Source organism: Symphalangus syndactylus, chromosome 13 (assembly GCF_028878055.3).
Source record: "Symphalangus syndactylus isolate Jambi chromosome 13, NHGRI_mSymSyn1-v2.1_pri, whole genome shotgun sequence".
Classification (NCBI taxonomy): Eukaryota; Metazoa; Chordata; class Mammalia; order Primates; family Hylobatidae; genus Symphalangus; species Symphalangus syndactylus.
The window spans coordinates 84,918,601-84,990,689 of NC_072435.2; the positions used below are offsets into that span (position 1 = coordinate 84,918,601).

The 72,089-nt window shown below is 38.1% G+C and overlaps 1 long non-coding RNA gene and 2 pseudogenes across 3 annotated transcripts; all 3 read left to right on the top strand.

Moving 5' to 3' along the window:
* The first annotated feature begins 18,832 nt into the window (after positions 1-18,832).
* On the top strand, positions 18,833-55,593 carry LOC129459953 (uncharacterized). Of its 3 annotated transcripts, none has more exons than XR_008650104.2 (3): positions 18,833-21,731; positions 26,685-26,838; positions 52,981-55,593. It is a non-coding gene; the product is annotated as an uncharacterized lncRNA (long non-coding RNA). The 3 variants fall into 3 exon arrangements; XR_008650103.2 differs by lacking the exon at positions 52,981-55,593 and adding an exon at positions 41,282-44,307; XR_008650105.2 differs by lacking the exon at positions 52,981-55,593 and adding an exon at positions 29,605-30,288.
* An 8,525-nt stretch (positions 55,594-64,118) lies between these two features.
* On the top strand, positions 64,119-65,039 carry LOC129460497 (large ribosomal subunit protein uL2m-like; annotated as a pseudogene).
* A 225-nt stretch (positions 65,040-65,264) lies between these two features.
* LOC129461309 (uncharacterized) lies at positions 65,265-65,358 on the top strand (annotated as a pseudogene).
* The last annotated feature ends 6,731 nt before the right edge of the window (positions 65,359-72,089 follow it).

Here is a 72,089-nt window from a genome sequence, read left to right on the forward strand (position 1 = left end):
TCTTGTGAGTTGAATTAAACAGTTTTGCTTTAAAAAAAAAAAAAAAACTAATAAACACGTATTTTACCATTTATTACTTACCACTTACTAATTTTGACATGAATGCTTTCTAAGATCTTGATTATTGTGTTTTTCTACTACAGACTTTAACTATTTTCCCCTGCTATCACTGGTAATACCACATTTAATCAACAATTACTATTTTCTCCTAAAACTTCTGGTAGTATAAATTCTCCCTTTAAAATCAGGATAATATCATATCTTCACTGCTTGTCACTTTAAGTGTGTGGCACAATATTCCCACAACCTAAGGAGAACTGGATTTAAATCTAGCTTTTTTGCAGTCAATATTTAGAATCAATAAGAATAAACCAAATCCCAAGTCTCTTGTACATTTTCCATCAATCTTTGGGTAAATTAGGCAAGCACTTTAAGAATCATCCAAGAACATTTTAATTCCAAAAGGAAAAACAGTCTAGCTCTTGACATTATTTCAAACTTCTAGTAACATGTGAGAGGCTCAACTGTGTACAGCAGAAAGAGCAGTGGACTAGGGTTAGACAGCTGGGCCCACATGCCTTTCTGCCATTCAGCATTTGGGCATGTAAACTGACTCATTTCTCTGTCTATAGGGGAAAAAATCATCATCCTATTTAGAGGGCTATTAATACGGATTAAATGATACCAACTGTTACATGCAACATGCTTCTGATACAATCAGTCCTTTTCTAAATAAAAAAGAAAATCAGATTCTTTATCCTTATGACCTCAAATAGTAAAGCCTATAAGCCAACTTCATTTTCTTTAAGGAAAGCAATGGTCTGAAGTCTGTGACTGTTATTAGTATAATACTCAAACTCTTCTCCATGTCAAAAACACTTATTTATTCACCAGAATTGGGTTATAAGATATTTGCCATAAGCTAAAACTTATCATTAGAAAGACAAACCTTTATTAAATATTTTACATAAAAATCTTCTGTCAATGTACCACATAATTTATCCTAGACAATTTGTAAAAGTCAAACATAATTAACCAGAAAGTGATCACTCAGGATTATTACTCAGTTAAGACTTATAATACATGTCACATACTATGCTAGGTCCCAACAAAGAACTCAGTCTATCTAGAGAGACAGATTTGCGAACAGATAAACTTAAGAGCCATATTTCCGACTCAAATAATCATTCTTTCCGCTTCCCAGCATTCTTAGCCCACAAAACAGGAAATTCCACCCCTTTTTCCATGTTGAGTCTATGGGAATTTGAATCCCTAATTTTTGTTTAAAATATCTTTTAGAAGCCTATAATTAAGAAGTAACACTGAAACCAAAAGCTAGCTTATACACAGATTGCCTGTCCCAAGTCAGGCAAAGCAATTAAAGAATTTGCCAACTCAGAAAATCACAGAATTTTCAAACTAAGAAAGGACGGTGTTTCCTTTTCATGCATTAGTACTCAGGGTCACTATTACATTAAGGACAAAAATAAAAATTAAAAACACAAAGACAATTAAAAAGCTGGGATTAACCAGTAGGAAATTCTAATGAAACCTATACACTTTAAGTTTCAAAGTTATAGGTCAATGACAAAGCTGCTCAAGAGGTTAAGATCACAGAACATAGGTTAAAAAAAAAAAAAGAAACATGCTACCATGATGTTATTCTTAATCAATGGCCAAAATGATTTAGTTGACTTAAAACTCAGGCTAAGACTCAAATTTTTCTATATTGAAGAAAGTAAACTATGCCTAGACGACAGCAGATCCTTGAATAATATTTCATTTAACATGGTTTCATTATGACATTGATGAGAAAAAACAGAATCGATTCCAGGCTGGGACGACCGTGTGGAATCTTCGCTTTCTCCCTGCATCTGCATGGGTTTTCTCCAGGTATTCTGGTTTTCTCCCACATACTAAAGATGTGCTTCAGGGAGAGGTTCTGGTCACTCATGACCCTGAACTGGAATCAGCAGTTCAGAGAAACGAATTAATAATTACAAATCATTATCAAATAAAAATTACTAAAGTATACAATAATCATACAAATGCTCTACAATAAATGATGTGGTATGAGAGCAATCTGCAAGCTTGCTGTGTTTATAATTGTTTTTGAACTTCGTGTGGTAGGAGGTGCTCCTTACAATTTTCACTTAGCAAACATTTATTCTTTGATTTAAACCACTACCTACCATGACCACTGTCACTCACTGATTCACCAAAAATTGGGTTACCTTGTTTTATTAATCTTTCTTAAATGTATATATGGAATTACACTTATTTCAATGTTTAATATCAGATATTTGCTAATGTTTTTATGACCAGAAATATACCGTAAGAACTTAACTCTTGTTTATATCGACTAGTCTATGGTAAAATTGGTTTTGTTACACATCATTTCACTTAATGTCGCAGTGTCCAAGAACCTACCGACCACACTGAGGATGTACTGTATGCTTCTGTCAGTAAAGTATTTCTGAATGTATACTTAATTTTTCATTTTACTCCCTACAACTAGTATTAAGCCAATAATTTATTTTCTAACTGTTATTTCAGAATTAAGTAAATACTGACTTAATATGAAATGATGGCAACACAGACAAGGAAATGACCGTGCCTAGGGAAGCTGCAGCAATGCCTTATCAAAGAACTGACTTTTAAAGTGAGTCTTGAATGAAGAGTCCTATTTTGTAATATTTAGGCAAGGGGAGTATGATTTACAAAGGCATAAACAATGAAAAGGTTGGGCATGTCTTTAATACAGGAAGAACTCCTGCTATGATACGAAGTAAACATTGTGACAGCAGGAATGGAGCAGTATAGAGGGCTGAGTTTAACTGGACACATTCATTTATTAAGTACTAACTTAATGAATAATCTAAATGATAAGCACCTAACTTTCTGGAGAGGACAGAAGAACTTTATGAAGGAGCTTCATAATGAGTCCTAAAAAAATGACTAGTTTGGATGAGGATATTCCAGATAGGAAGAGCAGCACACAGCCATTGCTTTTTAACCAAATTGTCCATGCCTATTAAGTTTTGTGAATTATTTTTTACTTTAAAAACCTTCTTTTCCACCACTAAAATGTAAATTTTCAATTAGTTCCTATGATACTTGTGCTTGATCCTAAATAGTCTTTCTAGTTTCTGAAATTTGCTCTCTTTCATCTGCAGTGTGCTGGCAAATCAGTTATCAAAATGTATTTAAAATATGAATAAATACAGCAGGTAAACACTTAAAGTGGAGTAAGGTGCTAAGAGTCTTGATTCATGAACTTCTGGCGGCTTAGAGGGCTTTTCTGCCAATTTCCTGGTTCTCTACTTTGTTTTACATGGTTCAGGAAACTGGATAAATAATAGCCTTAGGCTGGGAGAAAAATTATCCTACACCTCTCTCCATTCTTCTTCTATTTCTGCTTTCTCTTTGATTCCTCCCCATTCCAGTAGCATTCCAGACAGCGATTAGTCCACTAAGTTACATTCCAGGACAAGAAGACTGGTTTCCACTGACCTCAAAATTAGAGGAATGTCATGGTACAATTAATTTGATACATTTCGCCCTTTTATACCCATAACTATTCTAAGTAATTAAGAATTACTTGAGTAGCCAAAAGAAACACTTGCACTGAATGTTCAAATACATATATATATAGAGAGAGAGAGAGATGTATATCTACTAACTAGATATAAAAAAGTTATATTCAACTACATAATCTGTCCTATTCTCTCTTCCTCTCATATCCCACTTACAGCTGTCACCTTAATTTTAAAAAATCCCCAATGCCACTATAATCTATGACTTTTAATGACAACCTCAAACTCCTTCTGTGCATGTGCAGATCTAGATTAAACTATAATCTCTCAACATCCCCCAAACCACTCAAAGTTTCCTCCTTTCAACTCCCTAGGGTATCTGCTTACGGGGCGGGGGCGGTTACCTGGTATCAAATACATTGGGGGGCACGGCCAAAGAATCTGCTCAAAAGAGCTTTCCCTCCAGTCGGGAATAAGGCCTTCAACCAATACAGTTCCCACTTGTGGAAACATTTAATTTAAATCTAGGGCCACAGGTATACTTCAGGACGGGAGACAGGAGGAGCAAGTCCGACATTATGAAAAACTGATAGCCTGGCTTGCTACCTAGGCTGTGTGCAGAAGTGCATAAGTACAAACAGAGCTCAGCACAACTTAGAAAACCCTCCAAATGTAATTGTGACAGAAGGCCAGAGATCACCATCAAGAATTCTAAGAACTGGCCAGGCGCAGTGGCTCACGCCTGTAATCCCAGCACTTTGGGAGGCCGAGGAAGGGGGATTGCTTGAGCCCAAGAGTTTGAGACCAGCCTGGGCAACATGGCGAAACCCTATCTCTACAAAAAGTACAAAAATTAGCCGAGCATGGTGGCACATGCCTGTAGTCCCAGCTACCTGGGAGGCCAAGGTGGGAGGATCACCTAAGCCCAGAGAGATTGAGGCTGCAGTGAGCCATGATCATGCCATTGCACTCCAGCCTGGGCGACAAGAGCGAGATGCTGTTTCAAAAAAAAAAAAAAGAAAAGAATTATAAGAATAGGATACAATGGTAGCAAAACTACTGAAGTTTGAAGGTTTGACAGCAGATTCTAGAATGTTTTTCTTCTTTACTTGTATAAGAATAGCTGGAAACAATATACCCCTATTCATTATAGAAGAGATCACAGACCAGGAATGGGACATGTGCACACACTTACACTGGTTCTGGAAGCATACGGCACCTGATGAATCACTGCACAGAAAAGGAAACCAAGAAGGAACACCAGACACACTGAGCAAGGCTGACTTAAAGCTCTGCATAACAGTCTCTCCTCTCGGCAGGTCACAGTTATTACTGTCTACCATAGCAATCATATAAATATTTTTTAAAATAAAATATTTACCTCAAATCTGAAATTTTCTACTTGAAATGAGAATTTAAAAAACGAAAAAAAAAAGTCATATATGATGTCACAGAAAGAGCCTGCCAAGATGCCTTTAAATTTCCCTAAAGTTCTACCTCGTTTACAATACTGAAACTTAACTTATTTGGACTAACTCTTTAGCTGTAGTTGTATTTAAGTTTAGATGTCAAACTTTTGAAGTTTTCTCCTCTATTAAAAAAAAAAACAAGATAGATACATTAATCTGTTAAGCAACATTTTACAAAAACATCTACTCACTGGCATTTTTAAATAATAATACCCATTTACATCGGCTGCTTCTTAGTATTCTATTATATTTAGTAAAGTCTATCCTGCTCTTTAGAAGCAGGAATAGTAAAATCCTTGTTTCACAAAAAAATTAAATTTATATAACATAGTTGTAAGAAAATATTTCCAATCTTTGTGTCATTTACCTGACATATCATTCAGCTCAAAGTTAAAAGAAACAGCATCTGTGATAAATTCTCACCCCAAGCACACTAGTTTCTATAAGATGCAGAAGTCCAGTGTCAGTGGATTCAAGCTCAAGACCAGACACAAGAGGCTCATTCAAGAATCATTAACAACCTCACAGGTATAAACAGGGCACTGTGCCAAGGGTGAGTGATAAAAAGATGAACAGTCCCTGCTCCCAAACTGAACATCTCACAGAAGTGTCAAACATGTAAACAACAAAATATGAATTCTTAAAAGTGCTATGGAAATTTGGAAAAGTAAAGCAGAGACCTAGAAATGAGTGGGACATACTATAGACACAGCAAGAAAAGACAGACTCCCCAAAATCTGACCAGCCTCAGAGAAAGGACACTGGAAGAAAATTTTAGTCATAAGATCACAAACTACCAAAATCCTTTAAATACAGTAATTACAGAGAAACAATCGTAAATGAAGACAAACATCTGCAAATAAAGATGCTCACTGAAGATTATTTAACAGAAAAGAATTAAAATCAAAACATCCAATAACGGGACTAGCCACAGGATAGAACACTATTAAAATGATGTTAATGAAAAAATTTAATGACATGAGAAAATAATACAAAGTTTCTAAAAAGCACACAATTATACCTACATTATCTGAAGGATGTTAATAGGTAAGTTTTTCAAAAGATAAAAACTATTAAAGTGTTAAAACTAGCTATTTCTCAGATGGAGGATTATGAGTGATTTGTTTCACTTTTACATTGTCCTATTTTCCAAACATTATATAGTGTTAGATTTCTAATTGGTAAAAAGGTTATGTAAGTCACTGTATTTTAGGGTATCCCTTTAAAACTATTCATAGCCCTTTTCATCTCTTTCTATAGAGAATATCTTATCCATATATTACACAGAACCCACTCATTTAAGTGGGTTAATACGTGTAAACTGCTTTGAACAGTACCAGCAGGTAGAAGGCAGCTACACAGGTGTTCATTTTATTCAATAATCTTACATTCCCTTTAGTCAAAGTAACTAGTGTGTTTTGGAGCTAGTCTATTTTTCATGGCATGTTAACAAAAGAACATTAGTTTTGTTTTTTTTTTCACCCTCTAAATTCTAACATCTCTTAAGAAATGACTGCTGTTTTCCCGAGATTCTACTTCCTTCCAAAAAAAAGCAAGAAGTAATTCAAATATCAAGTTCCTTAATAGGAACACAGAAATTTAATGAGTGGAATGGAATTTGGCCTTATCCAGATGAAGAAACAGAAATCACACACTGGACTCTTATCAGGGAGTGGGCTATATGTAATTATTTGGAAAAAATGTCTTTATATGTCTTTATGAGCTTGGGGTATGGCGGGTCAGAATCCCAGGGGAAGACTCAAGAAACCAAACAAGGCAACCAATTGTTCTATATAATAAAGGAATGAGGAATCTGGATTTGCAAAGTAGAGGATGACTGGAGGGAGAAATTAAGGAAGGGGACTCTTGAGTTATCCATAGACTGTCTTCACTAAAGAAATGTTCCTTCATGTCCACATTGCTCACTTCTGCTTTTGTAAAAATGGATTATTTTACCCAAAGTAAAATTGAGTTGTGTATCTAAATTGCACAAGACTGTACAAAGACTGTACATCTCCTGTACAGGAGATGAATGACAGATGACATATCTGGGTTATCCACACATTTAAACTTATTTCATACATGTATTCATTTTCAGTTTTGACAAACTCATACATGCATAAAGTCTGTTTAGGAAAACAGATCCAAAAGGCTTTTTTTTTTTTTTTTTAAATATTAGCAGTCCTCTTAGTTCCCCCCCACCCCCACCCTTTTTTAAAATATCAGCAGTCCTCTTAGTCCCCCATCCCATTTTCTACTCTGAAGCGACTAGGAACAGTACCCTCAAATCCTTCATCTCTACAAATAATGCTTACAAAGCTAATGCTTGCTTTTTCAGTTTCAGGCTTCATATATATCTTTCCCCCACCCCCCGAGATGGAGTCTCGCTCTGTTGCCCAGGCTGGAGTGCAGAGGCACAATCTCGGCTCACTACCTCCGCCTCCTGGGCTCAAGCAATTCTCCTGCCTCAGCCTCTAGTAGCGGTGATTACAGGCCCATGCCACTACGCCCGGCTAATTTTTGCATTTTTAGTAAAGACGGGGTTTCACCATTTTGGCCAGGCTGGTCTCGAACTCCTGACCTCAAGTGATCCACTCATATCTTTTATCACCATTCTTCTTCCCATCCCCAGTACAAACACAAATGCTTCCTAAAGTACTTTTATCAAGAACATATTAACAAATTACAACTCGATAATAGGAAGAGACTACACGTTACTGGAACCAAAATGTCCATCAACAAGTGAACGGACAAACTGTGGTGTATCTATACAGTGAATCCTCATCAGCAATAACAAGAACTATTAATATACACAACACGGATGAACCTCAATTATGGTGAGTGAATGTCAGACCAAAAAAGAACACATACTGTATGATTCCATGTACATAAAATGCCAGAACAGTCAAATTATTCTACAGCAACAGAAAGCAGATCAGGGGCTGCCTGAGGAAAGGAGGAGCTGGGGGAGGAGAAGGGAAGGAAGATAACGAGGCACAAAAAATTTAGGGGAATGATTACCTGACTGTGGAGGCCACTGTGGAAATATATACATGCCTCAGAACTCAAGTTTTTCACTTTAAGTGTAAAGTTTATTCTATGCCAATTATATCTTAGTAAGACTATAACAAATTTAATTATGAGAAAAAAAGGACACAAATAAGCTAAATAGAAGTTCTGGATTCAATATGGGTTTCACAGTAGGGTGAGCTGACCGGGACATTTTCTTTGGAGACGCAGACACAGCCAATGTCCGATTCTTGAGGTCTTTTACCTTGAGCTGGTCAGGTTAGATAAGACAAGACACTTCTATTCTGGCCAGAATTCTGAAAGCTGGGTGAGGGAAGAAGACTGGTGATCTTAACATAAACAGGTAAACACTCGGTTTTGAGTGTGGTACCCTGGTTTTCAACTGTGTTCCCAGTGTGCATTGCCTTCTCCAGAAAGTAAGCTTCCAGCCTTCTGCAAGGATGAAGGAAAAAGAGATCACAGACTACAGACAGAGGGAAAGATATCTGGGTATCAAATTCCTAAAATTTCAACCAGTTCTCCCGTTTTGCCCCCGTCCCCTCTTCATCAGGGGTACCATGTTTTCCCAGCTCTGAGCTCTCAGGGAATTCTATAAACTGACTTGTTTCTGGGCTTTTCTATTACTTAGAGTTCAGCTTTTTAAGTCTCCTAAATCGACTCCTTCTAAAATTTTGGTGTGGGTTTCTCTTCTCCCTTGCGGATTTATGGCTTTTTTAAAAAAGAATTCCCTTATTCTCATTTTAGTATATGTTTGGCAAGGAGCAGAGTTAAATGCTAGTAATATGCCACTTGTTTAACTGAAATCTTAGATAATTTAGCTTTTCAATAAATGTATTTATCTTCATAAATCAAACACAGCGTATCACAGATGAAACGTCAAAATGATGACAAAGTAGTTAAAAGACAAAATTGGAAGGCAAACCTAACAGAATAAAGAAATAAATGGTTGAAAGTTTGGGGGGAGGGGGTAACCTGTTTTTGCTATACAAATTTTGTTAAAAGCCAAATTTCCAAGAGAGAAAAAATCAAAACCCCCTGACTTTGTACTTTTTGAGGAGTTAAAGAAACCACGTGATTTATCCAAGACAAGTGGGCTTTTTAGTGGTGAAGATAAATTTCACATTTAAATCTGGTGAGTCCTTAACATATCACAGAGTAAAAAACCAAAACCAAAGGAGACACAGGCTCTGAGAAAGGTGGGTATTTCTAGCAAAAGAAATGCTGTCAGCAGGAGGACCGGAGGTGATCAAGTTCCAGCATTAAATTATGTACATAAAAACAGTAGTGCTTAAGCTCAAAGGCAGGGTCATCTATTTTTTGAGACAGAGACGGTCTCCCTCTGTCGCCCAGGCTGTAGTGCTGCAGCACAATCTCAGTTCACTGCAACCTCTACCTCCCGGAATCAAGCAATCCTCCTACCTCAGCCTCCCAAGTAGCTAGGACTACAGGCACACGACACCATGCCTTTTTTTTTTTTTTTTAAAGTAGAGATGAGGTTTTGTCATGTTGCCCAGGCTGGTCTCAGACTCCTGTGGTCAAGCAGTCCTCCTGCCTCAGCCTTCCAAAGGGCTGGGATTACAGGCAGGAGCCACTGCGTTCCGCCAAAGACAAGGTAACAAATTTTACCCTAAATCCACTGTGCATGCAGAAAGGGGTTGACTGACGAATCCTTGTTTTTCTGAGACTCAACATGCAGACAGTTTGATGCTTCAGGAGCTCCCTTTCCTAGGCTTTGTCATATTTCTTTCCCATTCACTGACTGACCTTCCTTGTTTTCAGCCCTCTATTTGCACTGGTACCCTTTAACTCAGCAGTTCTCCGCTATGGTATTAGTTGTCAGGAGTGTCCATACTTAAGTACCTTAAGTTCATGAGTCACTTTTTAAGCAAACAAAAAAAAGTAGTTATAGCACTTACTTGCTTTTAAGCATGAATAGAGAAGAAAAAGACAGAAGTATAGCAAAGAAATTAAAAATCTCTTAGTATTAGAGGTATTAAAAAATCTAGATATTAGCAAGGGAGCATGGAGTATATGCCAGTATCATCCATCAGTGTCCCAGTAGAAAAACAACTTACTAATCTAACCGATTTCACTTTTGCTGATTCCATTCATCTCTACCTTCAGATTTCTTTTTATTTTCTTCACTACCAAAACCACTCCTGTGCTACTCTTTGACCAACAATTTTATTATGATTATTATTGCAATGTCAATTAAAGCAGGAGCAAGTCTTAGAACTCCCTCCACAATACCTTACCAACAATTAGACCTATAAAATTTAAAAGGTTGGGAGAATACTCAATAGCAGTGCACCTGTAAGGTCTCAGCTGTGCTAATCATAGGAAAATGAATAATTTTTGGAGAACAACTCTTATTTTTTCAAACATTTTAAGATATAACAGCTTACATACTAAAGATATATATATAGTTACTTAAATGTCTAAAATTACTACTCTATATATCACTCAGGCATTCAATAGAAATGATAAAGTCAAATACAGGCTTTCCTTCCTGACTTCTGGAAGGCAGCTGGAAGAATAATCCATTGCTATACTCTAACACAGACCATATACCTACTCTTCTTCCTGATGCCTGGTGATTCTGTAGCAGGTCATGAGCTAACAGTTTGCTCTCAGTTCATGGAACCACAGCAATGATATGACGCTCAGTCTTTGGTCTGTCTAAATGTGCCCATTCTTCAAAACTCAGCATTACTCCACCCTTTCCCATTATCTCCCTTTGATTTTCTTGTCTGAAGTCCTCTGGGTTGTACACTTCCCATTTATTATCCTTTTGTCTTAGTAATCCATTTGGAGATAACATAAAAGAACTGAGATAAGATACAGGGTTCTATATGACAATATACAGAACTTTATCCAGCAAATGTTCAGGTACTATTTTTTTGGCATATTGGTTTAGGATTTAGACATTGTGTAGCTTCTGTTAAGGTAAAGCAGAGAAGGTTAAGGAAATTTTTCTGGGAGATTTTTAAAACCTTTTTACCTTTGGAATTTTAACCTTACTCAGATGGGTTCATAAGACAATGTTTTATTTCTGGAAGATAGCTACATACATTTCACAGAATGTTACCAGGACAGTAGAATTTAGCTTCTCTACGGGCAGGACTTTTCCACCTCTGAATTTCAATGTGGCAGTTAATTTGTTTTTTTTTTGCTTGGTAAACAGGTTCTTTGCTGTGTCACCCAGGCAACCTCGAACTCCTGGCCTCAAGCAAACCTCCTGCCTCAGCCTCCCGAAGTGCTAGGACTTATAGGCATCAAACACAGCATCTGGCCCCTAAAGGTCCTACCAGGTGAGAGGAAAAACACATAGACATTCACAAAAAAAGGATGAGGGACCACCAGACTCTAAAACCATCACACAGTGGACAGTCAGCAATACTACAGTATGCAACACAGCTCTCAACTCCAGGAAACAAAATTCATTTTGTGTTGTATGTGAACAGCACCCCCTGGAGTTGTGCAAAGCAGTGATCCTGGTACACAAAGTTAACAAGGTGAGATGTTCCACTAAAGGGAGTTTTGTGAAAAGAGAGGACAAAACACTAAACACATTTAGATTCAGCCCTTATTAGCACACTGAAGTACCAGAGAAGTTCCAAACTGCATAAACCAGCACTTCCTGGAGTTTGGTTGTGCCTCTTTCCCCCAGGAAATCCCTATTAATATTTTTTGGAACCAGCATTCTAAAACACAATTTAGAAAACACTGAGCTACTTTATAAAAGGCTTTCAGAGTCAAGTTGTGTTTCGATAAAGAGAAAAATTTAAAAAAATGAAAGTTTTAGTGAAGAAACTGTGGTTTAAAATAGGTTATTGAAAAACAAAATTCTGGCACAAATATGAAAGGTAGATTAAAGCAGCAGATCTGAGAGTTTTGAGAGTACAAGATTATTATTTAAAATCCTCCTGAGAGAGAACTCACTCACAGGGTTAATATAATGAATAACAGATCCACATTGCTAATAAAAAAGTATTTAAAAAGCATCTTTTAAGTTAAACAGTCAAATCTTCTTTAAGACCTATTTTTTCAGAAAACATAAATTTGACTCCTAAATTTATCAGGTCTGTACAGCAGTCATGCCAGTTTACAGTTAGGCAGTGTAATCTCAGATTTCACAGTGTAAGCAAGCATTGGTCCATTCAAAACTACCTTTATTTGTTCCCTCAGAGGCCCAGGTGACAGTAGTATTAATACAAAAGCAGGTATCCCATATTTTAAGAAACCATATTGTTGGAAGTTACTATACTTAGAAATACCAAATATTCTTATAACTAAAAACTCCACAACTATTTGGAATAGCTGACACTGTCCTAGGAAAAATTTAATAGAAAATAGCTTTTAAAAATATGGCAAAAAAAAAAAATGTGCCCATAGTTTATTTGGACTTCTCTGCCAAAAATATTTCTTAATTTAGATTACCATAAGCTTTAGTAAATTACAAGCTATGATTCCTAAATATACTTTAAGGTGTAGCCAACAAGACTAAGTTTTGGAACAAACAAAAACAGGTTCCCAACAGTCTTGAGATGAACCTGCTTTGAAATTAATTTTATTATAAAATATATTTTAAATGCAGATACAGGCTATTTGCTATATTGTTATAAATGAAGCAAAAAACAACTGCATTTCAAAACTGGTCTTAAAGAGGAAAATTATTAAAGGCAGGTAATTCACGTGGTATATGGTATTAGATAAAATAGTGCCAAAAGTCAGAGTAGATTGGTGAACTACACAAACTGTTATTTAACATTTAAGTGAGACAGCAGTAACTTCTGTTTTAATGCATAAAATAGTAAATTATCAATTAGTATGCTATCACTAATATTCTTGGAAGATCTACTTGCTGTTTTTGAAAGAGCAACTGCTTGTTAACTAAAATTAAAGAGAGCTATCTATCCACTAACTTATGTCCTTTTAGTCTGAAGGAATATCCAATCTTTTCTTCTAACAAAGAGCTAGACTAAAGGATAAACACACACTACTGTAAAGATACAGCATGCATTATTTTTATGAATATAAACCCTGGTGTCCAAGTCATTTGAAAATGGCAGACATTAAGACATGAAAATAAAAGAACATTCTCTAAGAGTTTACAGTGCTTAATAAGTAACTTAAGTAACCACAGATGGATCTTCTGAAAGACTGGGCATACACAGATAACAGAAATATTTTCAATTTATCAGTTCTAGGATTGTCACAAAAACCACTGACATCAACAAATCAAACTTAGCTACTGATTTAGATATCTCTACCACGTAACTTTAACTTAGTTATAAATGCAATGTCAATGTTTCTCAAAATGCAGACTACTCTAGCATTTGGCCCCACCTCAAATCTGCTGAATCAAAATTCCAGGGGCAATGCCAAGGAATCTGCACGTTCAGTAACTCCCCCAGGTGATTCTTCATGCACATTAATGCTGGAGAACCACACCTTTCTTGTGAGATTTATAATCAGGTTTTGGATTTCAGGAACTAAAACCTCCTCATTTGGAACCTTTTAAACTAAATTTCATTACAGAACAAATCAGTATTTCAAAGAGATTTAGGTAATAAACATGTTATAGTATAAAAACCAGTGCATAAAAAGCTACAGCAGAAATTAAAAGAAGAAACTTTTAGTATAGCACATTTTATTTTTATTCAAGATTTAAGACACCCCTAGGCCAACAGTTCTTTGAAATCAAAATTCCTAACTTAAAAAAAATCCACAATATTAAAAATACAGTATTTCAGATACGTTCACATTCACTCAGCTGTTAAGTAAATCAAAACACAAACTGTTGGTATTACACCAAATATAAATAATGATTAAATTTATAAAGCTCAACCCAAACAAATCCATTCATATTTCTCTATTAAATTTACTCTGATCAAAACTGATTTTTCATACATAACTTTCATAAACTTACATAAACGTGTATAATGAGAAGAGCAATGAGCAAAATCTAGAAGCCACCTAAAGTCCAGTTTGGGCTAAAAAAGCTGCTAGCTATATAACCTTAGGGCCTAGACAAATCACTTTACCTACCAGAAAAACAACAACAACAAAAAAAGTACAACTGTCTACCTTACCACACAGGATTATTGTGAGAATCAAATGAGGTCATATGTAAATACATTCTGAAAACTGTAAAGTAGTTAATAACAATGCCTATGATTTCTGAAGACGGCAAAATTTGAGAGACACTATCTTTGGGTACCTGCTGTAAAATACACAAACTATCACCAGAAAAATTAAAATGTATATGCCACTAAAGAATGAATGAAGAACATAAAAATTGACCATTCAGATTTAATTAGATATTGGAAACTGTTGAGTATACAGCATTCTGAAAATTACAAATACAAAAATTCGATTCGATTACCTGTCCTATGTCCCCATTTATAACAGAACCATTTCTTGTGTTAAGATATAAATGAAATTTGATGAACCATGAGAGTTGGTAATTGTCAAAACTGGCCAGTACCTATATCATTCTCTCTACTTTCTCATGTTTGATAATTTCTATAATAAAAAATTTTAACAAGACAACAATTTATGTGGTATGTATAGATAACATTTCTAAAAGCTAAAAAGTGAATTTTTTGAAGTTATTTATCTTTATGAAAATTATTTCCATAACCATTGTATGTTATTTTCCTTGCAATGTCACCTCAGATTCTACCTAGTCCCAAATAAGCCACTATTAGTACCTTTATTACATATCACGACAGCTACTTGAAAATAATTATTCCCTTCCAATTGGTCAATACTCTTGCCCGAGATGCAAAAACTTAAATCTTTGTTTCTGTTTTCTGATCCTCAGTCCTTTTATTGATTTTTGCTCATTCATTACAAAATTCCAGAATAAAAAAGTGAAAACATCAATTTTACTGTATTCGTGTGTAAAATGTAAGGGAAAAAAACCAAATATTATGTTGTTCAGTATTACAAAAGACCAATAGTTATAAGTGGCCGTTCCTTTTAAAACTCATTTCCCATGGTAAGAGACTGTTTCATCTGAAATGAAGTTAACATGTCTGTCAGACAAAGGAAATTAGTAAATCTCACTCTAAAATCAAGGATTCTATCAAAGTATATATAACAACATATAATTACTCTGCATGCATCAATCTAATAGCTCAAATAATGTCCTTTATCCTGGGGCCATATTCCACAGTTTGACAGAGAACACATAGCAGTAAGGGCATAAAACACCTTCCATCTCAGAGTTTTTGGCTAATTTTAGTTTAATAAAGACTTATCTACAGCTCAGTAGCCAATGCTTTACATTGTCTATAGAGAAATTGCAAGTGTTGAATGAAAACTTAAATGCAGATAGAGGGGCAGTAATATTTTGTGGTTTGTAAGACTATATGTAATAATATCCACATCTTAATTCATTACTTGGGAGCGAAATCCCTTTTCTCATGTTACATCAAAAAAGGAGCCTGTGCCTAAAGAGACAGTGTTCCTTACACTTATGATTTGGGAAGGAAGGGAAGGGAAAGAAATCTCAGCTGTCACTATAGTATCTAAGTATTAAAATCTCCATTTATTTTTATATGAGATGCACCTGAGAGGAGCCATGTATACAAACCACTTTTTCTAACATGGTCTTTATTAAACTTTGAATATAAGTATACCTGGTCGAAGTGTTCATCTGTATTATTTAAGAACAAGCAACTGTAAAACAGTAAAATCACAAAAGGTAAGTTGTTGGAAGACAACAAAAAAGAATTACTATATCTGATCCTGCGTGTTTCAGAATCTGTTAATACGTCTACAGCTAAAAAATAAAATAAAATAAAATAAAATTGTAAAGCCACTGTCATACTGGTAGGTACCTTTATTTGGTGGCAATGGCTAGTTTAAACCACCTATTAAAAGCAGCTATTACTTTCCTTCTTTTACGAAGAAGATCCAGACCATCAATATTGTTATAAACACAAATCAAAACTAGTTTGTCATCTCAGAATGCTAAAATCCCAAGCTTCAATTAAAAAAAAAAGATTTCCCATATAATTGCAGAAATTTCTCTCAAAAGAGAAATGAGAGAATACAGAAAAATGAAGACAATTCCCCCTTACACGTCAAAATGCGGATGCCAATAATGACAGCTGCGATAAAAATCAAGAAGGCGTACCCCGAATTTTCACTTTAATAAAAGAAAATTACGAAATTTTAAATTAAAGGTGGCGCCCTGTCCTCAACTCACCCGAATGTGACTCACTTTTGCAGACTATATGGTAGGAAATAACAGTTATTTTTCAAAGATCTTTGCAGTTACACCCAAGCCAAAATCAGGACAGAGATCAACCCTTAATTACAGCAATTTAACTGTCTTATCTAAAGCAAGGTAAAAACTAAAACGTCCTCCTGAAATCATAGCTAAATAAGCCCATTTCATATACTAGCTTTCAAAGGTTCCCAACTAAAAAAAAGTTTCTATTTACTTCAAATTTGAACTTACCAGGAGGATAAAGAAAAAGAGAGGGGGAGGAGGAGGACCCAAATGAAACGCACAAGTACAAAAAGCAGATTCTCCTCCAATCCCTCTTAATTCCCCCAATCCACCACTGCCACACACAAGGACAAGGAATCTCGGGAAGGCTGGCATCGGGGCAAGTGGTGAAGGCCCTCCATTCACTCACGTGGGCCACCATCCAAAGGGTTACACACCCTCTGCCAGATGAGAGCCTCATACAAACCAGGCCCTTACAAGTACTTCTTATTATAAAATACACCCACGCTGAACAAGAGCCTTATTTTAAAATAAGACTGTCCTCAGGTGGGGGAAGTTAAACACAACAAAGGCTTCCATGTTGACAGGCAGACAAGTTCAGATATATGCATATACCTACACACGTATGAAAAAAATCTATGTAGCTAATTTATCACGAACAGCAATCGATACCAACAGAAGCCATTAGATTATTAATAAACCAAGAAAAGTAGCGGGCACAGAAGCGAAAGGTGGCTGTCTGCAGCGCTCTAACCCAAGGAAAGGGTAAATATCAGCCTGTCGAGGAGGGTCGAGCCCTCCAAGTATCTGCAGACCCCCTTAGCCCACCCGGACGCCCTGCCCTCCCCTCCGCGCCAAGCAGCGCACAGGATGCGAGCACTCCCAGCGCTGCGAGTCCCGCAGAAAACTGGTGAATGAAATGCGCACAGAGACCGACCTGGCTGGTGACCGCGGCGCAGAACCAGGGGTCGCTAACCAGCTTAGCCACAGGATTCTTCCGCAGGATGGGATAAAGAGAGCACAGCCCCCACCCCACACCCCTGCCACTGAAACGCACTCCTCCTACAGACTCCTTCCCCAAAAAGGGAGGTGGGGGCGCAGGCTTTTTTCTCTTAAACTAAGTGAATAAACACGAATCGGAAGCAAATGTGAACATCCTCGGGGGCCAGACGGAAGGCGTGAGGAGAAAGATCAGGCGGCTCTCCAACTCCCGAGGAATCACCGTCCTGACACGCCAACAATCAACCACCTGGGCCAGGGGCCGACTAGGGGCCCCCGCTCCCCTCCCGCAGTGCGTCTGGGGGGCCGAAGCCAAGGATTAGAGGGGTGACCCTCCCGGGGCGCGGGGAGAGGGAGTGCCGGGCACGGTGCCCTCAAGGTCACCACGCGCCGTGGCGGGGGCGACCGGTGGCGGGATGGGCTGTGGCGCGGCCGAGGCAGCTCCGTGAAGCCGAAGACCTGCGGGTGTAGACCAGAAGCCCCAACGAGCCCCATCCCTCGGGCCTGGAGCAGCGACTCCCAGACTGACCAGGCGCTGAGATGCACGGCGAGAAGCACGCTCACCTTTACAATCTCCCGGCAAGAAGCAACCTGCGAGGGGCCCCGACCGTCCCCGTCAGCTTCTCCCGAAACCCGCGCAACCCGCCGGGCACCCAGCTGTCAGGACCCCCGCCGCGACGCCCGACCTCCTTGCTCCGCCCGGCCTCCCCCGCAGGTGACCTGCCCCGCCGCCCCCGCCGCGGGCGGGCGGCGGCCGCCACTCACCTCGCCCGGCAGTGGGAACCATTTTCCGAGGGGGAAGAAAAAGCAGGCTGCAGGAGGGTCGCGGGGCGGTGAGGGACAGCGGGAAACGCAGAGGATGGGGGCTCCGTCCTCAGCGCGTCCGCAGCCGGCTCGCAGAACTCGGGGCGCCACGCGGAGGTGCAGCTGCACCTCGGGGATGGGGCGGCCAAGGAGCCGAGAGGTTCGGCGTCCACCAGCCGGGGCTCCCTACTCACGCTGCACTGCGAGGAGGCGGCGGCGGCGGCAGCGAAGGAGGAGGCGGCGCCCGGCCGTCCCCGCCCAGAGCCCGGCAGCCACCGAGTGGCCGCCCGCGTCCCCGCAGGACCCGCCTCCTCGGCTCCGCAGAGCCGCACACAGGGCGCGCCGCGCTCGCTCGGCACGGGCAGCTCAGCCGGCCTCACGCCGCCGTCCGCAACAGCAGCCGCGGGCGGGGTGCAGCCACCTCCGTGAGCGCCGCAGCCCGCCCCACTCGGGGCGGGGCCCGCGGGCACCAGAGAGCGGACTGCCGAGCACGAGGGGGCTGCGCGCAGCTCCGGGCAGGGACCCCGTCTGCACCGGGTGGCCCACAAGATTGCCGGGGTAGGCAGGGGGAGGAGAACGCTCACCCGTTCCGGTCTGGCGCTCCTTTCTCTCCACACCCACACGCCTCCCGCTCCACGCTGGCGGCGCAGCTGCTCCCGCTTCCACAGCCGCCACCGCCGCCGAAGCTTGCGCCGCCGCCGCTGCCGCCTTGGCTGAGCGCGGTCACGTGACGCGGTCCGCGGGGAGCCTGGGGGCGGGCGGGTGCGCGCGCGCGCGGAGGAACCGCGGCTCGGACCGGGACTGGGAGCTAAGCCGCACTGGGAGGGCGTTTAAGGGGAGGACCCGGCGAGCGCGCCCCCGGCAGGCGAGCGCGCGCCCGGCGATTAGAACTTGCCGCGCGGTGGGGAAAGGGTGGCCGGAGTGAGGGGCGGGGGTGACGGCTTGCGCCTCCGCACGCCCCTCCCTCTCTTCCTTCCCCTGAGCGCCTCGGCTGGCCGCTGCCCCCGCCCCCTCCAGCGCGCCCCTTCCCTCCTGCCGCAGCCTGCGATTGGCTGAGAGGCTCTGACGTCCGTGTTTCCATGACGTGTTGGTGCAGGAGGGAGCGGCGGGGGAGGAGGGGGTGGCTCAGGCGCGCGGGGAGGTGACTCCGTCAGTCACAGCTGCTGTTTCGGCGCGGGGCCGGGCCGCTGCCGCGACGTGTGGAGGCAGGAGAGTGATGATTGCCGCAGGAGAAGTGCGGGCGCCCTTCACCTGGGGCCCCTCCCGAACCGCCCCCGGGCCCATGCCCCTCCAGGGCCCAGGAGCGAGCCAGCGGGAGGGCGAGGGCGAGCGCTCCTGGCGAGGACAGATTAAGGCGAACCCCCAGTCAGCGGACATTTGAGCGGTTCCTCGCCGCGTCTCTGCCCCCACTCCAAACCGGACTCGACGCCTGTCCCGGGCCGTGACGCACGCACCCGACGACAAAAGTGCTTCTCGGCTCGCTCCCTCTTTGGGGAAGAGAGCTCACTCCCCATGCGGGCGCGGGGCACCCCATCTCTGTTCCTGCCGGTGGGGTCCGCAAACACCGGGGATCCCGGCTGCAGCGCCCAAAGGGTTAACGCAGGCGTTCGGCCAGTGCAAACCGGCCTCACAGGATCCGCGCTTAAAATCCGGGTGTTTTCATTTTGGGTTTGTTTCTTCTACTATGCCAAGCTGGTGGTTCTCTTTTAATTCTCTTGTAACATCTCAACCCTGCACCCATCTTTCCTGAGGGGAAAAGGAAACGGGATAACTTGCGGTATTTCGATGCTCAAAGGTAACCGGCGGCTCTGCTCAAACCTTCAAGAGATTTTGCAAGTTGAAAAAAAAAAACAAAAACCATCCTTCGTAACATCTACTTAAAAAAAAAGCAAGTTTTCCTTCTTGTACACACATATACACAGTAAAGATGTGTATCTTACCTAAGATACCGCGCTTCATCTTCATCTAATCTTTATTTGAACTCACCGTCGCCACTGGCCCAGAGACCTTGTCAGTGTTATTTTCAGTATCAGTTAATCAGAACAAAAATATAAGTTCTGCAATCTTCTTTCTCTTAATTCCAGAACTGGAAAATTAATATTTGTATAGCCTCCTCAAAAGCATACAGGCAATAGGAAGTATGGTATTATATTCACGATCTGTTGATAGCATTTGTTTTAAAATATTTTAAAAGATTAGACACAAAATGTGTAAAAGACATTTAAAAGTGAATAAATATAAATCAATGCTGTTGCAAATAATTTTTTTATCAGTTTATGTATCTCACTAGGCTAGACATTACCAGCCTTCTGAGCTGTGCCCTTGATGTGTAAGATGAACAAACATTGGACAGAATGATAGCATTTTTCCTCTCTTCAGTCACTGATGGAGAATTGATTAATGTGGTACAATAAATAGCCCTTCCTGAAACTATTTCAAATCTTTTTAACAGAAGGATAACCTAAATTTCACCTAATAAATTTCAGTATTATTTCCCTCTAAAATATCTTTCAAAACGATTCAGAGACATTTAAGAATCACTGGCTTTTTTCCAACGTTTCCTCCAAGGAAGTCACAATACAATGTTGAATTATGTATTCTACTTTAATCAAGAATTTGACATTAAAGTAATATGTGAATCATTGCTATAGTACACTAGCAAAATGGGTAATAGATTAAACTAGAATCTGTTCACTTTGTGGGTTTGTTCCAGTTCCAGATTATAAAATGAATGCTCTTAAAGTGTTGTGGTCATGAAACAATTATTGAGCATCTTTAAGAACACGATTCAATTAAATTTTCATTTATATCGATAAATCTATAAATGAAGCACACGGAATATATATTCATGTATATCTATAAGTGAAAACTTGTGTGTGTGTGTGTGTATCCCAGAACATATTTGTATGCATTTTAATGAAATGTGAGTCATATGCAATGACAAACTTTTACTGTCATAGTCAAGAAAATTGTACTGTAGTTTGGTTTTTATATTTTTATTCTTCAAATAGGAAATAAAGGGTGAAAGCAATATAGAAATAACTGTTCACATTACATTAAGCAATTCAATTTTTTTCTCCCACAGGCTTAGTACTAAAGCCCCCTTCATACATGTTTTTCAATGTAAAAATCAAGAAAATATTGCATTGCTTACTGTTTCCTTGAAAAAAAATTGAACTATCTGAAATCAAAGATGCCACTGTATGTAACAGTATTCTCTTAATCTTAGACCTAACTTATCCCATGCGTTTAACTGATGTAGAGATGTATCTATGCATAAGGAACAATATAATAATACAATTTACTGAGGAAATAATATTTTAAAGTTCTTTTAATATGCATTTTAGCTACAATGCAAAACTTATAAAAGTATTTAAATCCAGTCAGGTGCGGTGGCTCACGCCTGTAATCCCAGCACTTTGGGAGACGGAGGCAGGCAGATCACGAGGTCCGGAGACTGAGACCATCCTGGCCAACATGGTGAAACCCCGTCTCTACTAAAAATACAAAAATTAGCTGGGCGTGGTGGCGCTTGCCTGTAATTCCAGCTACTCAGGAGGCTGAGGCAGGAGAATCGCTTGAACCAGGGAGTCCAAGGTTGCACCGAGCCGAGATCGCACCACTGCACTCCAGCCTGGCGACAGAGTGAGTCTCAGTCTCAAAAACAAAACAAAACAAAAAAGTATTTAAACCCTATGACAAGTTACTATTTGGGATGTTAACATTGCATTGAAGAGTGGCTGCAGATTCAAAATAATACATTTGGTATTTTTAAGGTATGCTCTTTTTCGTAGAGCAAATCTAAACAACTGAGATATTTGCTGAAAAGTTGATCGATTCAAGATATATAACACATGAAGACAGTTTTCTAAAATCCTCAATGTAATTAAGAGTAAAGACAAAGAACTTTATTCTGTCACATGCATCTAGCAATAGGACGAAATAAAGACATATCAACTGCAGTGTATTTTAAAAAACATATTCTTTCCCCATAAACACATTTTACATATGTGAATGCGTCAGTCCTGATCATTACAGAATCCTAAAGAGGACTGATGAGTACAGGGAGGCAGAGAAGGAGGATATTAAATTCTTCATTTAAAATAGTTGTATATGTTCTCGAATTTCTATTAACCTGAATCACCAGAGAGAGGTGTCAAGAGAAAGATTACTTAGCTGAAACCCACAGAGAACTGTTATCTATTAGTAACAAATTAATTACATTTGCTGAATTAAATGGAGTATAATTATATGTAAGCCTAAAATAAGAATTTTCAAGTCACATAATGGAAAATTTTTATAGGTGAAAAATGCAAAATCGTTAGATGTCATTTGACAGGAATTATTAGTGCCTACATACAATGTACACTTCTAGGTGTAACACATTTTTTTTAACCGTAAATGTTCTAACCCACGTAGTATGGTCCTAAATCTAAATTCCAGAGAAGCGAAAAAGACAGCTCATACCTAAATGTTGAGGAAGTTTTTCTAAGGAAGATTTGGACTTGATTGGTGATGAAAGAGATATAGGATTTAAATTAATGCAAAAGATCCACAGTAGTAATGCCAGGAAATGTACCTGGGAACGAATAAGTTTACCACATTTATTTTTCTATCCTTTAATATTCAAGAATCGTGTTTACTACCTTTGATATCCCTCACCTCCCGAAGTGGAACTCGTTAATTTTCTCACTAATAGTGTTGAGTTATGATGTTTCATAATCATCCATAATGGTGAGTTATGATACAGGGTTATGAGGTTTGGGTGAGATATTTATATAAAGTTCTTAACATAGTGCTTGATGTATAGTATATGCTCAATAAATGTCATAATTATCATTCATAAACATCTACTCTTTATTACTTAGAAGATATACCAACAGCAGCAAATGTTACTCATTTTTACTTGTTTGATGTATTAGGCCATTCTTGTGTTGCTATAAGGAAGTTTCTGAGGCTGGATAATTTAAAAAGAAAAGAGATTTAATTGGCTGACAGTTCTGCAGCGTGTACAAGCATGGCACTGGAATATACTCAGCTTCTGGGGAGGCCTCAGGGAGCTTTTACTCGTGGTGGAAGGTGAAGCAGGAGCAAGCACATCACATGGCCAGAGCAGGAGGAAGGAGAGAGGTGCTACACACCTTTAAACAACCAGATCTCTTGAGTACACACTATTGGGAGGACAGCACCAACCTATGAGGGATCTGCTCCCGTGATCCAATCACGTCCCACAGGCCCCACCCCCAACACTGGAGATTACAATTCAACATGAGATTTTGAGGGGACAGTATTCAAACTATATCATTCCACCCTGACCCTTCAAATCTCATGGTCTTCTGGCACTGCAAAATATATTCATCTGTTGCCAATAGTCCATCAAAGTCAACTCATTCCAGCATGAACTCAATTAAAAGTCCCAAGTCCAAAAGCTCATCTGGAGATGAGTTCCTTCCACCTATGAGCCTGTAAAATCAAAGCAAGTTATTTTCTTTCAAGATACAGTGGGGGTATAGGCATTGGGTAAACACTCCCATTTGTAAAGGGAGAAACCAGCCGTAAGAATGGGGCTACAAGGACCTACACAATGAAATCTAACAGAGCAGTCATTAAATCTTAAAGCTTCAAAACAATTCCTTTCATTCCATGTCCTGCATTTAGGGCATACTGGCACAAGGGTTGGGCTCTCAAAGCACTGGGCAACTCCACCCCTGTGGCTTTGCAGGATTCAGCCACCATGGCTGTTCTCACGAGTTGGAATTGAGTGCTTGTGACTTTTCCAGGTGCAGGGTGCAAGCTGCCAGTGGATCTACCATTCTGGGGTCTGGAGGATGATGGCCACCTTCCCATAGCTATACTAGGTAGTTCCCCAGTGGGTACTCTGTGTGGGGAGTCAGATCCCACATTTCCCCTTGGCACTGCCCTAGTAGAAGTTCTCTTTGAGGGCTCTGCCCCTGTGTCAGGCTTCTTCATGGGCACACAAGCTTTCTCATACATCCTCTAAAATCTAGGTGGAGGCTGCGAAGCCTCCTTCACTCTTTCACTCTGTGTACCAACAGGCTTAACACCACATGGAAGCTGCCAAGGCTTATGGTGGAAAGCTTACACCCTTTGAAGCAGTGGTCTGAGCTCTATCTGGGTCCCTTTGAGCCAAGGCTGGAGCTGGAGCAGCCAGGATGCAAGAAGCAGTGTTCCAAGGCTGCACAACACAGCCAAGTCCTGGATCTGGCCCATAAAACCATTCTTTCTTCCTAGACCTCTGGGCCTGTGATGGGAGGGGTTCCCTCGAAGATCTTTGAAATGCCTTTGAGGCCTTTTTCCAATTGTCTTGGCTATTAGCACTTGGCTCCCTTTTAGTCATGCTAATAACTCTAGCAACTGGTTGCTCCCCAGCCTCCTTGAATTCCTCTCCTGATAATGCGTTTTCTTTGCCACATACCTAGGCTGCAAATTTTCTAAACTTTTATGCTCTGCTTCCCTTTTCAATATAACTTCCAACTTTAAGTCATTTATTTGCTCTTACACCCAAGGATAGGCTGTTAGAAGCAACCAAATAATTTCTTGAATGCTTTGCTGCTTAGAAATTTCTTCCACCAAATACCCTAAGTCATTACTTTTTAGTTCAAACTTCCACATACTAGGACATGAACAGAATTCAGCCAAGTTGTTTGCTAAGGCATAATATGGATGACCTTTGCTCCATTTCCCAACAATTTCTCATTTGCATCTGAGACCTAGTCAGCCTGCACTTCACTGTTCGTATCACTCACTATCAGAATCATAACCATTTAACCAGTCTCTAAGAAGTTCCAAACTTTCCCTCATCTTCCTGTCTTCTTCTGAGCTCTCCAAACTCTTCCAACCTCTGCCTATTACTGTATTCCAAAGCTGCTTCCACATTTTCAGGTATCTCTATAACAATGCCCTACTTCTCAGTACCAATTTTCTGTGTTAGCTTGTTCTTGCTTTGCTTTGAAGGCATACCAAAGACTTGGTAATTTATAAAGAAAAGAGGTTTAATTGGCTCACAAGTCTGCAGGTTGTACAGGAAGTATAGCACCAGTATCTGCTCAGCTTCTGGGGAGGCCTCAGGGAGCTTTAATTCATAGCAGAAGGTGAGGCAGGAGCAGATATGTCATATGACAAGAGCAGGAGTGAGAAGCAGAGGAGGTGTCACACACATTTAAACAACCAGATCTCATGAGTATTTACTACTGCGAGGACAGCACCAAGCCATGGAGATCTGCCCCCATGACCCAATTACTTCCCACCAGGCCACAACTCCAATGTCAGGAATTACAATTCAACATGAGATTTGGAGGGGACAACATGTAAACTGTGTCATTTGGTCAAGTACACTATTATCTTAGAATTATTATTATTTTTTGCATCCTGTGAGACAGACACTATTTGTGATACTTTTAAAGTGCACCAAATTTAGTCACTAATCATCACTTAATTTGACTGATAAAGTCTGTGCCTCTTCCTAGCAAACAAAATCTTAATCTGAATCAGTAAGACATGCTTTTGGCTGCAAGTAACCAAGAGCTAAACTAGTAGTGGCTTTAATGAATAGCAGTTTATTATTCTTAAAATTATGGTATGGTTGATTCGGCTGTTAAACATAGCCATCAAGGATCCAGGCTCAACCATCCCTGTTATATGATATTAATAAGAACATCAACAGGATTTTCTCACATTTGTGGTTTTCTAATGCTTATACTTTTATATAATTTTTCATTGTTGCCAATTTTTCTTCAAAACTCCACTTTTGAGGGTACACAAAAGAATCACCTTTATGAGTTTACCAATGCAGATTCCTGGGTCCCACTCCCAGAGCTTCTGATGGAGTCTGGACTAGAGCCAGCAGATCTGCATTTTTGACAGTCTCTTTAGCTGATTCTGATGCACCACATTGTCTGTATCCCTCCTCTGTTATAAGGCAGGAAAATGAAATGTCTTTTTAGGAGGCATTGGCAATAAGAGGATGGTTTATCTATTCATCTATACAAAGAAACTTATTAATCACTTATTACATGCTGATATGGTTTGGCTGTGTCCCCACCCAAATCTCATCTTGAATTGTAGTTTCCATAATCCCCATGTGTTGTGGGAGGGACCTGGTGGGAGGTAATTGAATCATGGGGGCAGTTTCCCCCATGCTATTCTCTTGATAGTAAGTTTTCATGAGAGCTGACGGTTTTATAAGGGGCTTCCCACTTTGCTCGGTTCTCATTTTTCTCTACTTGCCACCATGTGAAGAAGGACATGTTTGCTTCCCTTTCTGCCATTATCATAAATATCCTGAAGCCTTCCCAGCCATGCTGAACTGTGAGTCAATTAGATCTCTTTTCTTTATAAGTTACCCAGTCTCATGTATGTCTTTATTAGCAGCGTGACAATGGACTAATACACATGCCATGCCTAACTGAAACTGGCACATAATGGGCACTCGAAATAAAGATTTGTCCCAAATGAATGAACAAACAAATGAACTATCACCTCCCTGATGATGAATTCTAAATTTATACCCACAGCCTTGTTCCTTTATTCTGATGACCCGACAAACTTCCTCCAGGGTCAATTCTTTTTGTCTTTCAGATAAGAACAATGGAATGAAGCCAATTCACCAATCATCAAAAGAAAGTCACTGAAAACAAATTTGTTGACCTATGTATTGTTGGTGTCAGAGGAAAAGGGGTCAAGCGAGGAAAGCTGAAAAGTGCTGGCGAGTGAGTGGAGAGTTAAAAGGAAGGTAAGATCTAGAACATATAGAGATAATTCACCATGAATAGAAAAGGGAACATCTCTTTCTCTGAGGCGGAAAAAAGGCAAAAAAAAATGTGAAGAAGGAGTAAAATTTGAAGTTTCAGGGGTGGATGACATAGGCACATAAATGTCAGTCTTAATATTCCTTATATAATTGTTGCTTATGATCATTAGCCAGAATTGAATGAGGCTAAGGACTGAAATGGGCAGATTAAAGAAACTGAAGGACGAGCAAAGGATAAAGAAAATGTTATCCAAGGCCCAGGTAAATAAATAGAGTACAATTTTATAGCAATATAGGTTTACATGATATTCTCTGGTGGCTCAAACTTGGGGCTCCCTTTATAGTTACAGCTATTAAGAGTTCAGGATATTCTGGTGCAGAGGGATGGAGTTGGGCACTGATTACCAGGCTGTATTACCAGACTGCTTATGAAGTCTTCTCAGGCTTCCATAATAAAATACCATAGACTTGGTGGCTAAAACAACAGGCATTTATTTTCTCACAGTTCTGAAGGCCGGATGTCCAAGATTATGGTGTCATCAGCATTGTTTTCTGGTGAGGTCTCTTTACCTGGCTTGCAAATGGCCACCTTCTGCCCTGTCCGCACATAGCCTTTCCTTGGTGCAAGTGCATGGAGAGGTATCTCTTCCTCTTCTTATAAAGATGCCAGTTCTTTCAGATTAAAGACCCACTCTTGTGATGCCATTTAACCTTAATTACTGCCCTAAAGGCCCTATCTCCAAACAGTCACTTTGGAGATTAGGGCTTCAACATACACATTTTTGGAGGACAAAATTCAGTTCATAATGCAGACTCATTTGGTTAGTATTTTTCAAAATTCACATAACAAGGTCCTTCAGATCCACTGGATTAGATTTCCTGTATTATGCAACCCCACTCCTCAAATGTTTGTTTATATATGTATGTGTGTGGTGTTATGTGTATGAATGCTGGGACAAATATATGAAACAATGTTAATAAACAACTGAGTACAAAAACAGAAGAAATATGCAGTGCTAGAAATAGAGAACTCAAAGGTAGAGTGAGTATACAATAAGCAGATATTAAGCCCAGGGGATTACCATACTCAGAAATAAGTCAGAAATGTGTAAGCATGGAGTTTTAAAGATAGGAGATGTGGCTGGATCTGAGTGAGGCAAGGAGCTGAAATTGAACCCTCATGTGCTATGGTCCGAATATTTATGTTGTCCCAAAATTCATATGTTGAAATCCTGACCACTAAGGTGATAAGATGTGGAACGTTTTAGGAGATAAGGCAGAGCTCACACAAATGGAATTAGTACCTTTTTAAAATATAGTAGACCCAAGGAAATTATTCTGCCCCTTCTACCATGTGAGGACACAGCTATAAGGCATTATCTATGATACCTGGAAGTGAGACCTCACCAGACACCAAAACTGCCTCCACCTGGATCTTTCACTTCCCAGCCTCCAGAACTGTGAGAAGTAAGTTTCTATTGTTTATGAGCTACCCAGTCTATGGTACTTTGTTGTAGCAGCCCAAATGGACCATGACACCACATAAAGCCAGAATCCTGCTTTATAGCTAGTGGTATGCTGGTACTACTTCCTACCAACTTACCTAGCTCAGGAAGTGTCACAAAAGCATCAGGGAATCTCATCTTCTTCCTAAGACTTTGGGAAAGAGGTACCAAAAACAAAAGACATAAAATAAATCTACCCTAGTCACATCACTGAGAAACTTCATGACACTAAAAGACAAAGAGAAGTCTTAGCAGCAACCAGACAGGATAAAACAAACAAAAACAATTTAGGATGACAGCCACCTTTGTTTTGGCAATTGTAGATAGGCCAAGAGAAAAACGAATAAAATCTTTAAAGTTCTTAGGGAAATAACTGATATGGTTTGGCTGTGTCCCCACCCAAATCTCATCTTGCATTGTAACTCCCACAATTCCCACATGTCCTGGGAGGAACCCTGTTGGAGGTAATTGAATCATGGGGGCGGGTCTTTCCCGTACTGTTCTTGTGATAGTGAATGGGTCTCATGAGATCTGATGGTTTTAAAAAATGAGAGTTTCTCTGCAAAAGCTCTTTGAGTGCCACCATCCACATAAGATTAACTTGCTCCTCCTTGCCTTCCACCATGATTGTGAGGCCTCCCCAGCCATGTGGAACTGTAAGTCCAATAAACCTCTTTGTTTTGTAAATTGCCCAGTCTTGGGTATGTCTTTATCAGCAGAGTGAAAATGGACTAATACAATAACTCTCCCAGAATGTATATTGAGGTAAAATATCATAGGAGTGAAGGTGAATTTAACATTTTCAGAAAAATACTAAGAACATACTTCTCACAAACCAAAAGAGCAGAGTTCCCATCCCAGCACTTTGGGAGGCCGAGGTGGGTGGATCGCCGAGGTCAGGAGTTTGAGACCAGCTTGCCCAACGTGGCGAAACCCGTTTCTACCAAAAATACAAAAAATAAGCCGGGCGTGGTGGCGCATGCCTGTAATCCCAGCTACTTGAGAGGCTGAGGCAGGAGAATCACGTGAACCTGGGAGGTGGAGGTTGCAGTGAGCCAAGATCGTGCCACTGCACTCCAGCCTGGGCAACGAGCGAAATTCTATCTCAAAAAAAAAAAAAAAAAAAAAAAGCAGAGTTCCCAAGAGAGTCACTCCTTTTCATAAACATTTGAAGTTTCTGCGTACCCTGTTGGATGTCTGCATAGGCAGCAGATGTGTTGACCAATACCTGTTTTTAACTTAGGAGAGTAAAGAGAAATGGAGAGGGGAGCCAGAGTGAGAGGAAGAGTGGAAGGAGAGTCATCTTTTTGTCCCCACCATGTGGCTTGGTATAGATGCTGAAGTTTCCTTGTAAGACAGCTTGGAATGAAGCTGCCAGCCAGGTGAGAGCACCTATGAGGAGACTACAGGGTGTAGCTCCAGAGAAGAGAGTTAGAAAGGAACAAGAGGTTGGTAAGAAGCCTATCTCATATGATAGGAGACAGCAGTAGAAGGCCTTGCTGAGCTCTTCCAGAAACTCCCACATAGACCCACAAAAAAGTCAGTGTTTGGTTGCCTGCCACATTAAAAGTATTGACAGCCAGAGGGGATTTCGACAGAGTCTAGCCAAGCAAAGGGACTGCCCTTTTCGTCTCCACCCTCCGTGCCCTCAACACCGGAAGAGCCACAGCTTCCAGAAGAGAAAGGGGAGGGGAGTAAAAGTGCAGATACTGAGTGAGCACTCTCCACCCCTCAATACACACAGACAGTGATGGGGGAGAGAACCTTTTACTCAGATAGAGATTTAAGATTTTAACAGTAGTAGACTAAAATTTCATTGATAGGCAGTAGAAGCTTTGCTGCCCTCTTCTAAAAACTCCCAGAAGAGTTCAAAGGTCCCAGAAAGTTAAAGACTCTGCTTCACATGTTGTTGAGGAACAGATGTGGAGTATTCATTGGATCATGGTTGAAATCAGTTGTTCAAGAAAAATACCTCATTGAGCTGAGCTTGAGGCCCTAACCAAATAGATAGGCAAATGAATTCAGAGTAGGAATAAGCACATGAGCGAATTGGAAGACATGAAGCAATTACAGATCATAGATACACGAAACACAGCTTAGGTAGCTTTCCAGGGAAGAGGGCTGATGTGACAGGTAAGGACATACTTGAGCTAGAGACAGGGCGGGAGAATCAATTTTAAAATTTTATATATAAAACTGCTAAGTGATTAACACCATGAAAACCTGGCAATGAGCTATGTCTGGTCAGATGCACCTTCCTATTTCTACTCTCGAGACCTACAAATGCTGATTTCTTCATGACATTTCTTTATGGTAATGATGGAGAAACTTCTGGAGACAGCTTGTCACAGAATTAAGTTGTCCAACTTACTCTCCCCATCGGGCTATTGTGAATTTCCTGGTTCCCTACCACCTGCCAGGTTCTGACCATTTACTTCCTTTCCTCTTTTGGAGCCCGTATCCTCCAGGTCCGCTTTGTTTGCCCTGAACTCCAGTAACTACCCTCTTATTCTTCTTGCTTGCCCAATTGCTGGCCCAGTGATTAGACTTACTTCTCACATCTATTTATACTCACTTCTGCTTACTTGTTGCTTAGTTTCTGACCTAACTGGCTCGTCTTGAACTTTATTTATGCCTGTTTCTGAAAAAAGAAAAAGTCCTGATGACTGATTCCCTTACCTTGTCAAAATTCTCTACTCTGCTGAATTTCTGGCTTTTCCAGTTCCAAATTCTAGCCAATTTGTAATGCTTGGCTGTCCTTAATCACAATCACAGCATTAAGAGTTAACTGTATTTTTCTATTATCAGTTTCATTTCTTATTTTATTCAACTAATTTGTTTTTTAAAAAGTACACATTTTTCAAATGCCTTGTTTCAATGTAAGCTATAGAAAGTCACTCTACTATCAAACACAAAGTTTACCAAGCAAAATTGCTTTTCCCAATACAGTCTTGTTTATAGGACTTCAAGAACACTTCTACCTAAATAATCAAAAAGAATGAAGATTTAATCATTTTGATTTGGTCATAATAAGTTCTCTTTGGGCTGTTACTGATATAAATATATACCTTCTGTATTTGTGTTAACGTTTTGGAGGGTGGCCCTAGTCTAACTAAAAATTATATTTTTAGTTCTTTGATTTTCTCACATATTTTTTTTTCAGATGCAATCGGGGCTCACTGCAACCTCTGCCTCCCAGGTTCAAGTGATTCTTCTGCCTCAGCCTCTCGAGTAGCTGGGACTACAGGTGCACACCACCTTGCCCAGCTAGTTTTTGTATTTTTAGTAGGGACGGGGTTTCACCATGTTGGCCAGGATGGTCTCCATCTCTTGACCTCATGATCCACCCGCCTCGGCCTCCCGAAGTGCTGGGATTACAGGGGTGAGCCACCATGCCCCACCTATATATTGTTTTAATGCTTGTTTTGCATACATGTTTACATTTACATTTTGCATCACTTTCCAACAGTGATATAAATTCTCATTCTCCTTAATCATTCCTTTTTGTGTCTCTAAAAATGAAGTATTGGGCACTTAATATCCTCATATTTTTCTTAGTTCTGTGTCTTAGACATTTCTCCCAGATTTTTAGAACCTTTCCCATTACTATTATAAATAGAAAAATAGTAAGATGCCTCCCTCATTTAACTGTTTTGTTTTTAATCTCCAAGAATTCAAATGGTAAAGCTAGGTATATTATATAAATGCGTATATATTCTTTGTGTTTGTTTTTTTCACATTGGACATTTATCATTAAGTTTTTAAATATTAGGTATAGATAATTATCTGTATGTATGTATGTGTGTGTGTGTTTTTCTAATTCAAACAATACAGATATATATAGAGTAAAAAGTGAAAGATCCCTGTAATCATACCCCAGCATAACCAGGGTAAAAAGCTGTTATTTTTCCAGAGTGGTTCTTGCTGTGGGGACATACAAGGAAGTAGAGGATACAGCATACAGTGTCTGGACTTAGGGAACATATACATCTAGTGGTGCTGACAAGTCATGAAACAGCAAGAGAAAGAAGTCCAAAGAAAAACATAAATATGTGACAGTGTAATACACGCTGTATCAATTCAAGGAATTCAAGTTAATTGGAAAGAATATTATGAGAAAGGTGAATCTGAAACTTAGCTTTGAGAAGGAGGCAACATAATGTTAGAAAGAGCCTGAGCTTTGATGTAAGGATTCCAACTCTAGTTCTGAAATTTATCAGCTGTGTGATCTTGGGCAAGTTCCTTAACTGCTCTGATTTTTTAGTTCCTGTCTGTATAAAATGAGGATAACCTTCTAAGGTTCTTGTGAGGTTGAAATTAATGTAGTTTTTCATGATAGATACTCAGTAAATAGGTGTTTAAATTCATTATTTACCCACATAATCTGCCACATTTGATATTGTCTTAATATTCTCTAGTGTGTATAAAAATAATATAATGTACGGAAAAATGTAGAAAACATAGTTATAATTTATACAGCCTCAAAGGGAAGTTTTAAATTTTATCCATATTCATCATTTAAAAGGAGATTTAAAAAATTTAAAGAATTTTGAAATAGTAAAGAAATTGAGATTTAGGCTCTATCGATGTGACATATATTAGTCAAACTAATAAGTCAGATAACGTTTTTTATCTTATAAGATCCTTCAGTGTCTAGAAGATTGCCACAGTTTGTTATGTTAGGGTCAAATCAATGACTATACAGGCACGGCAAGAAAACTAACAAGTGTTTCTGAGTAATGATTATGGTCTTCCCTGAAAACAAAGACAAGCAATTCTTTAAGAAAGCTTAAAACGGACATTGAACTCTGAACCAGAGCCCAAATAATGAATATCAAGCTACCTCCTCAACAAGAAATGTTATCCCAGCAGTGCAGCTGTGAGCTAATTAAACAGCCCAGATCATTGTGCTAAACTTTAGTACTGCATTTAGAGAATTAATTCAGAGGACATGTTATTAAACTCTGGGGTTTATCAGAAGAAGGCAGCCTCTTTTTTTTGAGCAGCATTTAAAAAATTAACATACTGGATAAGCTGCTTATTATAGATGGAGCCTATGACATCCATCATGTACATGCAAAAACTAAGCAATGAATTTCTAAGCAAAATAATGAAGCTATTGCACTCTGAGACCAAAATGTAAAAATAGTACTTTAGATATCCTGAGAGCACTTTCAAAAAAAATTATATTCTATATGATTATTTCTAAAGTCCTGAAAGACATACTGATGATGACTAATATGCTAGAATCTAGCATATATATGTGTGTGTGTGTGTGTGTGTGTGTGTGTGTGTGTGTGTGTGTGAGAGAGAGAGAGAGACAGAGAGAGAGGGAGAAATATGTAGCAATTCTGTATTTAATTAACTTGGAAATCAATAATAACTGGCATGTGTAAGACAAGAATATTTTAAATTATTGTGAAGTATAATACTTTCCCTCTTAATTAGTCTTAATAAAACTTGGGCTTTAAAATTTATGTCTAGAAATCTAAATCATAAACAAAATTCCTACTTTATGGTAAATGCTGATGGCTGTCATTATTTAAGTTATTATGCATGGGCAATAATGGTAGGAATAAGATATGGAGACATTTATGACTGGAAACTTTGTGGAGGGCATAAAATATGTTACATTATTTTAAGCTTGTTGATGTAGTGGACTCAAGAAGATAAAACAAATCAGTGAATTCTTTACAATCCTAGTCACTCATCTTTAAAACAGGGAGAGCAACACTTATCTTACATTATTTTCACTACTGCAACAAAATAAGATAGCAGTTTTTGAATAGTTCAATAATTCTAATACTTGTAAAGTAATGGATAAAAATAAGAGAGTCCTGAAATAAAGCAGCATACCTACGACCATCTGATCTTTAACAAAGTAGACAAAAACAAGCAACAGAGAAAAGATTCCCTATTCAATAAATGATGCTGGCAACACAAAAAGAAAACTTAAGGCCAATATCCTTGATGAATATCAATGCAAAAATCCTCACCAAAATACTAGCAAACTAAATCCAGCAGCACATCAAAAAGTGTATCTACCACAATCAAGTAGGCCTTATTTCTGGGATGCAAGTTTGGTTCAACATATGCAAATCAATAAATGTGATTCATCACATAAACATAAGACAAAAGCCACATGATCACCTCAATAGATGCTGAAAAGCTTTTGATAAAATTCAGCACCCGTTTATGTTAAAAACTCTCAATAAACTACGTATTGAAGGAACATACCTGAAAATAAAAAGAACCATCTATGACAAACCCACATCTAACATCATACTGGATGGGCAAAAGCTGGAAATGTTCCCTTGAAAACTGGCACAAGACAAGGATGCCCTCTGTCACCACTCCTATTCAACATAGTGTTGAAAGTCCTGGCCACAGCAATCAGTCAAGAGAAAGAAAGAAATAGCATCCAAATAGGAAAAGAAGTCAAACTATCTTTATTTCCAGGTAACATAATTCTGTACCTAGAAAACTCCATAGTCTCAGCTCAAAAGCTACTTAAGCTGATAAACAACTTCAGTGAAATCTCAGGATACAAAATCAATGTACAAAAATCACTAGCATTCCTATACACCAACAACAGTCAAGCTGAAAGCCAAATCAGGAACACAGTCTCATTCACAATTGTCACAAAAAGAATAAAATACCTAGGAATACAGCTAATAGGGAGGTGAAAGATCTCTGCAAGAAGAACTAGAAAACATTGCTGAAAGATATCAGAGATGACACAGACAAATGGAAAAATATTCCATACTCATGGATAGGAAGAATGCATATCATTAAAATGGCCATACTGCCCAAAGCAATTTATAGATTCAGTGCTATTACTATCAAACTACTAATGATAGTCTTCACAGAACTAGAAAAAACTATTTTAGAATTCATATGGAACCAAAATAGATCCCAAATAGGAAAGGCAACTCTAAGCAAAAGAAGAAAACTGGAAGCATTATGCTACCCAACTTTGAACTATACCACAGAGCTTCAGGAACCAAAACAGCATGGTACAGATACAAAAACAGGCCCACAGACAGATGAAACAGAATAGAGAGCCCAGACAGAAGGCTGCACACTTACCACCCATCTAATCTTTGACAACACTGACAAAAACAGGCAATGGGGAAAAGACTCAGGACTCCTTATTCAATAAAGGGTACTGGGAGAACTGGCTAGCTATATGCAGAAGATTGAAACTGGACCCCTTCCTTACATCATATACAAAGACCAACTCAAGATGAATTAAAGACTTAAATGTAAAAACCCAAACTACAAAATCCCTGGAGGACAACCTGGGCAATACCGTTCTAGACATAGGAAATGGCAAAGATTTCATGATGAAGACTTCCAAAGCAGTTGTGAAAATTGATAAATGGGATCTAATTGAACTAAAGAGCTTCTGCACAGCAAAAGAAACTATCAACAAAGTAAACAGTCGACCTATAGCATGGGAGAAAATATTTGCAAGCTAAGCATCTGACAAAGGTCTAATATCCAGCATCTATAAAGAACTTACATTTACAAGAAAAAACCAAACATCTCCATTAAAAAGTGGGCAAAGGACTTAAACAGACACTTTCCAAAAGACATACATGCAGCCAACAATCATATTTTAAAAAGCTCAACATCATGGATCGTTCGAGAAATGCAAATCAGTCTATGTCCATACCACCCTGAACCCAACCAATCGCGTCTGATCTCGGAAGCTAAGCAGGATCAGGCCTGGTTAGTACTTGGATGGGAGAAATGCCAATCAAAACCACAGTGAGATACCATCTCACGCCAGTCAGAATGGCTACATTAAAAAGTCAAAAAATAATGTGCTAGCGAGATTTTGGAGAAAAAGGAATGCTTATACCCTGTTGGTGAGAGTGTAAATTGGTTCAATTATTGTGGAAAACAGTGTGATGATTCCTCAAAGACCTAAAAACAGAACTACCATTCAACCTAGCAACCCCATTACTGGATATATACCCAAAGGAATACAAATTATTCTACCATAAGGACACATTCTTATGTATGTTTATTGCAGCATGATTCACAATAGCAAAGACATGGAATCAACTTAAATGCCATCAATAGTTAGCTGGATAAAGACAATGTGGTACATACACACTATGGAATACTAACAAACCACAAAAAAAGAATGAGATCATGTCATTTGAGAGAACATGGATGGAGCTGGAGGCCATTATTCTTAGCAAACTAATGCAGAAACAGAAAACCAAATATTGCATGTTCCTACTTATAAGTAGAAGCCAAACGATGAGAACACATGGACACATAGAGGAAAACAACAGACACTGGGGCCTACTGGAGGGTGGAGAGTGGGAGAAGGGAAAGGATCAGAAAAAATGACTAATGAGTACTAGGCTTAATACTTGGGTGACAAGATAATCTGTACAACAAACCCCTGTGACGTGAGTTTACCTATGTAACAAACATGCACCTGTACCCCTGAACTTAAAATAAAAACAACAAACCACCAAAACAAATATTATACTAAAAATAATTTTAAAATGGTGCTGGGATAACTGGCTAGCCACATGCAGAAGATTGAAACTGGATCCCTTCCTTACACCATGTACAAAAATCAACTCAAGATGGATTAAAGACTTAAATGTAAAAACCTAAAGGTGTAAAATCTCTAAAAGATAACCTGCGAAATATCTTTCTGGACATAGGCCCTGGCAAAGATTTCATGAAAAAGACATCAAAAGCAATTGCAACAAAAACAAAAATTGACAAATGGGACCTAATTAAACTAAAGAGCTTCTGCGCAGCAAAATAAATTATCAATAGAGTAAACAGACAACCTATAGAATGGAAGAGAATATTTGCAAACTATGAATCCAACAATGGTCTAATATCCAGCATCTATAAGGAACTTAAGCAAATTAACAAGCAAAAAATGACAAACCAAATTAAAAAGTGGGCAAAGTACATCGGCAGACATTTTTCGAACGATGTACCTGCGACCAACAAACATACGAAAAAAAGCTCATCATTAATCAATAGAGAAATGCAAATAAAAACCACAATGAGATACCTCTCTCATCAGTTAGAATGGTATTGCTAAAAAGTAAGAAAATAACAGACACTAGCAAAGTTGAGGAGAAGGGGACGTTTGTACACTGTTGGTGGGAGTGTAAATTAGTTCAGCCATTGTGGAAAGCAGTTCAGTGATTTCTCAAAGAACATAAATCAGAACTACCATGCAACCCAGCAGTCCCATTATTGGGTATATACCCACAGGAATATAAATCATTCTGCTATAAAGGCACATGCACTCATACGTTCATAACAGCACTGTCCACAATAGCAAAGCCATAGCATCAACCTAAATGCCCATCAATGGTAGACTGGATAAAGAAAATGTGGTATGTATGCACCATAGACTGTTACATAGCCATAACAAAGAATGAGATCATGTCCTTTGTAGCAACATGGATGGAGCTGGAGGCAATTATCCTAAGCAAACTGATGCAGGAAGAGAAAACCAAATATCGTATGTTCTCACTTATAAATGGGAGCTAAACACTGAGTGTTTAGCTGAAAAACAAATCTCTCTCTTTGGACACAAAGAAAGGAACAACAGACACCAGTGCCTTCTTGAGGGTGGAGTGGGAGGAGGGAGAGGATCAGGAAAAATAACCGATGGGTACTATGCTTATTACCTGGGTGATGAAATATTCTGTATACCAAACCCCCATGACACACAATTTACCTATGTAACAAACCTGCACACGTACCCTTGAACCTAAAATAAAAGTTAAAAAAAAGGTAACAAATGACAATATTTCTGAAAAGCCAAAAGAAGCTTAGAAAAACACTTCATATAGACACACAAACCTCATATACAACACATGCTCCTACTGATAAATTTCATAGGTAAAAGAAACTAAGTAAGCAGCTGGGTAATGTGAGTGAAATTTTTGACATATCTTTTTAAAAGTAATTTTTAGTTTTCATTTTGATTTATGAAAATTTTAAACTTACAGATAAGTATAGAAAATAATATCCCAGCCACCGTACCTACTTTTGAACTAGAGTGGCAAAGAAAATCTGATGGCAACCTTTTTAGCAGGGTTAACTCAGCTGACTTTAAACCAAAAAAAAAGGAAGTAGAGGCTGGGCGCGGTGGCTCATGCCTGTAATCCCAGCACTTTGGGAGGCCGAGACAGGCGGATCACGAGGTCAGGAGATCGAGACCATCCTGGCTAACACGATGAAACCCCGTCTCTACTAAAAATACAAAAAATTAGCCGGGCGTGGTGGTGGGCACCTGTAATGCCAGCTATTCGGGAGGCTGAGGCAGGAGAATGGCGTGAACCCAGGAGGTGGAGCTTGCAGTGAGCCGAGATCGTGCAACTGCACTCCAGCCTGGGCGACAGAGTGAGACTCCGTCTCAAAAAAACAAACAAAAAAGCAAGTAGAGTACACGATATCTGCTCTTGTCATTTCACATGGTTCTGTCTGAAAATCAGTTTCTAGTTGGGCCATCAAGTCTGTCTTCGAAATAGGAGTACATACTTTGGTCAAGGAGTTGATTTCCTCTCTTAGAGCTTCCAAACTCCTTTCTAAATAATTTTAAGTAGGAAGGGAAGACTTTTTTAAGGATTGGTCTTTTAAAGCAAGTTAAAAGACAACAAAGAGAAAGTTAATTAGCTTAGTAGATTTTTGTAGCAGTCTTAAAACTTTGAGCCAAGACAGAATTTTACAAATATCCACCCTGGCTCACCCAAACCAGACATTCCCTTGATAAGATGCAATAGTATACTCCTGCCTTTGTCCTCAAACCATTGCTGCAGCTGGTTGATCAGTGGTTGTCTTACTGAAGACACTGAGTACACATAGACATAAAGATGAGTACTCTTCTTTGTGATGAAGACATAAACGAGGGAAGTGGTTGTGGTGAAGATAAAGGGAAATATTAAGGAGTTTGTCCCTATAGGATTCTGATATCAACTGCCACATTTAGGATGTTTCCTGGAAGAAGGTTTTGAGGCAAAGATTAGATAACTTGATAAAAATGATGTTAGCAATTTTTTTTGTGAAGAAGATAGTTTTGGGAGTAAGTGATGATAGTGGAAAGGCAGTGTGAAGCCATCATGGAGTCTTAAGCAGCAGGTGCTTGGATCAGATTTGTTTTTAAAAAAGACTCTGATGGCATTATGAATTAATGGTAGCAGGGGGCAGGAATGACCCTCCAGCAATGCTAGGCTATTTCAGTAATGCAAGTGGAACTGATGAAAACATAAACTAGGCAAGTGGTGGTGGGGGTGAAGGTGAGGAGAAATAAGAAGTTTGTCTTGATAGGATTCTGATATCAATTGAATCATCTAGACATGAGTAACCATCTAGACAGATTAAATGTCTTAAGACATTACAGTTTAAAATGTGCATATACTTTTATTCATAAAAATTATAAGCATAATATATATAGAAAGATAACAAATGTTTGAATATGGTATACATAACATTGGTAACAAGCAAGAAAATAATTGAGGCCAAAAATGTCCAATTTAATGAGTAAGACAGAAAAATAGAATTTCCCTTTAGGTGAAATTCTTGGACTATATATATATATACACACACACAAACACACACATATATATGTAACATATATATATAACAAGGATATATATATGTAGTGTATTTAAAAGTTGTATAGATACAAAAATGTTTATTATATATGCATATGATTTCTATAATCACTCTGTCTGAACCAAACCCTAAAGATTTAGGTAAAAATCTTGCATATAAATCTCTCTCTATTAAGGCATTTAGTCCATCTGAGGCTAAAATTGTCACATTCAATCAATACCCATTAGTGGTGATTGGAAATAAACTGATCTGGAAAGGAGCCAAATGGCAAAATCACTTTCCAAAAAGAAACAAAGCATTTATAATAAATACACAAAACACAACTCAGTAAGCATCAAAAATAATTGAGGCCAAAAATGACCAATTCAGTGAGTAATATCTTACTGATAGAAAATATCGAACTCTCATTTCCTTTGGGCCAAATTCTTAAAGCTATTTTTGGTGCCTTTCCATTTGCCCCTTGCTGACCTTTCTATGTCATCTTTTGAATACTAAACACTCTCTTACTGCCCAGGCTCCCTCTTCCTGGTTTACCGTGGCCCCATTTTCCAACAGACCTAGAGTCTTCCTTTCCATGCTGTAAGCCTAAAGTGGTAGGTGATAATGTGAATTTCAGATGCCTCAATCAGTGGGACACACACTTTTTAGTTAGAAAGCAGGCACCCCTTTGGGTGTGTCTCAAATCATAGAACATACAGGGAACTACCTACCTTTATATGTGTAACACTTTCCTACTAAAAAGACCAAATGGGACATTATATCTGAATTGCCATTCAATTCTTTTTCTTTATACAAACATTTATCTCTCTACTTGGCCCGTAAAAATAAAAAATAAAAAGTAAGAGGATGTGTAGCAATCGGCCCCTTCACATTCTTGCCAGGATGATGATTCAGGGCCATAATAGGCACATGACTTTCAGGCTTTCCCCTGTGTCACTTTTCCACTGCATCTCATTTAGTGTGTGTGCTAATCCCCGAAAATCCTAAGTGCAATAATTTGTGAAATTCTATATGACTGTAAATATGCATAGAGTTTTAATACCCTCCATGGACAAAAGTCCATTTTCTTTTTTTTTTTTGTTTTTTTGTTTTTTTGTTTCCTTGTTTTTGCTGATAGTAACTTAATGAGCAAAGAGTAAACTGTTATCTCTTTAATTGGTCTCCACTGGTTCATTCATAGGAGGCTTTTTGAAATGCACTTATTTTATAATTAACAGAGATTTGTGACTCCTTTGTAAGTCATTGGCCATAAAAGGCTTTGTTTAATAATCACAGTCATGTTTTCTGTTACTCTGTGTCAACAGCGCAGTGTCACGCTCAGAGACTGCTTTCTTACAGTCTCAGCAGTCTCTTTGGTCTTCTATGCCTCTCCTTAAGTTCTCTCAAGAGCTGTTCTCTTCAAGATCCAGGTGCTTCTGCTGTTCTGCTCAATTGTTAAAAGAAAGAAAGAAAGAAAGCGTCATAATTTTTAAGAAGATTGGAATCACCAGGACTTGTTTTCTTACCCATTTCTCTCTTACTTCTATAATACTCATATTCTGTGGCTTTAGCAAAGTCCTCCTACTCTGAGATTAAAAACTCTAATTTGTAACTTAGGCCATTATAAAATGTATGCTAGAGGACTACTCTAGTTTTTAAATATGGTACTTATAAACACAGCATTATTAGAAGTCAAGAATGTTTCCAACTTCTGTGTTTGTCATGTATGTGTCTAGGCCTCTATAGTAAACTGCTTTACCCTTGACCTCTAGCTACGTTTTCTCCTCCTCCTTCTAATTGCTCCAAGCTTTCTTCTTAGGTCATTGCAAGCTGTCCTACTTCTTCCCTGGTACACTTATGTTCTGTATACTTGGACTGCCTGCCTGTTCTCAAGTTTATTTCTCATCCTTATTTGGAAAGTACAGAACTTGAGAATGGTAAACAAAATCGATATTCTTTGTTATTTGGTAGGCAAGTAACTAATTTAAGACTTAAAACAGAAGTATAAATTATTATAACAGTTAAAAGTGGTTGAGTGCCAATTTTGTGCTTTTAGCTGTAGAAAAGAAAATCATTTTCTTACAAAACTGTGACTATACACTGTTGGTAATAAAGTATTCATGCTAATCATGTTCATAAGATTGTAACAGAAATGCTGATATTCTAATATCTCCATTTCTCCCCCTATGGTACTTAGTAAACTATGGAACTAGATACTAGTCTAGAGCATTTTTTTCTTTCTCATATTATATTTAGGTCATTTTAATACTAATTGTAACTAAAAAGTAAGCATTTTCTAAAACTATTTCTATTACCAATGAAAAATTGTGTTGAATGCTAATACTAATTATTTGTCAGTGGTAACCTTTTGTTAAAAGAATTCTTTTGTTCATACTAGGCAGGACAGAAACTGATCCGGCAAGAGAGACAGATAAATCTAAATTTCTGTAGCACTTTTTTCTCTCAATATAAATATTTAATTATGTAATGAGAAATTCTTATGAAAAATTGTGACATACAATGGGATTGATTCTTTCTCTGTAAGTAGGGCACTAGTCATGTATCTGAGAAAGAAATTAAAACTTTTAAAGTATTTTTAAGTGATGGATCTATTCTAGGCACTTTAAAATATTCTCTTTAATTGTCACTGTACCCTACAAACTAGATATTATCATCCCTATTTCACAGATGAGTAATTAAGGTGAAATAACTTGCCCACAGCTGCACAGTTAATACTAGGAAGAGCCAGAGGTATGACACAGGGCTGATTCTAAAGCTCATGTCCTTTCCATCTTCTTAAAATAGGCCCCTCTGCTCATTCTTCAGGAGAAAATCAGCCTTGCAATATATTATAATACCTACCACGAGAGCCTTGTGGTTTGGTGGATAAGGATGTGGGATCTGAGGTTAAACTGAATTTGGAGCTCAATCCTGTCACTCATTGATTGTGTAATCTTGAACATTACTTGATGTCTCTGTGCTTCAATTTCATCATCTGTAAAAAAGGGGTGATAACAATAATATCCACTCAGTAGTGTGGTTTGTAAGGACTACATGAGGGAATACACATAAAGTTCTCAATAAAGTGGTCAATACATAGTGTTCAATGGACATTTTCCAGGAGTTTGTTCTCCCTATAAAAGTTGGTCTTTTTGTGGGTAGAGAAAAGATGTATGGGTTGTAAATTCCTTTCTTCTTAGCCACTTATGTCTGGCTGATTTGGAAATCACTGCTTGTTTTAGATCCCTGCCAGATTTTACATGTTCATTTTTTGTTCCTTTCATGCATCGTAGAAGATTAAAAATGCCCATAAATTATTTGCTAATTCACCCTTTGAGAAGATTTTCCTTCTCTTGAATATATGCTAGACTTAGTGACTTACTTGATAAACAGAATATTGCAGAGTGGGACTTTTAAGGCTAAATAAAAGGAGTCTTGCATCTTTTGTCCACATCTCTTTGAATGCTTCTCCGGGAGTCCTCAACCATCAGGTGAGAAGTCTGACTGCCTTGAAATGTTGGAAAGGCCATGTGTAGGCACTCTGGTCATCAGATCCAGCTAAGTCCAGTTTTCCAGTCATCCCTGACAAGGTGTCAGACATCTAAGGAAAGCAGTCTTGGACCCTCCAGACCGATCTGGATATCACTGAAGATGCTTAGTTGACAGAATAATCTCCCAGCTGAGCCCTGCTTTAATTTCTGACCCCCAAAATTATGAGATATAATGAAATGGTTGTTGTTTTAAGCCACTACATTTTGGGGTAATTTGTTACATAGCACTCAATAACTGAAACATGCATTTATTTATTTTCAATGAAACTCTTGTGCAAAAAACTGTTCTAGGTAGTGGGGAATGATGCATCTATGAACAACTTTAGCATGATCACTGATCTCATGAAGGTTACTGTCTTAGCCAGGGTTCTCCAGAGAAACAGAACCAACAAGATAAGTATATACAGATATGTATACATAAAAGGAGATTTATTATAGGAATTGGTTCACATAGTTATGGAGGTCAAGAAGTCCAACAATCTGCTGTTTGCAAGCTGAGGAACAAAGAAAGCCAGTGGTGGAATTTAGTCAGAGGCCAAAGACCTGAGAATTGGGGTATGTGTGAGGGAATGAGCAGATAGTGTAAATCCCAGTCTGAGTCAGAAATCTCAAGAACCAGGAACACCAATGTCCAAGTGTAGGAGAAAATGGATGTCTTAGCTCAAACTGAGAAGAAAATTCACCCTTCCTTTGCCTTTTTATTCTATTCAGACCCTCAATAGATTGGATAATGCCCGTTCACATTGGGGAGAGTCATCTGCTGTACTCAGATTGCCAGTTCAAATGCAAATATTGCTAATACCTACTATTTGAATTAAAATTCCTTTAAGATTCAGTAAATATGTCTATAAGAAAATATTTCTGGCTACTTTCTATTCCTTTCCTTTGCTACTTTCTATTCCTTTCCTTTGAGTCAAAATGATCCTATAGAATATGATCATTCATTCCCCTTACTCATCAGACTTAGCCCTAATTTTTTTTCTGTTCTCCCAATCAAATTCATCCTGAAACAATGAGGATTTTCCAGTATTTAGGATATTCAAAAGGATATATTGTTCACTTTAATGAAAAGACCAAAAAAGGAATGTCAAAAATGTTTTTAACAGTAGTAGTGGCAAAGCCAGCATGGGTGCAGAGCCTCCTGAGGTGACTTGTTTGAAAGAAACATCATTCATTTGGATGTTCAAGTAATGTTATATTTTTTAAAGAAACACTTACACTATGTTATCATCATGCCATATTTTGTGGGTGTTCATGCGTGTGAGCTTGATTTCATTTGTGCTCATCTTTTCGACTATTTTCCATGCGTCAGTGATTTTTTCAAATGTGTCTTCTACTTCAAATTTCTGACTGATCTCTTATCATTTATACCTCTGAATTTCCCCAAGCCCTGAAATTCTGTTTATTCTATCTAGGCTTAGCTAATTTTCTCCTCTTCCCAAACATTTACTTCTCCTTTAATTTCTACTGAATGAATGGTATGGTAACCAGCTTGGTTGCCTAAGGAAAAATGTGGATGTCATCTTGGATACCTTCTGCTTTCTCAACACTCACAATGAATTTCTCATCAAATCTGGTTGATTCTACTTTAAAAATATATCTTGAATTTCCAGTAACCCTCCCCAATTACAATTGCCTTGATTCATGATTTTATTTCTCTTGCTAGACTACTGTCCCTTCTGCCTGGAATGCTGTTACTCACTTTGACTCCATGGTGAACATGTTTTTCAAGACTTAGTTTAAGCTCATCCCTTCTGTATTCCATAGCATCATGTTCATGCCTCTGAAGCAGCCTTAAGCACATTGTAGTATTATTCATTTATATTGAGGTCTATCTTCAACTTTTTTTCACAGCTTAGTATAGACATGGCATTTTATTTATTCATTCAACAAGTATATATTAAACATGGGACAGGCAGACTGCTTGATCCTGCTGCACAAAACAGATAAGATCTCAGACCTTGTGGGTCATACAACACAGTGAGGGAGATAGATAATAAAATAAGTAATTACAGTAAAGGGTAATGAAGATAATAATAGGTGGATGACAGGAGGCCATGACAGTATGTAATATAATTATGTGGGATAAGAAAAATGTTTACCTGAGGCAGTAACATTTAATCTGAGACCCGAAAGGTGTGTTAGAGTCAGCCAGATTTAAGGATAAGAAGATGGGACTAGGAGGGAGCATACTTCTTTCAGAGGAAATAACACATGCAAAGACCCAGAGGTCACAGAGTACTGATCAAAGCCATTGAAGGTTTGCTTGATATCCTGTCTTATAGGAAAAAAAATTTTTTTAAATGAAATCAAAGCCATTGAAGGGATTGGAAAAATACTGTAAAGCTATCAATAAATATTTATTGAATGAATAAAGTGTGGGGACATGAGTCCATCTATAATACTGAGTTTACTAAAGAGCATTAAACTTTTTTGAGTTAAACTGTACAAAAAACTTTTAAATTTGTTTGTGGACTTCCCTATACTCTTAAACAGAAATCACCTAATTATACTTTTATTTGAAAATCTAAGCAAACCAGTAATAATTCCAGTTTGCATTGATGCAGCAGCCATTTTTAGTGTCTATCTCATATCCACTCTAATCTCTGTTCTCCCTTATTAAGAAAACCTCCTTTTCTTGGGATTGCAAAATGCTCTATCTCAGGCAACTGACTGTGATTGCTCTAGAGTTGTGATATCTAATATACTAACCACTAGCCACATGTGGCTGCAGAGCATGTGAAATAAGGCTAGTCTGTGGCTGGCTTCACCACCTGCTGACTGAAGAGCCCCAAAGTCTTAAGGAAACATAGGCAGTAGCCAGGTAGTGGTTATAGTAAGCCTTGGGCAAGACCCAGTGCTGTGTTGACAGGTCTGACCCAGTGCAGTCCCAATGGTGGTGGCCATAGAAGTGCTGTGACATCTCTCCCCCAGCCCCAGGCAGCTCAGCAGAGAGAGAGAAATTCTGTTTGGGAGAAAGTAAGGGAAGAAAACAATAGTTTCTGTCTGGCAATCCAGATAATTCTTCCTGATCTTATCCAAGACCACCAAAGCAGTACCTCTGTAAGTCTGCAAGAACTACAGTGTTACTGGGCTTGGGGTGCCCCCTAATGCAGATAGAGCTGAAGTAAACAAAAACTTAGATAACAATTAAGTCCCTTTGAATACCTGGAAAGCCTTCCTTCCCAAGAAGGACAGGTACAAACAAGCCTAGACTGTGAAGACTACAACAAATATCTAACTCTTCAATGCCCAAACACTGACAAACATCCACAAGCATCAAGACCATCCAGCAAACATGACCATACCAAACAAATGAAATATGTCACCAGGGGCCAGTCCCGGAGAGACAGAGATATGTGACCTTTCAGACAGAGAATTCAAAATAGCTGTTTTGAGGAAACTCAAAGAAATTTAAGATAACCCAGAGAAGGAATTTAGGATAAAAAGAATCAAGTAGAAATTCTGGAGTTGAAAAATGCAAATGACATACTGAAGAATGCATCAGAGTCTTTTGTATCAGGAATGATTAAGCTTGGAGACAGGCTATTGGAAAATACACAGTCAGAGGAGACAAGAAAAATGAATAAGAAGGAATGAATCACATATACAAGATCTAGAAAATAGCCTCAAAAGGGCAAATCTAAGAGTTATTGGCTTTAAACAAGAGGTAGAGAGAAAGATAGAGATAGAAAGTTTATTCAAAGGGATAGGCCAGGTGTGGCGGCTCACGCCTGTAAGCCTAGCACTTTGGGAGGCCAAGGTGGGTGGATCTCTTGAGGTCAGGAGTTCAAGACCAGCCTGGCCAACATAGTGAAACCCTGTCTCTACTAAAAATAAAAAAATTAGCAGGGCATGGTGGCATGCACCTGTAATCCCAGCTACTCGGGAGGCTGAGGCAGGAGAATCCTTTGAACCTGGGAGGTGGAGGTTGCAGTGAGCTGAGATTGCCCCACTGCACTCCAGCCTGGGTAACAGCTGAGCGAGACTCTGTCTCAAAAAAATAAAAATAAAAATAAAATAAATAAATAAATAAAATAAACATATGAATAAAATAAGCATATAAATAAAATGAAACATAAAGCATAAAACAAAGGGATAATAACAGAGGACTTTCTAAACCTGGAGAAATCAATATTCAAGTACAAGCAGTTTATAGAACACTAGGCAGATTTAACCCAAAGAAGACTACCTCAAGGTATTTAATAATCAAAGTTCCAAAGGTCAAAGTAAAGTAAGGATCCTAAAAGCAGCAAGAGAAAAGAAACAAATAACATAAAATGGAGCTCCAATAGATCTGGCAGTAGACTTTTCAGTGGAAACCTTACAGGACAAAAGAGAGTGACATGACATATTTAAAGTGTTGAAGAAAAAAACCTTTTACCTCGCAATGTTATACTGGTGAAAGTATCCTTCAAACATGAGGGAGAAATTATTTCCCAGACAAAAACTGAGGGATTTGATCAACAACAGACCTGTCCTACAAGAAATGCTAAAAGGAATACTTCAATCAGAAAGAAAGAAAAGTGTGTTAATGAGCAATCAAAATCATTTGTAGGTACAAAACTCACTGGTAATAGTAAGTTCACAGAAAAACAGAGAATATTATAGCACTGTAATTGCAGTGTGTGAACTACTCATATTCTAAGTTGAAAGACAAAAAGATATCAATTAAGAATAATAACTTCAACAACTTTTCAAGACATAAACAGTACAATAAGATATGAATAGAAACAACAAAGTAAAAAAGACAGGGAGACCAAATTACAGTTTTTATTAGTTTTCTTTTTACTTGTTTGTTTGTATGTTTATGCAATCAGTGTTAAGTTGTCATCAGTTTTAAATAATGGGTTATGTAATTTGCAAACCTTGTAGTAACCTCAAATCTAAAAACATACAATGGATACACAAAAAATAAAAAGCAAGAAACTAAAACATATCACCAGAGAAAATCACCTTCACCATAAAGCAGTCAGAATGAAAGAGAAGACCACAAAAAAACAGATAACAAATAATAAAATGGCAGAAGTAAGTCCTTATTTATCAATATATTATTGATAACATTGAACATAAATGGACTAAACTCTCCAACCAAAAGACATAGAGTGGCTGAACATATTTAAAAAAACGACCCAATGATCTGTTGCCGAAAAGAAACACACTTCACCTATAAAGACACAGACTGAAAATAAAGCGATGGAAAAAATATTCCACACCAATGAAAACCAAAAAAGAAAAAAAGAGCAGGAGTAGCTATATGTATATCAGACAAAATTGATTTCAAGATAAGTATTAAAAGAGGCAAAGAAGGTAATTATGTAATGATAAATGGGTCAATTCAGCAAGAGTATATAGCAATTATAAATATATATGTACTCAAACACTGGAGTACCAGATATATAAAGCAAATATTATTAGAGCTAAAGGTAAAGAGACAGACCCTCAATACTATAATAGCTAGAGACTTTAACATTCCACTTTTAGCATTGAACAGATAATCCAGACAGAAAATCAACGAAGAAACACTGAACTTAATCTGCACTATAGACCAAATGGACCTGATAGATATTTACAGAACATTTCATCCAAGAGCTGCAAAATATACATTCTTCTCCTCAGCATATGGATCATTCTCAATAATAAACCATATGTTAGGCCTCAAAACAATTCTTAAAAAAATTGAAATAATGTCAGGTATTTTCTATGACCGCAATGGAATAAAACTGGAAATCAACAACAGAAGGAATTTTGAAAACTGTACAAATACATGGAAATTAAACAGTAGGTTCCTGAATGACCAGTGGGTTAATGAAAAGATTAAGAAGAAGATTAAAAAATTTCTTGAAGCAAATTATAATGGTAACACAACATACCAAAACCTATGGGAAACAGCAAAAGCAGTACTAAGAGGGTAGTTTATGGCTATAAGTGCCTACATCAAAAAAGAAAAGAAGAAAAACTTCAAATAAACTACCTAACAATACATCTTAAAGAACTATAAAAGCAAGAGCAAACCAAACCCAAAGTTAGTAGTGGAAGATAAATAACAAAGATCAGAGCAGAAATAAAATTGAAATGAAGAAAACAATAGAAAAGATCAAAGAAACAAAAACTTTTTTGAAAAGATAAACAAAATGGACAAACTTTTAGCCAGAATAACTAAGAAAAAAAGAGAGAAGACCCAAATAAATCAGAAATTAAAAAAGAAAACATTACAACCAGTACCACAGACATTCAAAGGATCATTAGAGGTTACTAGGAACAACTATATGTCGATAAATTGGAAAACCTAGAAATGGATAAATTCCTAGACACACACAACCTACACAGATTGAACCATGAAGAAATCCAAAACCTGATATGACCAATAACATGTAACAAGATCAAAGTCATAATAAAAAGTCTGCCAGCTAAAAGTCTGGACACAAGGCCATCACTGCTGAATTTTACCAAACACTTAAAGAAGAACGAATGCCATTCCTAATAAAAGTATTCCCAAAAAAGAGGCAGAGAGAATACTTCCACACTTACTCTGTGAGGACAGTATTACCCTGATACCAAAACCAGACAAAGACACCTTGAAAAAAAGAAAAGAAAAATGAAGGCCAATATTTCTGATGGACATCGATGCAAAAATATTCAACAAAATACTAGGAAACTGAATTCAATAACACACTAAAACAATCATTTATCATGAGCAAGTGGGATTTATCCCAGGGATGCAAGAATGGTTCAATATCTGCAAATCAATCAGTGTGATAAATCATATTAACAGAATGAAGAACAAAAACCATATGATCATTTCAATTGATTCTGAAAAAGCATTTGCTAAAAATCAGCATCCCTTCATGAAAAAAACTATTGAAAAACTGGGTACAGAAGGAACATCCCTCAATATAATAAAAGCCATATTTGACAGACTCACAGCTAGTATCATAATGAATAGGAAAAAATGAAAACATTTCCCCTAAGATCTGGAATATGATAAGGATGCCTGTTTTCACCACTATTATTCAACATATACTGGAAGTTCTAGCTGGAGCAATCAGAAGAGATAAAGAAATAAATGGCATTCAAATTGGAAAGGAATAAGTCAAATTATCCTTGTTTGCAGATTATATGATTTTATATTTGGGAAAACCTAAAGACTCCATTAAAAAGTATTAGATCTGATAAACAAATTCAGTCAAATGGCAGGATACAAAATCAACATACAAAAATCAGTAGCACTTCTATATGTCTGCAGCAAACAATCTGAAAAAGAAATTAAAAAGTAATCCCATTTACAATAGCTACAAGCAAAGTTAAATACCCAGGAATTAACTTAACCAAATAAGTGAAAGTTCACTATGATGAAAACTATAAAATATTGATGCAAGAAATTGAAGAAGACAGAAAAAAATGGAAAGATATTCCATGTTCATGGATTGGAAGAATATTGTTAAAGTGTTCATACTACCTAAAGCAATCTACAGATTCAATGCAATCTCTATCAAAATACCAATGACACTCTTCACAGAAATAAGAAAAATAATCCTAAAATTTATACGGAATCACAAAAGATCTAGAATACCCAAAGCTATCCTGAGCAAACAGAACAAAACCGGAGGAATCATATTACGTGACTTCAAGTTAAACTACAGAACTATTATAACCAAAACAGCATGGTGCTGGCTTAAAAATAGACACATAAACCAATGGAACAGAATAAAGAACCCAGAAATAGATCCTTACATATACGGTGAACTCATTTTTTACAAAGGTGTCAAGAACCTACCTTGGGGAAAGGACAATCTCTTCAATAAATGGTGCTGGGAAAACTAGATATCCATATACAGATGAATAAAACTAGACCTCTATCTCTCACTATATACAAAAATCAAATCAAAATGGATTACAGACTTAAATCTAAGGCCTCAAACTATGAAACTACTGCAAGAAAATATTTGGGAAACTTTCCAGGGCATTGGACAGGGCATAGATTTCTTGAATTATATCCCACAAGCATAGGCAATCAAAGCACAAATGGACAAATGGAATCACATCAAGTTAAAAAGCTTCTGCATGGCAAAGAAAACTATCAACGAAGTGAAGATACAACCCGCAGAATGGGAGAAAATATCTGCAAACTATGTATCTGACCACAGATTCATAACCAGAATATATAAGAAACTGAAACAACTTAGTAGGAAAAAATACAATAATCCAATTAAAAAATGGACAAAAGATCTGAATACACATTTCTCAAAAGAAGAGATAGAAATGGCAAACAGTGATATGAAAAGGTGCTCAACATCATTGATCATCAGAGAAATGCAAATCAAAACTACAATGAGATATCATCTCACCCCAGTTAAAATGGCTTTTACCCAAGGCAATAACAAATGCTGGTGAGGATAAACAGAAAGGGGAACTTTTGTACATTGTTGGTGGGAATGCAAATTAGTACAGCCACCATGAAAAACAACATAGAAGTTCTTCCAAAAACTAAAAATAGCAATATCATATGATCCAGCAATCCTACTGCTAGGTATATCCCTCAAAGAAAGGAAATAAGTATATTGAAAAGATATTTGCACTCTCATGTTTATTCCAGCACTATTCACAACAGCCAAGATTTGGAAGCAACCTAACCAACGGATGAATAGATAATAAAAACGTGGTACATATATACAATACAGTACTATTCAGCCATTAAAAATGAGATTCTGTCATTTGCAACAACATTGACGGAACTGGAGGTCATTATGTTAAGTGAAATAAGTCAGGCACAGAAAGACAAACTCTGCATGTTCTAACTTATTTGTGGGAGCTAAAAATTAAAACAATTGAAATTGTGGAAATAGCAGAATGACGGTTACCAGAGACTGGGAAAAGTAGTGGGGCTTGGGTGGGGGCAAAGAAGTATGGTTAATGGGTACAAAAAATAGTTGGAAAGAATGAATAAGGTCTAGTATCACAACAGGGTGACTATAGTCAATAATAATTTAACAGTACAATTTAAAATAAAGAGCATAAATAGATTGTTTGTAACACAAAGGATAAATGCTGGAGGTGACGAATACCTCATTTACTCTGATGTGATTATTACACATTGTATGCCTGTATTAAATTATCCCATACACCCTGTAAATATAATACACTCTACTATGTACCCACAAAAATTAAAAATTAAAAAAAGAAAGCAAAAGAAATAAGGCTAGTCTGAAATGATATGTTGTAAGTATAAAATATACACTGGAGTGCAAAAACTATAAAAAGTAAAATATGTTATTAATAACTTTTACATTATTTGCTTGTTGAAATATTATAAATGTTAGATTAAAATATATTATGAAAATTAATTCACCTGCTTCATTTTACTTAAAAAATGCCTACTAGTAAATTACATATGTGGTTTACATAATATATGTATTAGGAAGCACTGAATTAGGCCATTCAAAACAATCCTGCTTTTCTTTTCCCTTTCCCAGCTTCCCTCAAAGGTAAGGATGACCATAGGATCCAATTCTGGACAATGAGACCTGAACAGAATTCTGCTATGTGTGTTCTGGGAAAGTTTTGTTTTGTTTTGTTTTTAACTCCTGGTAAGGATTGAAACTGCATTGCCCTTTTGCTTTCCAGCTTCTTTACCCCATTGAATTGTGGAGATAATAGCAAGTGGACACATGGGTTATTAAAAATATTTTAAAAACATTTTTAATGATTCAATATTTTTGGGAGAAAGGCTAATAGAATCGCATAGATTTTTGTCTTTGACAATATTGATTCATTGCTACTATATAAGAAAAATGGCATCCTATTTATGTAAACTACTGTTGGTTCTGCATTCTATTTCTTATAGCCAGACAAGTTATTAACTAATACAATTGTATCTAATATTATCCTCAGGGTGGATTAGGTTGTGTGGAACCGTTATGCCTGTTCTCAGCACCTTCTGACTGCTATGTATTTACATCTGCTTTTTAAACAACAATTTTTTAAAATTATCTTTTGTTGGGTACAGTATTCTATAAATGCCAATTAGTTCAAGTTGATTTATAGTGTTGTTCAAGTCTTCCCTATTTGCACTGCTTTTATCCATTAATTTGATTAATTATTGAAAGGGAGGTGTCAAAATCTCCAGCTCTAGTTGTGATTTGATTACTCTTCTTGGAGCTCCATCAGTTTTTTGCTTCATGGATTTTGAAGCTTTGTTATCAGGTACATAAAAGTTTGGTGTGGTTATATGCTCCTGATTAATCAATGCCTTTTCTTATTATGAAATGACCTTCTTTATCTCTGATAATATTTTTGTTCTAAAAAATCTGCTTTGTCTAATATTAATATAGCCACTTCACCTTTTTTTGTTTAGTGTTATCATGGTGTATCTTTTCCTATTGTTTTACTTTTAACCTATTTATGTTTTTTATATTTAAAGTGGGTTTCTGTAAACAAGTGGTTGGATTCTGCTGTTGTACTCAAACTGGGCATCTTGGCTGCTAACTTAGGATGTTTAGGACATTTACATTTAATGTGATTATTGGTATGGTTGGGTTTAAATCTGCCTTGTAACTATTTCAATTTTCTTCATCTGTTTTCCACTTCTCTTTTTCCTTTTTTTGGTTTGTTTTTATTTTATGTTGAAATTATTTTATGCTTTCATTTTATCTCATTTGTTGCTTATATTACCTTAACTCATGAAGACCACAAGTCTCTACTCATTTCTCTCCCACTGGGTCATGACCTAGAAACATTTTTAGCCAGTAAGCTGGGGCAATAACAGGGCTCAACTCGTTTGTCTCTTGTCTCTCAGAAATCACTGCCTTTCATTGCCTGGTGTTTAATGTCTTGAAAACCATTCTCATATATTTTGTCTGGGTTTTGAATGGTTTCAGGTGGGAGGGTAAATCTGGTCTGTGTTACTCCATTTTCACTGGAAGTGGAAATCTCCTTCATTATCTTTTTGATATAAGATTGATTACATACAAAAAATTGACATGTAAATAATGAAATGTAATGTAAGTATCCGCTTGTTTTACTTTTTTCCGGTTACCTCCCTTCTTTTCAAGGGGTGTGTGAGCTTTCACTTGTAATGATACAATTGTTTCTTCTCTTTCTTTCATACACCACCACCAAACAATTCAGAAGTTCTGCAATTCCAACTTTAAAAATATACCCCAAATTGATCACATCTACTGTCAGTGCTTCCCAGGTTAAGCCACCATCATCTCTGGAAACTACTGCAATGGTCACTTAACTTGTTTCCTGCATCTATCCCTCAGCTCTCCCAGTCTGTCCCCAAATATCAACTAATTTTTTTCTTATGTTTAAAATTATACTATAATTTGTAGTGATAAACACATATATTTAATATACCATTCTGTGAGTTTTAACAAAGGCAGATATAAACATTTCTATCATTTTAGAAAGTTCTCTCATGGGCCCTTTTAGTCAGTTCCCACTCCACCCGCAAGAGACAATGACTGTTCTGATTTCTATTAGATTAGTTTTGCTTTTTCTAGAATCACTAATTATGTATTATTTTGTGTCTAGTTTATTTAACTCAGTAAAATTTTTTTAGATTCATTCATATGGTTGTGTGTATTGGTTGTGTTTCTTTGTATTTTTGAGTACTAATCCATTGTACGACTACACAATAATTTGTTTATCATTCTTTTATTGGTGAGTACCTAGGCTGTTTTCAGTCTTTGGCTATCATAAAATTGCTATAAATGTTTGTATAAAAGTGTTTTTGTGAACATATGCTTTTATTTCTCCTGAGTAAATATCTAGAAGTAGAAATTCTAGGTCATTGGATAGGTATATGTTTAACTTCATAAGAAACTGCCGAGCCATTTAAAAAAGTGATTGTACCATTTTACTCTTCCATTGATGATTTATGGGGGTACAGACCATTTCATATTCTTTGCAACATTGGATATTGTCAGTCTTTTTAACTTTAGTCATTCTAATGGGTATGTAGTGCAATCTAATTTTGATTTAAGTTCCATTTCTTGATTAATGATGTTGAATCCTTTTTTATGTGCTTACTGGCTATTCATATTTGCCCTTAATAAAGTCTCTTTTCAAATCCTTTGCTCATGTTAAAAAAGGATGTGTGATGTCTTTTTATTATTGAGTTGTAGAAGTTTCTTACAGAGTCTAAATGCAAGTACTTTCTTAGATATATTTTGCAAATATTTTCTCCCAGTCTGTAACTTGCTTATTGTTGTTGGTGTCCTTTGACAAGCACAAGTTTTTGATTTTGTTGAAGACCAATTTATCAAATTTTTATTTTATGGTTATATTTTCTGTGTTGTGCTACAAAATTCTTGCCTATCCTATGTCATACAAATATTCTGCTATGTTTTCTTCCAGAAACTTTAGAGCATTAGTTTACATATGGGTATTTGATCCATCTTGAATACAGTTTTGCATATGATATGAGGTAGGTTTAAGATTTATTTATTTCCATAGAGATATGCAATTTTTCCAGCAACATTCTTTAAAAAGAATTTTGTTTCTTCACTGAATTGTTTTTGATGCCTTGGTCAGAAATCAGTTGACCAGGTAATTGTGGCTTTATTTGACTCTCTATTGTGTTCCACTGGTATATTTGTGTATCCCTACACTGATACTACTCTCTTTTGACCACTGTTGCTTCATAGTAAGTCTTGAAATCAATTAATGTAACTTCTTCGATTTTTTTCTCATTTTTCAAGATAATTTTAGCTAGTTTAGGTTGTTTGCATTTCTATATACATTTTTGAATCAGCTTGTCAATTTTGTTTCTTTTTTTGCGACAAAGTTTTGCTCTGCAACCCAGGCTGGAGTGCAGTGGTACAGTCTCCACTCACTGTAGCCTCGACTTCCCAGGTTCAAGGGATCCTCCCACCTCAGCCTCCCTAGTAGTTGAGACCACAGGCACATGCCACCACACCTGGCTAATTTTTGTATTTTTTGTAGAGACGGGGTTTCACAATGTTGCCCAGGCTGGTCTGGTCTTGAACTCTTGGATTCAAGTGATCCACCCACCTCAGCCTCCCAAAGTGTTGGGATTACAGACACCTGGCAGCTTGTCAAGCTTTATTAAAAAAAATTCCCTGGAATTTTGATTCAGATTACATTTAGTCTATTGATTAAATTTGGGGAGAATTGCCAGCTTAACAATATGAATTGTCCAATTCATGAACATAGCTTATATCTTCACTTATTTAGGCTGAATTTCTCTCAGAAATGAGTTTTGGTTTTCCATGGGGAGGACTTATACACCAACTATTAAATTTCTCCCTATTTTATATATTTTTGTTACTATTATAAATGGTATATTTAAATATTCTTATTTTTAATGTTTGTTACTAATATATAGAAATGTTATTAGTTTTTTGAACGTTGATATATCACGTGAACTTGCTTAATTCATTTCTGACTCTAGTAGCTTTATTTATTTATTTATTTATTTTTCAGATTCCTTAGGATTGTCTATATACACAATAATGTTGTGGCAAATAAAGACAGTTTTACTTCTTCCTTTCCAAAATGTATGCTCTCTTTTTTTTTTTTTTCTTGACTTATGACAGTGGCTAGAATCTATAGTACCTTGCTGAATAGAAGTAGCAAGAAAGAACGTCCTTGCTTTTCTCTCAATCTTGGGGCAAAAGCTTTCAGCCTTTTATCATTAAGTATGATGGTAGCTTATATTGCTGGACTTACATATAATTACATATTGCAAGATTTGATTTGTTAATATTTCTATAGAATCATTTTTATCTTCATTCATGAAGGCTATTACCTGTACTTTTATTTTCTTCTAAAGTTCTTGTCTGATTTTGAAATCAGGGTTATTCTGGCTTCATAAAATGGCCTCTGAATTATTCTTTCCTCCTTTATTTTCTGGAAGGGTCTGTGTAACATCAGTGCTATTATTTTTTTAACGTTTGATGGAATTTACCAGTGAAGCATCACAAGTTTCAATTGCCTTAGTAGCCCTCGAATTCAATTTCTTTTTCCTCCATCTAGCAAAAGACTCTGTTCAATGTTTGGGCTCCACTTTGCTGTGCTGGGTTGAGAAAGTGCCCTCAGACAGAAAGCTAGGGAGAATGGAGGGTTCACTTTGTGTTTTCCTGCACTCAAGGATTATAGCCATGCAGGCCTGATTGTCCAATGCCTGGAAAACTTTGCTTCATATTTTCTCCAGTTTTTTTTTTTTTTTTTTTTTTTTTTTTGAGACGGAGTCTTGCTCTGTCCCCCAGGCTAGAGTGCAGTGGTGCGATCTCGGCTCACTGCAAGCTCCGCCTCCCGGGTTCACGCCATTCTCCTGCCTCAGCCTCCCGAGTAGCTGGGACTACAGGCGCCCGCCAACACGCCCGGCTAATTTTTTTTTTTTTTGTATTTTTAGTAGAGACGGGGTTTCACCGTGTTAGCCAGGATGGACTCGATCTCCTGACCTCGTGATCCACCCGCCTCGGCCTCCCAAAGTGCTGGGACTACAGGCTTGAGCCACCGCGCCCGGCCTACTATTTTCTCCAGTTTTATGGTTACGTATGGCTGAAGCATAAAGCCAGTGGCCATTTTTTCTTTCATAGTCAGAACTGAAGGTTTAGAGTGATGTTTTGTAATTAAAAACACATTGTGTTAGTTTTTGGCTCCAAACTCACCAACCAAGTGGAGTGCCAACTTATTGCAAGCAAAATTCAAATTTTTTTTTCTATGGCTAATAAGACCACATATGAGCTGGCCTCCTGCTACCTATCTATCTCATCTACTACCATCCTTCCCCTCACTTTGCTCTAGCCATGCTGGACTTCCTGCTATCCTTTAACGTACCAAGCTTTTCCACTTGTTTGCTCTGCCTGTAAAGCTATTCCCCAAGATGCTCCTATGATTTACTCACTCACTTTATTTGTGTCTCAGTTCAAATGTTACCTCCACAGTGAGGCCTTCCCTGAACACTATGACAGAGAACTCTTGCACCATTTTCATACTCTATCATCTGATCATGCTTTACATATGTTCATAAGTCTTAGCGCTTTTTGAGCGTATATTATACATTTTCTATTTACAACTTTCTGTTGCAACTTTTCAACTGTATTTTTGTAGCTCAAAACAGTCATAGACAGTATTTAAATAAATGTATGTGGCTATGTTCTAACATAATTTTATTTACAAATGAAAGTGAGCTGTAGTTTGCCAACTCCTGGTCCAGACAAGCAGTACATTTTCTCTGACTTATACGTATATGACCTAATGTTATCTCATATGTAAAAATGATTTTTTTTTCTTTTTTTCTGAGACGGAGTCTCAATCTGTCACCTGGCTGGAGTGCAGTGGTGCAATCTCGGCTCACTGCAAGCTCCACCTCCTAGGTTCATGCCATTCTCCTGCCTCAGCCTCCCAAGTAGCTGGGACCACAGGCGTGTGCCACCACGCCTGGCTAACTTTTTTGTATTATTAGTAGAGATGGGGTTTCATCGTGTTAGCCAGGATGGTCTTGATCTCCTGACCTCATGATCCGCCTGCCTTGGCCTCCCAACATGCTGGGATTACAGGTGTGAGCCACCGTGCCTGGCCAAAAATGATCTTTTTTATAAGCACAGTAGCTTATCCACCATGGTTACAGACAGCCCTGGTACAATCTCCAGACCTCCTGTAGTTTCTACTGCAGAAATTCTGTACTTAAAAAAAAAAAATTCTTGTTTTTCTTTTATTCATTCCTCAGTCCTATGGTAGAAAAATACTTTAAGCTTTTCAAAAGACTTTAAAGGTAATGTTAAAAATACATCACTCACATTTTGAACTTCTGTGGATATATCAATTAGCAATGCTTTCACCTGCAAGTAACAGAAAACCAGACCAACAATGACTTAATCATCAGTACACTTTTTGTTTTCTTAATGAAATTCTGTAGGTAGGTGGCAGTTCAGTGACTTAATGAGGATCTCGGATTTTTTCATTCTTCTATTCCACCAATCTCAGCTTGTTGGCTTTTGTTTTCCAACTTAAAGCCTCAAGAGGACAAGACGGCTGCCACAGCTTCAAGCATTGTTTCCTTACATAAGTGTGCAAAGCAGAAAGGGAGGGAAAGGATCAAAAGACCCTCTCCTTACATCCCCTCTCTTTTATCATGAAAGAAAATCTTTATCAGAAACCTCCTGGCAGACTTGCCTTGCTTCTTACTGAGATAAACTAGTTCACTTACCTCTGCTTAGGTCAATCACTTGGACAAGGAAATGGAGGTTCTGTGACTACTTTAGTTGAGGGGTTGACAAACTAAGGTCTGTGAAACAAACCCAGCCTTGAGCCTGTTTCTATAAATAAAGTTTTATTGGAACACAGCCATACCCATTCATGTTTATATTGTCTATGACTGTTTTTGCGCTGCAAAAGTAAGGTTGATTAGTTGTGACAGAGTTGTATTTACTACCTGGTTCTTTACAGAAAAACTTTGCTGTCCTCTGGCTTTGACTATAATTCAGCCCTAAGGCTAGCCACAAAATCAGGACTCTTTAAACAAACAAAAAAATTAGGAGTGGCTCGTAGGAAAGCAAATAATAGTGATCCCTATTATTGTTTATAGTCATTTATATGGTATGCTAATGCATATTTTAACAAATGGCTAACAGATGTACTTTTTGAAAACTCGTTTTCAAATTCTCAGTTTGGGCCCTTCACCCCTTGTTCCTGTTGTCATTCTACCCAAATCTTTTTTTTTTTATATACAGCATATCTATTTTATTGTATTAGTTTATTTATTTATTTATTTATTATTATACTTTAGGTTTTAGGGTACATGTGCACAATGTGCAGGTTTGTTACATATGTATCCATGTGCCGTGTTGGTTTGCTGCACCCATTAACTCATCATTTAGCATTAGGTATATCTCCTAATGCTGTCCCTCCCCCGTCCCCACAACCCACAACAGTCCCCAGAGTGTGATGTTCCCCTTCCTGTGTCTATGAGTTCTCATTGTTCAATTCCCACCTATGAGTGAGAACATTCGGTGTTTGGTTTTTTGTCCTTGCGATAGTTTACTGAGAATGATGTTTTCCAGTTTCATCCATGTCCCTACAAAGGACATGAACTTATCATTTTTTATGGCTGCATAGTATTCCATGGTGTATATGTGCCACATTTTCTTAATCCAGTCTATCGTTGTTGGACATTTGGGTTGGTTCCAAGTCTTTGCTATTGTGAATAGTGCCCCAACAAACATACTTGTGCATGTGTCTTTATAGCAGCATGATTTATAGTCCTTTGGGTATATACCCAGTAATGAGATGGCTGGGTCAAATGGTATTTCTACTTCTAGATCCCTGAGGAATCACCACACTGACTTCCACAATGATTGAACTAGTTTATAGTCCCACCAACAGTGTAAAAGTGTTCCTATTTCTCCACATCCTCTCCAGCACCTGTTGTTTCCTGACTTTTTAATGATGGCCATTCTAACTGGTGTGAGATGGTATCGCATTATGGTTTTGATTTTCATTTCTCTGATGGCCAGTGATGATGAGCATTTTTTCATGTGTTTTTTGGCTGCATAAATGTCTTCTTTTGAGAAGTGTCAGTTCATGTCCTTCGCCCACTTTTTGATGGGGTTGTTTTTTTCTTCTAAATTTGTTTGAGTTCATTGTAGATTCTGGATATTAGCCCTTTGTCAGATGAGTAGTTTGCAAAAATTTTCTCCCATTCTGTAGGTTGCCTGTTCACTCTAATGGTAGTTTCTTTTGCTGTGCAGAAGCTCTTTAGTTTAATTAGATCCCATTTGTCAATTTTGGCTTTTGTTGCCATTGCTTTTGGTGTTTTAGACATGAAGTCCTTGCCCATGCCTATGTCCTGAATGGTATTGCCTAGGCTTTCTTCTAGGGTTTTGATGGTTTTAGGTCTAACATTTAAGTCTTTAATCCATCTTGAATTAATTTTTGTATAAGGTGTAAGGAAGGGATCCAGTTTCAGCTTTCTACATATGGCTAGCCAGTTTTCCCAGCACCATTTATTAAATAGGGAATCCTTTCCCCATTGCTTGTTTTTGTCAGGTTTGTCAAAGATCAGATAGTTGTAGATATGTGGCATTATTTCTGAGGGCTCTATTCTGTTCCATTGATCTATGTCTCTGTTGTGATACCAGTACCAGGCTGTTTTGGTTACTGTAGACTTGTAGTATAGTTTGAAGTCAGGTAGCGTGATGCCTCCAGCCTTGTTCTTTTGGCTTAGGATTGACTTGGTGATGCGGGCTCTTTTTTGGTTCCATATGAACTTTAAAGTAGTTTTTTCCAATTCTGTGAAGAAAGTCATTGGTAGTTTGATGGGGATGGCATTGAATCTATAAATAACCTTGGGCAGTATGGCCATTTTCACGATATTGATTCTTCCAACCCATGAGCATGGAATGTTCTTCCATTTGTTTGTATCCTCTTTTATTTCATTGAGCAGTGGTTTGTAGTTCTCCTTGAAGAGGTCCTTCACATCCATTGTAAGTTGGATTCCTAGGTATTTTATTCTCTTTGAAGCAATTGTGAATGGGAGTTCACTCATGATTTGGCTCTCTGTTTGTCTGTGATTGGTGTACAAGAATGCTTGTGATTTTTGTCCACTGATTTTGTATCCTGAGACTTTGCTGAAGTTGCTAATCAGCTTAAGGAGATTTTGGGCTGAGACCATGGGGTTTTCTAGATATACAATCATGTCATCTGCAAACAGGGACAATTTGACTTCCTCTTTTCCTAATTGAATACCCTTTTACTCAATAATTGAATCCTACAGTATATTCCCTCCAGAGCCTTCAACGCTGATGAATTCTTCTTAAATTCCTAAAGGCTGAAAGGAAGTTTTGAGAGAGACGAGATCAGACATTAGGGATGGTATTAAGATTTGGGTAGATAGGGCATTCTACCCAAATCTGGAGGGAATATAGTGTAGGTTTCAATTATTGAGTAAAACTGAATTTCAAACTTTTTCATTCTGCAACACATGATAAGGGTGCCTCCCTGCTTTGCACAACTCTCTGTAGATTTCCTTCTGTGGCAGGGCGCTGTGGGCCTGGCTGCTGTTTTCCTTGAGTCTGAGTTGATCACCTCAGAGCTGAGGGAGAACACTGGAAAAAAGTGTCCTTTAGAGATTTAGAGATATTGATAAGCAATTAGAAGATATGCCACCAAATGCTGGTTAAGAAGATAAGTCAATCTTTTAGAAAGTTTGAAGCAGATGAAAGGAGATGCTGGAGGAATTTTCTGAGCTCCATCAAGTTCGGGTTCCATAACTTTGTGCACTGCTTGGGTTGTAGCCAGTTATAGGAGCCTATGAGAGTACACAGTTTTTTCTTTTTTAAAAATATATATATCACCACACAATTTCCTACTCCTTTACCCTCCCAGATCCTACAGCTTTTCATCTAGATGTAACAACAGAAGTGTTTAAAAATAGAGGCACTGGGAGAGGAAAAAGGGTCTGGGATGTGAAGGAGACAGTTTTACTTTTGTTCAACAGCCACTAGAAATTAGTTTCAACTTTTCAGATCGAAGCTTATTGAGAGGTTTAACCTGCAGTTTGATGAAAAATTCAACCAGTGTGAAATTTTGGAATACAGAATATCTGTGAGTGAGGACACACAGACCTTCTATGATCCATTTTGTGGCTGAAACTTTGATTCAAAGAAGAGACAGTCCAGGCCAGGTGCGGGGCTCAAACCTGTAATCCCAGCACTTTGGGGGGCCGAGGTGAGTGGATCACCTGAGGTCGGGAGTTCGAGACCAGCCTGGGCAACATGATGAAACCCTGTCTCTACTAAAAAAATAGAAAAAATTAGCCAGGCATGGTAATGGGCGCCTGTAATCCCAGCTACTTGGGAGGCTGAGGCAGCAGAATTGCTAGAACCTGGGAGGCGGAGGTTGCAATGAGCCGAGATCACCCCATTGCACTCCAGCCTGGGCAACAAGAGTGAAACTCCATCAAAAAAAAAAAAAAAAAAAAAAAGAAAGAGACAGAGTTTGTGCCTCTAATTGTGCTTCCCCTTTCTTGGGAATAATAGTCCTGTAGGGCAGGGGAGGATAAATAAGAGCTTCTAGGGTTTAACTTAAAAATCAGACTATTTAAGCCCCTGGACCTCTGAGCCCTCCCATGTCCCCTTGCTCATGCTCTCTCTAGTTGGCTGTCAAAGATCTGCTCTTGCTGCACTGTCACTCTCCATTCTCCTCCCCCTGCTCAACTGGCTTCGGTCTATCCACCGTCCTCTCACTGCAGCTGCTACCACTGCTGCTCTCAGAGAGGTGTGGAGGGGTTTCCTCCTCACCACTGCTCACAGCTCTGTTTTAGGATCCCTCTGTTAGCCTGCCTCTTAGCTTACAGGCATTCTGCCAAAGAATATAGAGCATTTCCTAAAGGATGGGTAGAAGTGAGTTTGAGTGACACAATCATATGTCTCCCTAAACGGTTTCTTCTTCCCTACTAATAATAGGTATCAATAGGATTCTACGCATCTTGACCTTCTGCTACTTTAGGTGGGATCTAAAGAAAAGGGCATCTTCCCTTTTCTTTTTGGTGGAAGGATATTCATTGTGGTTTCATAGGTTTTCCATCTCAATATTTCTCTCAAGAACACTAGCAAGAGTGTGCTGAGCCCTGGCTACCCTGATGGCCCTGTGGGCACTGACCTGCACTCTGCACTCTCTGAGCCTGGCACCCCCGACCGTTGCCACTCCTGTCCCGAGTCTGTTCCCTGCCTCCCAGGTGATGAACAATGCCCTCTTCCAATGGCCCTCTGCCTTGATGTTGCTCCCCTGCCACCAAATCCTTACTTCTATGGCCCTTAGTGCCAACTTTGTGTCTTGAAAGAGTCATACCAAGTACACCATTAAACCAGTGAAGATGAGGAAGTCTGGGGGTGAAGACCACACAGGCCAGATCTGGGTGCATGGTATTGGCAGAGGCCACAAGCAACATTATTGCATGATTGACTTTTGTGTTTCTGGCCTCAGGAGGAGACCAAGTCAGGACCCTTTGAGGAGAAGGTTATCCAAATCCACTGTGATCCCTGTAGGTCAGCAGACATAGGTCTGGTTGCTGGGGGCAGCCAGAAACACTGGATCATCGCCACAGAAAACATACAGGCTGGAGATACAATCCTGAACTCTAACCACATAGGCCAAATGGCAGTTGCTGCTTAGGAAGGGGATGCATATCCACTTGGGGCTCTGCCTGTGGGGACCCTCATCAGCAACATGGAAAGTGAGCCAGGCCGGGGTGCCCAGTATATCTGAGCTGCAGAGAAGTGTGGTGTGCTACTGTGGAAGGTGAATGGCACAGCCATTATCCAGCTGCCCTCTAAGAGGCAGATGCAGGTGCTGGAAACATGCATAGCAACAATAGGCTGAGTATCCAACACTGATCATAACAAACAGGTCACTGGCAGAGCAGGTCACAATCGTTGGCTGGGCAAGAGGCCTTCCAGTGGGCTATGGCACTGCAAGGGGTGTTGGGCTGGCCGAAAGATTTGGCCACTACCCTTCATGAAGAGTTATGTGAAGCTGCCTTCTGATGCTGCCCAAAGCTGATATCCCTGTACTGTAATAATGTGCCCCCATCCTCTGAAAAAAAAAAAAAAAAAGAGCACTAGCAGATTCTTGAGCAGCTGGAACTCTTAGAAACTTGTTGTTTTACCCCAAGTTTCCAATATGAGTATGGTGATTAGATTCTCCTTCTCATCTTTTCTCTTTCACTGGCCCTCAAGGCACTTAAAATAAAGCCATTAATATTTCATGTTAAACCTTGGTTTTTATCATGCTCACTTCAGCAGCACATATACTAAAACTGGAATAGTACAGAGAAGATTAGTATGGATGACATGCAAATTCATGAAGTGTTATATTTTTAAAAGAATGAAATGCTGTCACTTACAGCAACATGGAGAAACCTGGAGGGCAATATGTTAAGTGAAATAAGCCAGGCACAGAAAGACAAACACCGTATACTCTCATTCATTTTTGAAATCTAAAAAGTTGTTCTCGTTGAAGTAGAGAGGAGAATAGTAGTTACCAGAGGATGGGGAGGGTAGGAAGGAGAGAGAGATGATGAGAGTGGTGGTCAACGTGTACACATTTACAGTTAGATAGGAGGAATAAGTTCTCATGTTCTTTTGCATACTAGACTGGAGATGACAATAAAATAGCTAAAAGAGAGGCTTTTGAACGTTCTTATCACAAAGAAGTAATAAATGTTAAAAGTGATGGCCATGTTAATTACCCTGATTTGGTCATTACACAATGTATACATGTGCAATCAAAACATTACATTGTATCCCATAAATATATATAATTAGTATGCATCAATTAAAATTTATGCATAATTAGTATGCATAAATTAAAACTTTTAAAAAAACTTGTTTTTTTATGCTATTGAAAACATAGTTCTACGCATTTTCTAAAATGCCACCTATGCCCTTCCTATTCAGAGCCTCTTCGCTTTAACACATATTGGCCAACTTGGGAACATAGAGGAGGAGCTAAAACATGAGGAATTGGTTTAGGAGGTAAGGGGAGATCCAGCATTCATGGCTCTGGGATTTGGTCATTTGTTCTCTTATTGGACTTTTTAAAAATAATTTCAACTTTTATTTTAAATTCAGGGTGTTTATGCGCAGGTTTATTACATGGGTATATTGCATGATGCTGAGGTTTGAGGTATGATTGATCCCATCATCTAGGTACTGAACATAGTTCCCAATAGTTAGTTTTTCAAAATTTATCCTCCTCCCTCTCTCCCTACCCTCTCTAGTGGTCCTCAGTGTCTAATAGTAAACATTTGCTACGTCTAAGATTACATGTTAATGATACTGGAGATTACACATGTGCAAGAGGCATAGCTAATGCTTCAAACAGTATAGAGATGGGAATAATTTACATAAAACAGAGGATCTGGGATAAAATCTATGTGCTTAAATTATAAATTTGGAATGTTTCCCTAAGGAGATGATATTTGAAGTTTTACAAGAGGCATTCATTCATTTAGTCATCAAAAATTTGTTAAGCACCTATGTAATAAACACTTCTAAGTGCTATAATAATAAAATATGAGTGAATGGGAATGGGGAGTTATTTGTTAATGACTCTAGAGCTTCAGTTTTATAAGATGAAGAGTTCTGGAGATGGATGGTGATGGTGGTTGCACAACAATATAACTGTTTGCTTTTTTTTGTTTGTTTTATTTTTGAGATGGAGTCTCACTCTGTTGCTCAGGCTGGAGTGCAGTGGAATGATCTCGGCTCACTGCAACCTCTGCCTCCTGGGTTCAAGCGATTCTTGTACCCCAGCCTCCTGAGTAGCTGTGATTACAGGCACCTGCCACCACACCTGGCTCTTTTTTTTTTTTTTTTTTGTATTTTTAGTAAAGATGGGGTTTCACCATGTTAGCAGGCTGGTTTCAATCTCCTGACCTCAAGTGATCCTCCTACCTCGGCCTCCCAAAGTGCTAGGATTACAGGCATGAGCCACTACACCCAGCCGTAACTGTTCTTAATACCATTGAACTGTACATTAAAAATGGTTAAGATAGTATATCTTATATTACGTATATTTAAGCACAATAAAAATTTAAAACAAAACAATAACAAAATAGATAAATGAATACATAATTTAAAAACATGAGGAAAAAAAGACCTTTGCCCTCTATGGAGCTCATAATCTAGCAGGGGGCAATAGACACTACATATTATATTATTTATACATTAGAAGGTCATAAATGCTAGAGGAAAGGTAGGGGGATTAGGCATCTCTAGGTTAGTTGCTATTTTTAAAAGAATTGTCAGAGTAGGCCTCTTACTCTTTGATCAAAGACATGGAGATGATGGAATTAGCTACATAAATATCTGGGTTCCAAAGCAGTGAGAACATCCAGTGCAAAAATCCTTAGGTAGGAGCATGCCTGGCACGTTCTAGGCATGTCAAGGAGGCCAGTGTGGCTGGGACAGGGTGGGGGCAGGGAGAGATAGGTAGGAGTTGAGGTTACAGTGGTGAAGGGAATTCAGATCATATGGGTTCCTGAGATCATTGGAAGGACTTTGGTTTCTACTCTGAGAGAAATGGGAACCATTGCAAAGTTTTAAAAAGGAGAATGGATGATGTGACATATTTTAAAAGGATAATTATTTACAGAGAGAATAGACTCAAGTGAAGAAGCAGGGTACCTGCTTAGGAGGCTGTTGTATTAGTCTTTGGGTGAAAGATGGTGAAGACTTGGACTAGAGCAGTAGCAGTATTCGTGGTGGGAAATGGTTAGATTTTTACATATTTTAAAGGTAGAGCCAACAGAATTTCCTAAAGGATTAGAGGTAGGGTGGAAAAAAGAAAAGTCAAGGATGACTCTAAAGTTTTTGACTTGAGCACCTGGACTGTTGGAATGCCATCATGGAAGAGGCTTTGAGTGAGCAGTTTTTTTAGGGGGAAGATCAGGAGTTCAGTTTTGAACACATTGAGTTAGCTCTGTTATTACAATTTGGTTTTTTAAGTTGCACAAGTGAGGGCCATGGAAAACATGAGTCAACGGTATAGTATCTTTCACATAGTATTGGCTCAGAGTAGGCGTGTCCTTTAGATGTGGAAGAAAAAAGAGGATGTAAGATTGTAAGAGCTCTGTTGCTGACTCATGTTTTTCATGACTATCACTTGTGCAACTTAAGAAAATTAACTGTAATCATAACAGAGCTAACAATATTGAGCTGTTACTATGAACAAATAGATGACATGTTAACTTATGCTAATGTGTGTAATTGAAGGAAATGTTAAATTGCAGTTAGAGGGTAGTGAGATTCCCATTCAAGTTCATGGAATCTGTCTTCTGTCCTTGGACTCCAGGTTGAGAACCCTGCAGTGATTTTTAGTTTACAAATACCCCTGGGCCTAGATTGTTATCCTCACAGCAGTCTTATGGAATAGGTCAGTGAGGTTATCCCTTTCATACTCAGAAGTCGGAAGTTGCTTGCCCAAGATAAAAACATGAATTCAACTTCCAGGTTCTCTGACTTCAAGGCCAACAATTTCTCAATATTCCCTGCCACCCAACTTTTCACTGATCATTTAAAAACTTACAAAAATGTTAGAATAGTATAGTACAATGAACACAGCATACTTTTAACCTATTTCACTAACTGATTATTGTGCCACATTTGATTTACGTCCTTACAAACACACACACACATAAACATACGCACAAACACACACAGGAGTTTTTTAGTGACATTTTAAAAAGTAAATTGCAGGAATTCTGTCACATCCAAGTATGTTTAACCTGCATCCCTTAAGAATAAGAGCATTCTAGAGAACACATAAATAAAGTCACACACCTACAACCATCTGATCTTGGACAAAACTGCCCAAAATAAGCAATGAGGAAAAGACTTCCTATTTAATAAATTGTGCTGGGATAGCTAGCTAGCAATATGCAAAGGAATAAAACTGGATACCTACTTTCACCATATACAAAAATTAACTCAAGGTTGATTAAAGCTTTAAATGTAAGACCTCAAACTATTAGAATCCTAGAAGAAAACATAGGAAACACTATTCTGGCCATTGACCTTGGGAAAAAATTTATGATTAAGCAATCGCAGCATAAACAAAAATGAACAAAGGAGACCTAATTAAACTAAAGAGCTTCTGTACAGCAAAACAAAAACAAAAACTATAAACAGAGTAAACAGACAACTCACAGAATGAGAGAAAATATTTGCAAACTCTGCATCCGACAAAGGTCTAATATCTAGTATCTATAAGAAATTTAAATAACTCAGTAAGCCAAAAACAAATAACCACATTAAAAAGAGGTCAAAAGACAGAATGGACACTTCCCAAAAGAAGACACACAATTGGTCAACAAACATGAAAAAGTGCTCCACATCATTAATCAGAAGAACCAAAACCACAATGAGATACCATCTCACACTAGTCAGAATGGCTATTATTAAAAAGTCAAAAAACAATAGATGCCAGTGAGGCTGCAGAGAAAAGAGAACACTTATACACTGTTGGTGGGAATGTAAATTAGTTCAGCCACTGTAGAAAGGAGTTTGGAGATTTCTCAAAGAACTTAAAAAAGAACTACCACTTGACCCAGCAATCCCATTACTGGGTATATATCCAAAAGAAAATAAATTGTTCTACCAAAAATACACATGAAGTGGTATGTTTATCATAGCACTATTTATAATAGCAAAGTCATAGAATCAACCTAGGTGCCCATCAATGGTGGACTGGATAAAACACTGTGTGTGTGTATGTGTGTATATATATATGTATATATATATGTGTATATATATGTATATATGTATATATAAATACGTATATATGTGTGTGTATATATAAGTGTGTGTGTGTGTGTATATATATACACTTTTTTTTTTGAGATGAAGCCTCATACTGTCACCCAGGCTGGAGTGCAGTGGCACCATCCTGGCTCACTGCAACCTCTGCTTCCTGGGTTCAAGAGATTCTCCTGCCTCAGCCTCCCAAGTAGCTAGGATTACAGATGCCCATCACCACACCCAGCTAATTTTTTGTATTTTTAGTAGAGATGGGATTTCACCATGTTGGCCAGGCTGGTCTCGAACTCCTTACCTCGTGATTTGCCCACCTTGGCTCCCAAAGTGCTAGGATTACAGGCATGAGCCACCACGCCCAGCCAGAAAATGTTACATATATATATGTCCATATATATATATATATATACACACACACACACACACATACACACACACATGTATATATGTATATATGCCATATATGTATACCCACACACACCATGGAATACTATGCAACCATAAAAATAACTAAATCATGTCCTTTGTAGCAATATGGATGCAGCTACAGGCCATTATCCTAAACAAATTAATGCAGAAACAGAAAACCAAATACTGCCTATTCTCATTTATAAGTGCGAGCTAAACATTGGGTCCACATGGACATAAAGACGGCAACAATGGACACTGGGGACTATGGTGGGGGGGAAAGTTTGAAAACTTAACTATTGGGTACTGTACATACTACCTGGGTGATGGGATCAATTGTACCCCAAACCTCAGCAGCACACAATTTACCCAGGTAACAAACCTGCACACATACTTCCTGAATCTAAAATTAAAGTTGAAATTTGTTTAAAAAATGATTAAGGATATTCTCCTAAAAAATACATCTTTTCATACCTAAAAAAACTAATAATAATAATCCAAACCATCATCTAATATAAGATCTATGTTTAAATTTCCATAACTGTCACCAAATGTCACTTATAGCTGTATTGTTTTTCCTTGTAGGAACCAGTCTAGGATTATGTATAGCATTTGAGTATGGTATCTTTCATCTCTTTTTACAGAATAGTTTCCCACTGTTTTTTTTTTTGCTTTTCATGCTATTATTTTTTTCTGAAGAGTCTAGGTCACTTGTAATAAAAAGTATTCCAAATTTTGTATTTAATTGTTTTCTCATAATTAGATTTAGGTTAAAGTATTTTTGGCAGAAGGAGTACACAGGTGAATGACAGGTTGCTCCATTGTTGGTGATACTGAGTTTAGTCACTTGATTAGGATAGTTACTGCCAGATTTCTTCATTGTAAGGGTAAACTTTCTACTTTTTAATTGATAAGCTATCTGTGGAGTAATACTTTGAGTCCAAGGTTTTAGCATCCGTTGATGATCCTTGCCTGAATTAATTACTACACTGGAGAGTACAAAATTCTCGTTCTCCCTATACTGCCTGTAGACTAGGAATCTTCTGCTCCTAAAGCTGTACTTCCAGTGTTGTGAAACCAGTGTGCCTAGTGTGCTCCACTGTGGATACCACCATGCAGTGGTAGAAGGAGCAAGAGGTGAGTCATGGAATCAGATAGCAGATAAAATGGCAGATCAGGTACTCACTGTGTTCCAGAAATGCTGGGCATGGCATATTATTGAGAAGCAAAAGAGCTAGTCTGGTGATACTAAAGTTTCAATTCTGTATTTTTTGGGTGGTCACACTTTGTATTTTCCATTTGTTAGCTAACTTTGCTTTCAAAATAATTTTTTTAGTGGGGAAGGGAAAATAGTTAAACACGTTTGATATAAATCTATTTTTAATCCCTTTATTATAGTTTTCTCTTCTCTTTGCATTTTTCCTCTTGTTTTCTCTTCTCTTCTTTTCTCTCTTTAGAGACCTTTCTTCTTTTCAAAATATCTGCTCAAAATTTAACTATGAATTTTCTGTTTTCTCAATTTACCTCTTCCAGTTGATCAGATTCTACTTTTTCTTCTAGTTGATCAGTGCTTTCTGCTCTTCTAGGTAGGATGAGGCCTTCAGAAATTATATGGCCACTTTTAACTCTCACATGTGATACCCCAGGCTCAACTCTTCATGTAATAAAACACCTTATTTTAGAAAATATTAATTTAAAAAGATATTACAACATATTTTCAAACAAACTTTGATGAGCTTAGTTGTCTCAGCACTACTCTGGCTATTTTAAAGTACATTATTTTGTTAACCACACCCTTTCACCTTTTATAAAGATGAAAAATAGGAAGTGTTTTTTTCTTTTCATTTTTTGTCTTGGTGGTTTGTAACCACATTTTTTGCACTGTGGTT